Source organism: Xenopus tropicalis, chromosome 3 (genome assembly GCF_000004195.4).
Source record: "Xenopus tropicalis strain Nigerian chromosome 3, UCB_Xtro_10.0, whole genome shotgun sequence".
NCBI classification, from domain to species: domain Eukaryota; kingdom Metazoa; phylum Chordata; class Amphibia; order Anura; family Pipidae; genus Xenopus; species Xenopus tropicalis.
Genome location: NC_030679.2, coordinates 120,796,550 through 120,868,638, shown reverse-complemented (window position 1 = coordinate 120,868,638; position 72,089 = coordinate 120,796,550). Strand labels below are relative to the sequence as shown.

General features: G+C 39.5%; 1 pseudogene; it reads right to left on the bottom strand.

The window, feature by feature from the left end:
* Nucleotides 1–44,611: 44,611 nt before the first annotated feature.
* LOC116409869 lies at nucleotides 44,612–44,825 on the bottom strand (annotated as a pseudogene).
* Nucleotides 44,826–72,089: the final 27,264 nt, after the last annotated feature.

Below are 72,089 nucleotides of genomic sequence, written 5' to 3'. Positions count from 1 at the left end.
CTTGACCAACTGGCAATCTGGGTGGCTAAGTGGCGGATGAAATTTAATGTGGATAAATGTAAGGTGCAAAAATATGCAGCCACTTATACCCTTAATGGGACTGCACTAGGCAAATCCATAATGGAGTCCTTGTAGATAATAAACCTGGCTGTAACAAGCAATGCCAGGCAGCAGCTGCAAGGGCAAACACAGCTCTAAGCTGTATTAACAGGGGCATAGATTTGCAGGATAATCATCCTTCCACTTTACAAAGCACTGGTAAGAATGGCTAAATTGGGGTTTACGCTGGAGAAGTGACACTTAAGGGTGGATATGATAACAATGTATTAATATTAAGGGGAACATATATTTATTTTCCAGTAGGTCCTTTCAGCAGACGTGAAGGCATCCATTCTGATAAGAAGTAGGTTCCATTGTAATATCCGGAAAGGGTTTGTTACAGTGAGAGCTGTGAAGTTGTGGAATTTTTCTCCCCTCTGAGGCAAATTGTTGAAACTTCAGAAAGTGGTTTTTGCCTTCCTCTGGATCAGCTAGCAGTTGCGCTATTGCAGGTATAAATTTTGATGAACTATATGCAATTGCCTCCAAAGTTTATCCTTGCCATTATGATGTTTGGGTGTGATTCACTAGGCGAAATTTTGCTGCTCCTATTGATGCAGCTTGCAGAGGGAACCTTGGGATCACTACCCGTTAATGTGGTGGTAGCTCCTGGGTTCCTCTGTGTCAATAGGTGCACTTGCACATGGTTCAGAAGAGGAGGCAGGATGGATGCACTGGGGCCAAGCTCAACCACAGGCAAGTGCAAGTGCCTTTAATGAATAGCATCAATGCACATAACAATTTATTTCCATTACTAAGCAAATTTCAAAAACAGAAAATGGGGTCTAAAAGTATTTCTGCTTTGTGTTCACTTTGCTTTTTTTCCCAACCCTTCTGCAGAGTTTATGTGCATGACTCTTTAGCACATATAATTAATGGTTAAGAAAAGTTTACCATTCCTTTAAAAAACAAACCGACTCATTTTATAAACTTATAGATTTCACTTAACTCCTTAAACCATTTTGGTATCACTTTATCACAAAGCCTAAGGTAAATGGTTTGGTATGCTAATGGCCTTGCTGTGAATTCAGCTATAAAAATACTATCACCTCGCCCCCATAAGGCTTTCTGTGCAACGTCTATTCTTTTGCCATATGGAAATTACCGATGCAACTGATTAATCTTTTTTAAGATTTTCGGAGTGTAAATGCATTCCTAATGAGAGCCCGTTTTGTTAAATAAATGTGCAATATTAGCAACACAGAGGAGGCGGGAGGTGGCAAGGGGGACACGAGGGGGAGGAAAATTTAATTAAAAGAGTTTGATTTAAATGTACAAGATTTCATTGATTTAGATGCTAATGGGCAGCTACTTTTGCAGAATTTAACAGGGCTTATGTAGTGAGTACGAGTAAAAATAAGCTCTTCACATTTCTCTTTAAAGACAGATTAATACCTGTGATAGGCAGACTGTCGGTCCTCGTGGGAAATATTAATCATTGAAACTCTCGCCTGATATTAAATGTTGGCTTGCAAATCTGCCTTGCTTCTTTTCTGAGTAGAGGCGCAGATCCAGTTAATTCACATTAATCTCTTACACTTTTGTTGTTGTTTTTTTTATACATATTCTAATCTAATTATGAGCACACTAGGAAACTGTTCCCTGACAACTCTTGCATCAAAATACTGAGATGAACTTGTACAAAGACAGCAAAAGATATATCTTCATGATCATGGTGCAACAAATTCATACCTTTTATATTGTGATGTTACCATCCTTGTTCTTTCTTTCTTTGTTTTCAAATCTTAAACACACATACAACTAACACATTTTCCCAGCTTCACCCTAGCCATATTAGTGATGTCAAGTCTCCTTTCTATATTAAAAAGTATGTGGACACTTGTCTAAACTCTTATTCCAGGTTCCAAATTCTTTTCTGTTATGTTACACAATCACAGATAGGTGCAATTTTGTGGGCACTATTATGAAGGCAAGCTTTGTATTACCCCAAATCGTATTTATGTACCAAAATGGGGGACCAGATACCCATGCCCATGCTCCAGATACACAATTAGATGGTGAGAAGGGCGGGGCATGTGAGGAGAGCAGTGACATCTAGGAAGTGCTGAATAGAAAGTGAAGTAACTGTCTGGCCCACCTCTATGCCTCTATGCCTAAGGCATGGATGTGTTAATAAAAAAAGGAGTTTGAGCTTAATGTTTAATTTGAAAAGGACTATCCTTATACAGCTTTTTATATGTGGGTAACAGGTCCCCTTAAATGAGACGTTTTTTCTCTATTTTATTTACTATCAACAACACCTCCATATAAACCCCAGTGCACATATATACACATTATACTGACCAATCTATACACTCACAAATCCCCAGATTCTATTCGGTTAAGGATACCCTCAGCGCACTGCCATTTAGTGTATAACTTATATTTATGTTATTTCTGCCAAAGTGCCTTGTGCATTGTTGCTCAGCAGCAGAATGTTCCACAGTGAATGAATTGGCTTGTTGTGACAGAAGCAGCATCTGTTGACAGGTCCCTATCTCTGCAAACCAACCCTGCCCTTCCCCTTTATTAAATTATACAGGGGTCTTCTTAAATTTTGGAAAAGGCCACAGTTTGTATTGCCACACATATTGCCATATCCCACCCACGCGACTTTTTCGTAGCCATTACGATTTGCTCGTATCTTGTCGCAAATGTTTTGTATTGAGCGCTCGTAAACTGCGGGCAAAACTTTCAGACTTAGCATGATTTTGGAAGCCTCCCATAGGACTCAATGGCACTCTGTAGCTCCAACCTGGCCCAAGGAAAGTCTCCCATAGGGCTCAATGGCACTCTGTAGCTCCAACCTGGCCCAAGGAAAGTCTCCCATAGGGCTCAATGGCACTCTGCAGCTCCAACCCGGCCCAAGGAAAGTCTCCCATAGGGCTCAATGGCACTCTGCAGCTCCAACCTGGCCCAAGAAAAGTCTCCCATAGGGCTCAATGGCACTCTGCAGCTCCAACCCGGCCCAAGGAAAGTCTCCCATAGGGCTCAATGGCACTCTGCAGCTCCAACCCGGCCCAAGGAAAGTCTCCCATAGGGCTCAATGGCACTCTGCAGCTCCAACCCGGCCCAAGGAAAGTCTCCCATAGGGCTCAATGGCACTCTGCAGCTCCAACCTGGCCCAAGGAAAGTCTCCCATAGGGCTCAATGGCACTCTGTAGCTCCAACCTGGCCCAAGGAAAGTCTCCCATAGGGCTCAATGGCACTCTGTAGCTCCAACCCGGCCCAAGGAAAGTCTCCCATAGGGCTCAATGGCACTCTGCAGCTCCAACCCGGCCCAAGGAAAGTCTCCCATAAGGCTCAATGGCACTCTGCAGCTCCAACCTGGCCCAAGGAAAGTCTCCCATAGGGCTCAATGGCACTCTGCAGCTCCAACCCGGCCCAAGGAAAGTCTCCCATAGGGCTCAATGGCACTCTGTAGCTCCAACCTGGCCCAAGAAAAGTCACGATACTGAAGCTTGAATGAATCTGAAACTTTCCTACTCGGCGCGAAGGCTACGAAAAAGTTGCGACAATTCGCGCAAGTCGTAGCGCTACGAAAAAGTTGCGATATTTTGCAAAACAGTTGTAATGGCTACGAAAAAGTTGCAACAATTTCTGAAAAAATCGCAAAATACCGATCATTACGAAAAAAACGCATTTGGACGCCTTCGGACCGTTCGTGGATTAGTAAATCAGCCCCCTTGTGTCTCAACCCTTTCTTCACACCTTGTGTCTCAACCCTTTCTCCTTGTAGATTGTAAGCTCTTTTGGGAAGGGCTCTCTTCACCTCTTGTATTGATTGCTTTATATGTTACTCTGTATGTCCAATGTATGAAACCCACTTATTGTACAGTGCTGCGGAATATGTTGGCACTTTATAAATAAATGTTAATAATAATAACAATAATAATAATAATAATAATAATAATAATAATTGCCAAAACTACATACATAAACATCAAACATTTGAACGTCTACAAAGTGTATTACAAAAGTGAGCCATAAATCAAACATTATAAACCAATATTGATTGAGGAAACACATTACACGAAACTGATCTTTTAAGAACTAATAGTTGACAATTTATTTGCTGGAGGATGCACGGTCTTGCAGTTACAGTATGTGTTTCACAAGTATAGGATAGGCAACACCCCAAGGCAAGGCTCACTTATAGGAAAACTAGTCCTCAGCGCTGAAAGCATGCTTCCCACAGTGGTGTCTTACTCCTATACTTTCGCCTAGCTGCTTGAGTCCCTATTCTGACAGGTGATATTGGTGGGGTGCTATCCCTCCTGGTCTCCTCATTGGAGCTTCTGGCAGCTATACTAACTGAGATCTTATCTGTCACTGGCCAACTACTGAGCTGCCATCAAACAGCTCCCACTCCCATGTAAAAAACAAGCAGGAGAAGTACAGGTGAGCAAAACTTTTACTTTCCTAAACTCATTATACTGTAGGTCTTTTCAGTTGTTTGGCTTCTATTGCTTGTTGCTGTGAGTCATGTGTAGAAGTAATATGACTAGCAATACAATAATAAAGAAAATGAAGGTTCAGTCAGTGCACTGCTGCAGAAAAATGTATGTTACTTTATTCTGAAAGGTGCCCAGTATTGGTTAACTATTCTGGCTATGGAACACAATATTAAAGACTGGACCATCTGTATAAATTTTTTTTTCAAAATGTGGGTGACCATATGATCTGGTTAAAAAGTAAGATGATAAATGATCAATGTATCATTTTAAGGAACTCAGTGATCTCAAGAATGGAGGACATAAGGAGCACATAAGGAGTAAAGTGCTTTCTGGAGGAGGGTGATGAATGTTACTGTGTAATTTTTGTGGAGGTGGATGGAATTTAATGATCTTGCAGCTGCTAATAGACATGGAAATTATTCTTTTTGCCAGATGTTTTAATTGCCCATTTTGCCATTTTGCAGACGATCCATGGTCCTTTAGCCTCCTAAAGACATTTGCATGCTTGTCATACAGTCAGTAAAATGAACTTTTAGGAACCACAGATGGAAAAATCAAGGTTCTTCCAGTGTGCAAATAATACTTTTCAACAAACTAGTTTACAGACTTCTTAAGAAACTCATTACTTACATGTTAATAAGGAGAATTACTCTCTATTATGGGAATAGGGCACAAGTTACCTATGTTACTATATAAACCCTCTTTATAGTCAAATAATTCCCCTTGGTGGAGTGCTTGAATGCTATTTTTAATCTTCAAAAGGCTTCCCTGGTAGGGATGTAGCGAACCTAAAAAAAAAAGTTCGCGAACATACGCCAAAACCCGCGAATATTCGCGAACTTTGCGAACCCCATAAACTTCAATGGGAAGGCGAACATTAAAACCTAGAAAAGCCATTTCTGGCCAGAAAACTGATTTTAAAGTTGTTTAAAGGGTGCCACGACCTGGACAGTGGCATGCAGGAGGGGGATCAAGGGCAAAAACTTCTCTGAAAAATACTTTGTTGGCACAGAGTTGCGCAAAAAACGCAAGCTATTCTAGCGAAAATACGCGGCTTTTTTGCTATGTCGCGCTTAAACACCATGAAAACGGGATTTGCGGAAAAACGCCATGTGTGACTTGTGCGGCGTATTGTACAATACTTTTGCGACGATAAAAAACGCGGCGGAAAACGCGGCGCAAACCCAAACTGCGAACATACGATGAAAGTTCGCGAACATATGCGTTCGCGAACACCCGATGTTCGCGCGAATTTGTTCGCCGGCGAACAGTTCGCTACATCTCTATTCCCTGGTAGTGGAAGTGAAGATAAGGCAAGAAGAGGAAACAAATATATCATAAACTAGACAACAAATAAGCCTAGATTTAAAGGAGAATATCTTAAATGCCTGTCATGTGCTGCTTTCACATTCCATGACAAATAAAACCTAAGAAAAATAAATATTTCTATTTGTGTGCCAGTCAATAAAATATAAATTATATATTAGCATCGCCTATTTTCCCTTCTCATTCTGCTTGCACTGAAAGAAGCCAACATGCTGAATTATTGTGTAGCTTCCCATGTTAAGCTAGTGATTTCTTGCCCAGTTTAAATTGGATTTCCTTCCTCTGTCATGTTTCCTGACAATATCAGGCATCCAAACTAGACAGAATTGTACCAGGCGAGTGCCAAGTACTCTGTAAGAAGTTTATGGTTTTTGTACGTTCAACTTACAGTACATACATAAGCAATGCATTAGCAATAGCTTACATACAGTATGCTGACAATGTTGTGTGAATTGAAATATTCTGATTCTTTTTTTTAATATGTCCCTCTATTGCAGGAGGCACCATTGCTGTAATGCTACTAGCTTTGTGAATCCGTGTATTTTAGTTTTATGGCTATTTTTAAAGAGCCTGTTAAATACATTTGATTATAATAAGCTTGCTTATCGTCTGCATACCTTTGAAGATTGGATTTACTTTCTTAAAAGAAGATTTAAACCTATTTGTTCCACTTGGCTCCTCTGCAGAGCCCTTCTTTCTGGACCATGCCACCCAGTTACCCCAATAGTAGTGCAGAGAGGTTGGTAGCAGTAGTTCTCTTCACTTGACTGCCTTTTCTTTGCTTGACAAGGGGACTCCTCAATTGACCCTTCGCCTTGTGGCACCCCACTGAACCCCCTTGTTACTCCCCTTGTTACCCCCTCACTACTATGCTCTGCCGTTCCTCGCTGAAGACTTTAATGAATATTAGACTGCCTCCACCTACAGAGAGGATGGCCCCAAACTCTGCTATCAGCAGGAGCTGCATTACCAACCATGAGAGAAGTTCAGCAGTCCTGCTGCTGGTCCTGGATCTGCAGGGTCTCAATGATAGGAAATCCAAGCAGGCTGTCACCTAGCACAAGCAGTAGTAGCGTCTGTATCTATCAATCCATTGTGCAGTCACAGGAAAGAACCTCCTTTCTCCCTCTGATAAAATTACCTGTGCAGTACTCAACGTCTTACCGCTGCTGTGTCAAATAAAAGTTAAAATATATTATGATATATCCACTGTTTTGATACAAAGGAAGGCAAAGAACCCAACTTGAAGCTAGTGTCAGTTATGCCTCAAGAGGGAAAAAATTCCTTCCTGACCCCCATGGGGATCGGAAACATTCCCTTGATCAAGCAATCATAGTTAACATGAATCAAATACAATGCTGACTCTCAAGTTTATACCGTATAAAGATACAGAAAGCATAAAATAACAATGCATTCAGGAAAACATTCACATTCAGTTATTAATAGATACCATGAAAACAAAAAGAAGAGAAACTCCTGACATTTTCAAGATATACAAAAAGGGGGACATCACATCCCTCTCTTTCTCCACCCCAGGCCGGCTTTCTCCTGCCTTAACTCTTTCCTTCTCACCGAATTAAAGTTGCACCTGGTTCTGCCAATCTCTAAACATAAACCAGTGTAATCTGGCTGCTGGTTATTCGGATCCCTTGTCATACAGCCCCTGCACTTATGGCTCCAGGGCTTTCCTTTCTGTTGACCAGGGTAATGGGCAGTTAAAGTTGGTGATTGCTGCCACAGAGCCATAGATGGAGGCTGCTATCCCCACTGTGCTACTATAATTTTAATCATGAGTAGTGATAAGTAAAACTGGCACATTTGACTTTGCTCAGAAAATTTGCAAAACTGAGAAAAATTTGCAAAACAGCAAAATGCAATCAAAATGCTTTGAAGTTAATGGGGAGGTAGAATTACTTTGCGGTTAAATTGTTTTTAGCTCTGCAATAATATATACATTGCTCTACTGCTCCTTTTCACTATGCTACAACTGTTCTCCCAATGTTGTCAATTTCTTCCAAAACATGGCACCTGAACAGCTCCTTAGATAGATAAGGAGAGGGCTGGGGAGGTGTGGTGGAACCACAGATGGAAAAATCAAGGTTCTTCCACTAAGGTGTGATCCCATTGGCTGATGTGTGGAAGGCAAGGGACAGCTTTTTTCCAGCTAAACAAACCAGGCAAAACATGTCAAAATTATTTTGCAGATTGGTTAAAGATTTTGATGCAAAACCGTAATGGACAAAAATTTTCGCTCATTCCTAATCACAAGGAATAAAGGAATGGGCCACATTATTTCAATTTGATGTCACAGACTTGAGTTTCTAATGGCTATAAAGCCCTTGTGTCCTCTGGAATTATAACCCTAGATTTTATTCAATCCAAAATGACCAGCTTATCTTTTAAACATATCTGGACTCTACATTGTCATTTTTGTGAATCAGACACAACAACGTCATTTTACAGACAACTCTGTAAGAGGTAAATGACAACTTCCATATAGACCATTTATATATTCCGACCGGTTAGACAGTGAGCCAAGGATTACCAGTAAGTATACCTACGGTTCTTTCAATTTTCTATCCATTAAATGAAGTATTCTTTAGCATACATTTGTTTCATGATTAATTAATCTGCCGTTCATTAAAATGTGGTCTCTGTCCATCTAGTATCCCACTGCAGATGTCAAACTTTTCCAGGCTGCACTCTTCTGAATACTCAGATTGCATCAGCTTTTATTTAGTCCATTGGAACGATACTGGGTAAGAGATTCTGAAAAGTCTCTAAGGGCTTCCCAGTTTATTTAATGTGGATTAGAAGCTCTGTATTCATTTCTAGTTTATTTAATATGGATCAGGAGCTCAGTTCTCATTAAATTGTGAAAAGAAAATATTATTCTGATACATTTTGATGGTTATGAAAGCTATTTGTAAATGTAATTGCAACTGAAAGCAGCATTTGTCAATCCCTTTCTGTTCTCTGGTTTTGACTATTCCAACAATGTAGCAGAATTCGCGTTATTCTCTGGGTCTGTTAACCAGCTGCTTTTTCGCTATTTTATTTTGAAATTATTGCACATTGAAAAGTTGCTTAGAATTAAATGTTCCTTCATTATGCAAAAAACATCATCTTTGGTTGGAGAATCCCTTAAAGTATAAAAGCTTTTGTCAACTGTCAGCCATGGAATACTGAGTTGTAGTGATTTTTCTGTACTACTACTTTGTGCGTATTTGGATACCGTTGTATTCATACTGAGAAATCGCAATCCCCTGGCATCATTATATATTGATTTTTAATTCACCCTTTCTTTCAGGCTTCATCTTTTTGATATTGATTTACATAATTCATTTTTTGAAATTGTACTTGCTTTGTTTGCCAATTAGGTTTTCACTTTCCATTTTAGCTAACCTGGTTATTTGTTTCAATTTCCACAGTTTCTAAATTACTTTTGTCTCCCCTCTGGTTTCTGACTGATGTGTGATTTTTTTTTCTTACTTGGAACACAAGCCACAAAAGTTCAACATTTTTTTTCTTTTTTTTCCCCAAAACAGATTTTTAAATATTTATAATTTAGCCTCAGTGTTTTATCAAATAAGAATTCACTCCAGTCTTCACATCACTGTAATGTTTTCATTTTAATAGTTGTATTAGGTATCTAGGTATATTACTCTAAATGGTTTTGTTGGGTTATCCTTAATTGAGAAGATTTGGGGATTTTTGAGGACAACAAGCTATGTAACTCTAGGCAGTGTCACACAGTGTCTAATAAAGCAAAAAATGTGCTGCCTTACATAAAAAGGGCATTAACTTTATAGATCCCTGGTAAGGCCTTGCCTTGAGTATACAGTTCAGTTTGGGGCCCCAGTCTTTAAAGAGGAGATAAATGAGCTGGAGAGAGTACAAAGACGTGTAAATAAACTACTAATGAAATGAAGAATTAAACTATGATGAAAAGCTATGTTTAATGTGATTACTCTTTTCAAGTACATTAGAGGACATTTTAGACAGATAGCAGAGTATCTTTATCAACCTTAGTATAAAAACACCCCTTTAGTTCAGAGGAACAGAGCTTCCATTTGAAGCAGCGTAGGTGGTTTTTCACGGTGAGGGCAGTGAGGTTGGGGAATGCCCTTCCTAGTGATGTTGTGATGGCAGATTCTATCAATGCCTATAAGAGGGCTTGGATGATCTATTAAGCAAACATGTGTTAAGATCTAAAGGTATAGGTAAATATAGTTTATATATATATATGTGAGTGTATCGGTAGGTCAGCACAATATAGAAAGCACTAAAGATCGTACTACAGATAGAAAGCATTGCACTCAGCAAGACTTGTGCAAAAAATCAATACCTATAGGGCTAACAATTACTATAGCTTTAAACCCTATCTTCTTTATTTCCATTGTTACTGGGTAGAAGCCCATGTATCTATTTTGCTATTAGCATATTATGTGTAATTGGCCCATAAGGCATATGACTCTACACTGTAATATTGTATTTCCAGCATGTAGTTAGGAACAGCTGTTGGTCTAACCCTAGAACAATAGGCGCAAAAAGCCTCAGTAACATTTTATAAACCTCACATTTGCATTGTTATGCTAGTTTTAGCTTAATGAATGAGGCAATAACATGTTGTGTGAATATATTGTATACATTTTTATTTAAAGGTAAAGTGAATCCTCCTAGGCAAATTTTCCCTGGCTCCCTCCTTTAGCTGTGCCCCTTCTGTTCACAGCCACCATATTGGGGATCAGCAAGCAGCACAGGCACACTGGCACCCAAACTGGGATATTGGGGTACAGGGTTGGATTGGCTCAACAGGGCACTGGATAAAAACCAGGTGGGCCCTAGTCCTGTTGGACCTCTTTTCAGTAATGAGTAGGGGCTAGAGAAGAAGGTATTTAGACCCTTAAATCTTGTTACAGAAGTGGAATTACACAGAAATATAGAAAACATTTGAAGCCCAGCTTGTCCTGAAAAAAATGTTGTATAGTTTCCCAGGCAAACTAAAATAACCCTTCAGGAAATGCCCCCCAAAGTGAAATGACAAATGGCAAATGAAATGCAAAATCCTGCTGGTAAAATCCATATCCCAAGGCTCATGTATCTGTGGGACTGGCTTTGATGGCACCGACAGATTTACTAAAGCAAATTCATAAAAAAAGTTGGGAAAATGACAAAATCTGAAAACTGTCTGCCACCACCGCTTAATATTTGTAGAGGGCGCATAACTTTGCGTGCGCATAAGAGTGGGCAGGGAGCGAGCAGGGAGCGGGCGATGTGTGCTTCAGACCCTTCTAAATATTTTCTTGCAGGGGAGCCCAGCTCGTTTCGGTACTCCGCTGCATATGAATATGTCTAATTCCAAAGATACTTCTCCTGCATCCTTGGCATTGTTCTCTGTTTACACATGCTGGTTAAAGGGTTAATGTGCCTGAGAGTCTTTTTCTCCCGAATTCTAATAGTTCATCATCTGTCATATTGATGCCGGTGGCAATCCAATTTGACTGCCTATAACAAAGAGGGGCTTTTCATTTTGCCTTGATATAAAGTATATTGCTTTTTTTGCCGTGGGGAGCATTTATGCAATTACACTGAGCTGTAATAAAGGAAATGAAGATTTAGCCCTAACCCAAAGCTAAATTGCAATTAAGGAGCCAGCTTCCTTGACAGGGAACTGATAAAGGGAAGAGAGTCCCATTGTAATCAGAGTTGTCTGTGATGGGCGGCTGCGTTCTGTCTTGAGAGAAGATGCACAAAATATGTTGTTATTGCTTTGTAATGTAGAAAGTAGTTGCTTTTTTCATTCTTTCATTGTGTCCAATTTCCTGTTGTCTGTTTGATAGACTCAGGGATATGGAAAAATAGGGAAGGGAATTGTTTTTGTAACACTATGGTTCAAAGCAGTTTGCAAAATTTAAAGCAATCAAGGAAGTCATCATTGATGTACTAAGTACTTTGGATCACCAAAAGATTACGTGATTTGGATTTTGCCATGGGGATTTGGTACAAGGGTCTCTGGTATCAGAGGCCCAGTGTCAGAGACACATAATATTAATATTACTGCCAGTTATAACTGTGCCATGTGATGGTGGACAGGAAACAATACTAAAGCTAACAGTCTGAGCCTATAAGCTAAACCAGTCCTGGCCAAGATTTTATCCTATCCAGAATGCTTGGGACCAAGGGAATTCCGGATAAGGGGTCTTTTGGATCTCCATACCTTAAGTCTACTAAGAAATCAATAAAACATTAATTAAACCCAACAGGATTATTTTACATCCAGTAAGGATTAGTTATATGTTAGTTGGGATCAAGTACAAAGCACTGTTTTAGTATTACAGAGAAAAAGGACCGTCCTGTCTCACTTCTACCGCTTACCTCCAAAATCTTAGAACGTATTGTCTTCTCCCATATAACTAACTTCCTTAATGCCCATAATTTATTGGACCCGCTGCAATCTGGCTTTCGGCCTGCACACTCTACTGAGACAGCGTTGTGCAGAGTTACAAACGATCTTCAGGTTGCCAAAGCCAAAGGTCACTTTTCTATACTAATCCTCCTAGATCTATTAGCTGCGTTTGATACGGTTGACCACTCCCTCCTGATGTAAATTCTGCATTCGATTGGTCTCCGTAGTCAGGCTGCATCCTGGATCTTTTCCTACCTCTCTAGCCATTCATTCACTGTCTCCTATGCTAATAAAACCTCATCTCCAGTTCCTCTTAATGTGGGGGTACCCCAAGGCTCTGTACTTGGGCCGTTGTTGTTCTCCCTCTATACGCTGTCTTTGGGAGATCTTATCCGCTCATTCAGCTTTAAATATCATCTGTATGCTGATGATACCCAAATTTATTTGTCGACCCCTTCGTTAACAGCTGAAACTGAGAGTCAAATCTCTAACTGCCTCCTGGCTATCTCTAATTGGATGAACCAACGCCACCTCAAATTGAACCTAACAAAAACTGAACTAATGATCTTTCCGCCTAAGCCTGGTCCTACCCCCCCCTTTTCTATCTCTATTGATGGCACCCTCATAAACCCTGTCGATTCGGCACGTTGTTTGGGGGTGATCTTTGACTCCTGTCTCTCCTTCTCTGACCATATTAACACCACTGTCAAAACCTTGGCACTTTTTCTTACGCAATATTGCCAAAATAGCTAGGCTGCTCATGCACGCGCTCATCCTATCCCGACTTGACTACTGTAACCTGCTACTAACCGGCCTCCCTAATTCCAATCTCTCCCCCCTACAGTCTATATTAAATACTGCTGCCAGAATTCTCCTCCTCTCATCCAGGAGAGTTCAGGCCCTTCCCCTGCTAAAGTCCTTATCGTGGCTTCCTATTAAACAAAGAATATCTTACAAACTCCTTCTCTTAACCTTCAAAGCCCTCCATTCCTCTGCTCCTCACTACATCTCTTCTCTTGTGTCTCCGTATGTTCCTCGCCGACTCCTTCGTTCCTCACAGAGCAACCATTTGGTTGCGCCCCCCACTACTACTGCGGTTTCCCGCCTTAAACCTTTCTGCCTGGCTGCCCCTTACATTTGGAATGCCCTCCCTGATTTCCTCCAGAGAGAATCCTCCCCCAGTCTTTTTAAAACTAAACTTAAAGACTACCTTTTGGAGCACTCGCCCAGCACCTGATCTGGGAACTGGCACTTATATTGTACTGTCACCCACTGTGACCTACAGCACTTATACTGCATTTGCCTATTTGTGTCTGTAAGTTATCCTCCCATATAGATTGTAAGCTCTACGGGGCAGGGACCTCCATCCTCTTGTGTCTTTGACTTTTAACTTATTGCAAATGTATTTATCTTGTATCTATCTGTATTTATTGTTACACTTTATTATTATCTTAATAATCCCCTGTTTGTATTAATGTATTCTACTGTACAGCGCTGCGTACATGAGTAGTGCATTATAAATAAAGATATACATACATACATACATATGATTACAATGTAGTCTATGGGAGACAGGCTTTACATAATTCGGAGCTTTCTGAATATCGGGTTTCCGGATAAGGGATCCCATACCTGTACTACTAAGCAGAAGATTTTTTGAAAGCTCGCAAATAAACCTAACCACTTCCTTTCTTAGCTATCACCTTAATCCAATACAGCTTCGCCACCTTTATGGGTAGAATCATGCAATGCAATCTTTCCTTCTCTTTTCAGCCAAATATGCACCCATGATACAGCCATGAACCCAGAACCATAGACCCAAAATGCAGATAAGCTTTGAACACTAACCCCATTATATGCACACTACAAACACACGGTCTGCCTGTGATATAACATATGACTGGAGGTGTTGCATGTAGGTGTCATGCCACAATGAGCCGCCAGATGGTAGTGTTGGGAATTTGTGAGAAATACAACGTGTGTGCAGCCTTATGCAGTCAGATGCTGTTCATATGGAAAGTGCTTTAGTGCCGTATTGTTTAGTTACTTGTTGCTTCTTGTACAGGATTGTATTCTTGCATTGAACATTCAGGGACAAAAGCCTGATGCACCATGAATAGTAAAGATTACACTAAAATACTCCGTGCTTTAAACCAATGGAGAAATGAAGTAAGTACATTCTAAGCCATAAATAGTCTAAGTAAAAATAAGAAATAGAAGGACATTCAAGCTTAGAATATCATTAAAACAAAACAGCAATTCAAGGGGAATAAAGGAACTCATGATACAGCAACTAACTTTAAGCATTGCATTATTTATTATAGTGTAGTTCTGCCCTTCCTTCCATTCACTGAAGGGAACAGCCGATGTGAGCAGCCATTGCCTATACATCCTTCATTGACACATGGACAATAATGGCTTCTCGGCTGATTGAGAAGATTAAAAGAAAAGGTCCTGCTTTAACTGCAGCTGCTCATGCTGGTCACACATGTACAATGTTAAGTCTGCGTATGACTGCCATTATCAAATGTTATTAAACACTGGGGTGTATAGGGCCCCCTGGACATCAGTGTGAGCGATTGCACCAGAGTTGATTAGCCAAAAAGGAAAACGGGTTGCCCCAACTTGCTGAGCGAATTCTCTAAAATTTGGCCCATGTGTGGCCAGACGTAGGGGGGAATTAGGGGGCTAATTGTACAATGGTATCTGACAGTATAAAACTTTCTTTTCATAACCAGCCACCAGCCAGTATCGGACAATAATAATAATAATAATACATTTGGGTATAACCTCTAGAGAGCAATACCCTGTACTAATTAGAAGGGGGGGGGGGGGGGGCATTTAAGTATAAAGTGTCCTTTAAAATGGAAATAGTCATTTTAATCATATAATTTTAAAATACATAATAGAGATAGGAGTAGTGTCACCAAGGCTACAGCTTTTGCCATATTATGCATTCCCTTATTGCCTCCAAAGAGTTAAGAGCTAAACTATACCCCGGTTGCTATGGCTTTATAGTTGCACCCTTTATGTAAAGGATAATATACCCTATTGTAAAGTATAAGCATATTAGAAATTACCTAGGCCTTCTGGGACCATACTAAGCCTCGAGGAAGCATATAACTATACATTACATCTTAGGAGGCAGAAATAATTTAAAGGGGTGGTTCACGGTTAGGTTAACTTTAAGGTGTTATAGAATGCCCTGTTCCTAGCAAATTTGCAATTGCCTTTCTCTTCTACATTCTTCCGTCTTTCAAATGGGGGTCTCTGACCCAGGGAGCTAAAAATCTATTGTTCTGTGCTCTTGCGATTATATTATTATTTTTACCTTCTTCAAACCAGTGCCTGGTTGCTAAGGTAAACAAGACCCTAGCAACCTGATAAACAAAAAGCTATATAACTGAAAATGGAACCCAATTGCAAATTGTCTTAGAATATCATTGTCTACATAATACTGACATTTGATTAAAAGGTGAACAACCCCTTTAAAGATACTATGTATTTTTAGCTATATGTTTTGGCTCCACCCATGTCTTAAAAATGTTTACATTTCTATGTGTTGTAAAGTAATGCAGTCATTGTGTTAGGGATCTTATAATTTTCTATCATCAACTTGATTCAAAGAAATTAATAATGTATTATGTATTCTTAAAAACAGAACAAAATCAATAAAGATGAACTTAAATAGATATGAGCAGGGCCGGAACTAGCGCAGGGAACGAAACTCTTCTGCCTAGTTACCCCTAGTTCTGGCCCTTCTTTACCTCCGGAGGCTCCAGAGAAAACTTCAGAGATAGGCGGAGGCAGGACAAGACCGCTTTCTTGAACTCTCCTGTCTCCTGTGGGAGTGAATCAATTGCCTTGCCTAGGGCGCGATAGTGATTAGGCCCACCCCTGGATTTGAGATCTGGAATCTATTCTCAGTTTTACTGGATATCTCTGCCAATTATTCAGTAGTTTGGGTTCCCACACTTCATATAAACATAAGACACTGGCCCAATGCACACCTCATAAATACAGTGCTGTATGCACACTTAATCCACAAAGAGACTCGACATCTTCATAAATAAGGATTTGTGATAGGAACTCACGACCAAATTTACATTAAAAAAGAGCTAGAGTACGACTTACTCCATGGGCACCAAAAAAACAGAAATAGGCAAAATGGCAAGTACATATCTTTATATTTGTGTTTATTATGTGTTAAATGCACAGTCCCTGCTGGTAGCATTCAATAGGTGATGGATTATCACAGAATGCCCAAATGGTAGATTGAGTAGGTGGGTAGGGAGAAACCATGAATAGCAAAGGGAAGAGAGGAAGAAATTTGAACATTAAGGAGAAATAAAGCTTAATAAAAAGTAGGTTAGAATGTTGCATATTATGCTTTGGGCTTCTGTACCAGCCTAAGGTGATAACAGCCCTTTAGCAGGGAAGATCTGTGCCTCCAAAGATGCCCCAATAGCCCCCATCTTCTTTCTTTCTTTTATGGTGCTGTCAGTTACCTGAGCTTAGGGACTAAAGCTGGCCATACACGCACTGATAGTATCGTACGAAACCTCGTTTCGTACGATATTCGGTGCATGTATGGTATGTCGGCCCTTCAGCGCTGAATCGGCAGAAGGAGGTAGAAATCCTATTGTTTCTACCTCCTTACCTGCCGATTCAGCCCTGAATGGTGTGTGGCGGATATGACATCGTCAGATAGCCACGTGTATGGCCAGCTTAAGTCACCTTATATAGTCTATATCAAAAAATAAATGTCATAATATAAGGCTGATTAGTAATTAATTCAGATTTACAATTTTGCAGGTCTGATTATTACATTTTTATGTAAATTTGTGATTTAATTCAAATTGAAATAACCTGTCCTGTACCATTAGAGTACAGAGATTATATGACAGATAAACCTAATTTTCTGATTGATGATTTGTGATAACCCCTAAGCTTAGCTTCGTAGTAGCTGCCTAGAGCCCACTGAGCATGTGCAGGGTCACTGACGCTTCTAACAAAATCTAAGATGATGAACTCACGTTACAACTTTGAAGGTCTGGTTCATTACTAATATAGAGTTGCTAAACCAATGACCTGACTGTAGTCACTTCACAATATAAAATATGTCATTTCTAGCCACATTTGTTTTTAGGGTTTAGTTATCTTAAAGGAGAAGGAAAGGCTTTTGAAGATGTTCTCACCATTAGATAAAGCCCCCTCCTGCCTCCTAAATCGATACATCCATTTCCCTATCTGAGACCTTCTGCTGCTGTAATCCTCCTTCAAAGATCTGCGCCTTTCATAATGCTGTTGCCATTTTAAAAGCGCTTCGTCATCTCCCCTGCGCATGCGCACAAGATTTTTTGTGTCCCACAAGGGACTGGCTGAGAGGGAGTGATTAGATGTGGATGCGAGTGGAGCTTGAATGGCTGCCCTCATGGCTGCACAGCAGGGTATTTATATAAATTATAATATAGTTTCTGAAGCAAGCACACAACTTTGGCCAGTGCTGTATAATATTTAATATTATATTTGAATTACTTTAAACATTATATTCAACATTACATTTGAATTACCATTTTGCCAACTGCTACAAAAATTCGCTAATGGTTGTATCAAATATGTCATAGTTGCATAAAAAAAAAGTTGCAGTCGCGGCAAAAAAGTCTCGGTCAGGAGTCAAAAAAGTCAAGGTTTGCTATTTTGTGAATTTTTTGGCTAAGCAAAATAGGACAGATTTGCTCATCACTACACCCATATATTGGAAATGAGGGGGGGGGAGAGTGGGCCAGCAAATAGCGCCAGCAAATTATGCAGTGCTGTAATTTAGAATGAACAGGGATCCTACAATAATCTGATGAACAAGGGTTTACAGAGTAAGAATAGAGTCAGAGGCCCCTACTCGCAAGAACTTACAATCTAAGTTTTGTCGCCCTGCAAACAAAATAATTTTTATTTAGTAAAATATTGCTTGACTCAACCGCGTTGGATCTAATAGCTTGGCATTACCTTAATAATAAGGTATCTACAGCTATTAAAGCAGATAGGAAACCATATCATGGTACAAACCAGAACAGTTAAAGACCAGTTTAATATTAACCTGTCCCTAAAATGTCCAAACTTAAGCAATATTCGCTTGCTCTATTTTGTATTTCTGTAATTACCACATAATGGAAAGCCGGTTCAGCTATATGACTTTGTTTCAGCAGCTGCAAGTATTTGTCGACTGATTCAGAAAACCATAATCCATCTGATGGCAGCTGAGCAGTGAGGACACCAGGAAAAGTTGCGTGTCACTCGACCTTGGAGTATAACAAAGTGTTCATTTCTTTTATGAGTCCTGTTAAATCGAAATGCTGAAGTTGTAGCCACAAAAAATATGAAGTAAAGAGAAAAGGAGAATCTAAACTCCTTGTGTTGGAAGAAATATATTACCCCTCCCAATAATACTTGCCCATTAGCTTGGAAAGACATTGCAGTTTGTTATAGGGTTTTTCACTTGGCAGAAGGACAACATTTTGCACAATCTCTAATGGTTCTGTTCCATACCTTGTCCTGTCAGTGTATTGTTTTGGGGTTATATAGGTCCAGTGTAGGTTTCTTAACTGCCTCTAAAAAGCAATAAAATAATGTGAACAGAAGGTAACATACAGAACCACTTTTTTATTTAACAATTTAGCTTGTTTTTTTTAACTATTTAAAAAGAAATATACTTGTAGGGATTTACTGTTCACCGTAATACTGTTCATCAGTATTAGTTCACCCTTAAGAGTACAACCTTTTGTTAAAGCTTCCCTAATAAAACATACAGATCTAAGAAAATATTAGTGTTACCAGTCATTCAGTCACAGTTTCAAGAAAATCTAGGAAAGCAAATACATATTCATTCAAAATGTCACCATAACTGATCTTTAAGCTGGCCTCTCAGTTGTATCTGATACAGGAAATGGCCATTATCCCCTCCAAGACTTCCTCCCCAGTTCCATAGTTTTGGAACCATTGCAACAGAGAACTTGGTATATGGAACCTTCCTTTCTGTCTATCTCTTCCTGGGGTAGAAGAGTGAAAGAGCTAGGAAAGCCCTGTTATTGATGAATGCATCAGTTGACCCTGGCTTAGAAAACTAAAGAGATGAGTTACATGTCTCTGCCCTCATAAAGGCACAACATTTTCCATTAGCGTTTCCTTCAGGAAAGATGTGTGTCCATAGACTGTGCCAGTGCTAGATCCTAAGGTGATTTACCCCAGTGCAAGACAGAGAGAACTATTCCGTGTTCAGCCTAAAGCTCCACTGAGTAATGTGTAAGTGTGTGTGTGGTGGGGAAGAAGCCAGTCCATCAGCCTAGTAACCCAAGTGTTTGAACTGAAGCAAAAAAAAATCTCAGCAATTCTATACCTTGAAACCCCCCTATCTCTTATACCAAACCGGGTGGATGTAAAATTAATATTAAAGGGTTAATTCACATTATAGTATCTTCATTTTTTGTTATTGATGGTCTTAGAACTATTTATTTGTTTCCATTCTTGAACTCTAAGGGGCAGATTTATCAAAATGTGAGTACATAAAAACTCACCCATGTTCTATTCATTCCTATGGGATTTTCAGAAGCGTATTTTTCAATGGGTGAAAGTTAGAACTCACCATTTGATAAACACAGTTCTAAAAATCCCACAGGAATGACTAGAACATGGGTGAGTTTTTATGTATTAAGCGCTAAACTCACATTTTGATAAATCTGCCCCTATATCTTGGAAGTTTTACTTGATTACTCTAACAACCAAGCAGCAGTTCGAAAAACAGATCAGAAGATGACAACCAGAAAGCACGTTCAGTGGCACGCCAGAAAGAGGCAGAAGAGGAAAACTAATATGTATTTTTGCTTGTTTATGTCAACAAAAATGATTGGTAAATCAGACCTTCCCTTTGTATATATAACATAGATAAATACAGTAGCAGAGATACCCCTTCTACTAATTAATATACTATCAAATACATTTTTTGAAAAGATTTGGACTATATGGTTAATTGATAAAGCATTGAAGAGTGCATATGGAATAGACACAGGTACGGTAGGACAGAGAGTAAAGATAACAGGAGGAAGGGTGTGGGATGTGTGTCCTTACTGGATCCACCCAACTCTCATGATTATAGAGAAACCTCCCTACCATAGGGAATTTGGTGCTGACCAGCGGCTTACTATTTTTTTTTGGCATTTGATAAACTGATGTGAATCCAGAAATGCTACATTGATATTTTCCACTTTTCCATTGCTTCTAATGTAATACAAGATTTTTTTTTTACTAGCAATTCATGAGTGCCAGTGTATCTGTTGACGTATATATACTGTGACCACAAAAGCCATCTTTAATTCCCATTTACCATTGAATCTGCTGGACTGGACCACTCTACCTGATTTGCATGGAAAGGAAATAATGAAGGTGAAGCTTATGTAAATTGCCAATAAGTTATTTAAACTTAAATTAAAGAATACAGAACAATTTTCTAAAACATTTCCTTGGTTTTCTAGAGCACATCGACCTATGTCACTTTAGTTGCTAGTGGCTATATGATGCCGTAAATTCTTCTTATTGTATATAACATTCTTTTATTCTATATTTTCCTGTATTAGGCAGCCCTGGGCTTTATTTTTAATGAAGTGAATGGCTGAAATTGCAAAAAATGTAATTAACCTCCACCTACACATTAGCTTGAGAAGAGTCAAGAGCAGATACATCACTGTATAGGGTTTTCAAAATGATAAAATGATATGAGCTCTAGCCTCTAGCCTGGTGGTCAATTATCTTTCAGAAACCTTGACACTGATATAAAAAAGTTATCCTATATTTGAAACCCTGATACTTTGGGGCAGATCTATTAACATTTTGATTTTCTTGGTTTTAGAGATTTTTGAAACCACGACTAAACTCATTTCCACTAAACTGTAAATGTCTAGTCATTTATAAAAATATCCAAATTGAAAAAGTACCAATGGATTAAAATGCAGAACGAAAACAAAATGAACACAAAAACCACACATTTTTGGGGGTTTTTAAGTTTTTTTCACAAATCTTTGTGGACCTACAAATGAAACAAAAACCTGAAAAGCTCTAAAACCACAAACAAAGATTGTTACAACTTGCCTAGGACAACTGTCATTGACTTCTACATGACCTTGACAGCTTCAAGATGGTGAAGTTATTGATGTGTTTTTTTGTACTTTTTACGCTTAGTAAATCATGAAAAATTTGTTTTTTTTCCACAAAAAATTGAGTTTTAGAGCAAAAAAATATGAATTGTGAATATAAAAGAAATTAGTAGTTAAAGTTAGTAAAAGCCCCCCTTAGTCTCAGCATACATTAGGGGTCATTTTTGACCACAAGTGCAGTTGTGTTCAAGCAAATGTTCCCCCCGAAACGTAAAACCCTATTCATTAAAAGTAAAATATATGATCTTTGCACTTCTGTATAGTTGTGCTTGGTGCCGCAAAGTCCTTCTTGCCTCCCTTTCAAGCACAGTTGCACAATTTGGTGCAGAGGAACCCTGGAGTTACTATGATCTTCAGACCAGTCGGTAGCCCAAGGGTTCCCTGAGTACCCTGTACCAATAGGCACAATGCACTTGTGTGGTTGGGTGCACTCATCTAAACACCTGAAATGATACCAACCGTAAAACTTTCAGCACTATTGTGTGAATTTTGACGCATCACCCACGGTTGCTTTACCACGGTGCACCCTTATGACCACAACAATGCTGGAAATCTGAGAAAAATGCAGCATTATGGGAAAAAACATGATGATTGTGTTAGAAATTGCCATTTGCTCACTGCATTTGTACTCGTTAATTGCTGTTAATTTCTACAAAACAGCAATCAGTAGCTGCAGCCTTGTGTCACATCTATATTAACCAGTCAGTGTCACTCATGTATAAGAACCCCAGGGGTACAGTATTTGCATACCTCACAAGGGACTTGCTCACCTTCCTTCCTTTCATAAAAAAATAAACCAGTCAGGCTACAAGGGATCTCTGAATATACTTCTGTAGAAATATAACTGCACTATGCTTATTTGGTCTGTGCATTTATGGTATAAACATATGATTTTTTGTGTCTTAATGTATTGTATCTAATATGTGAGTATGTATATTGTTTTTAGTGTTGTGTCATGTTTCTCTGTTTCTCATAAGAAAATATAATTAGGTAATATTTATAGGTGTATAGTGTATGTTTAACTTCTGTATGAAGGTATACAGGTATATTTGTATGTTTGTCCATATTTATTTATATAACTCTCCAAGGCAACGCTACACAGCTGTAATGTGCAACTGACTCCATCCTAGATAAAACAATTTGTATCTAGGTGCTGTGTGTAAATAGATTGTCTTCCAAGTTCCAGTTGCCATGGGTAAAAGCCACATACAGTACCTTAATGTCATAATAACGCTAGAAACTGGGCTCATTATAACACAGCTCCATGTTAACTTGATGTTTGCAATATCTGTGCTCAACATTTCTCTTTCTTGATCAGCAAGTAAGGCGATAACTGGTGAACACAACAACCCCTTGGGAGAAGAAAAGACCAATAACTACTAAATTCTAAATTATTCTTTCAGTTTTATGTCAATTTTAGCATTTTAGATTTGTAATAGTTTTGAGTATTCATACCTGTGCCTTAGCTTGCTATAAATATCTTGGGAGCACATCCTCTTCAAGACACATAGAAGTGTCAATCTAGAGCAGTGATCCCCAACTTTTTTTTACCTGTGAGCAAAATTCATATGTAAAAAGACTTGGGGAGCAAAACAACCATAAAAAATGTTCCTGGGGGTACCAAATAAGGACTGTTATTGGCTATTTGGTAGCCCCTATATGGATGGGCAGCCTACAAGAGGCTCTGTTTGGCAGTACACCTGTTTTTTATGCAACCAAAACTTGCCCAAAAGCCAGGAACTCAAAAGTAACATATTGCTCACGAGCCACTGGTTGGGAATCACTGATCTAGAGTATATTTCTCCACACCAACCAAGTAAGATATAACTATTTATACTCTTCTTGTGCACACAGGTCAACACAGAAGATCATTTTTGCACACATGGCCATAAAGAAATTAAATTGAATATTGTCTGTATCTTTGCTGTTGATGTATTGATAATGTTTGCACAAAGTTGGTTATATTGAGCAAGCATTTAGTAAGGGTTTTAGATGCATGAAAGGTTGGGAATGGAACACCCCACATACTTGGCCTTTACATGATATGTGCAAGTTGAGCACCCCAGCTCACAATTTGCAGAATATAGGAGTTGCAAAGAGTTTTATCTGACAAAAGAAGATGGCAAAAGATATCTGCTAAGATGTCCTGGTTGCAAATTGTGCACATATTTGTTTGTTTTGGTCCTTGGTGTGCTCATTGGCCTTCAGGATTTTCTACTTTGCTCAACTGATATGTGAATGATTCCTATTAGATAAGAGAGGGGTAAATCTTGGGCCCATAAAGGCTGTCGATTTAATCAAGAGTTTGGTGTATGAACACCTTCACCCTTCTCTAAAATAATATTTTGGGATGGGATCAATTCCGGCCCATTTGACATCTAAAACGTTTCTTTGATCTACAATAACAAGTATCTTGTAACATACCATTCGCCCAGTTCACCTTTAGCCGGGCAACTAACTTTCCCTTAAGCCCATTTGCACACATCAACATGTTGCTTGTTAAACAATATTTCCACTGCTGTTACTGAAAACTCTGTTCCTATGTAGTGCTGGGTTAATTACCTAAATGATCAATGGGATTGAGATTTGAATTTGAATGGCGTTGCTATAGCTACATCAAGCTGGCAATTTAGTTATAAATTAAACCACTAATTTACTTATACAAAACAACTAAATTAGAAACAAAATAAATGAATGTTTTTGTCTTAAATGCCACGTTGCAGTTAAGCTGATGATTGCAATTGTGTTAAATAACAATGAAGATGATATTTACTAAAGGCATTTTCCGGCATCTTTCATAAAACCCTTCACCCCCTATTGAAATAGAATAGTAATGAACACTGGGAAGAAATTAAGAAATGCACATTAATTAATTTACCGTACAGAATATTTCTGTTATCCAAAAACCAAATTCAGCAGTATACTGTTCTGTTTGTTATAATGGAATTGTGTTTTGTTATCCTGGTCTATGGATATCCGAGTGCTGATCAGTATCCAAGAGTCCAACTATAACTTGTGGTATATTGAGGCACCATGAGTGCGTACGGGAAGCTTGAAGGGACAGTATTCAACATGAGTGCAAGGAATGGCGCTGGTGATGAACATACATTTTGCACGTTGTTTTAATAATGAAAAATCTATGTTTTTTTGTTATTTCTTGAGCTAAACTAAAACAAGGAAATTAAAGCTACTCCATGTTTGGTCCTTATGAGGCAGATAATAAGATTACCAATATACAAACACCTCTCTTCCCTCTTTGTTGTGACTGTTTTGTCCATTATGAAGGGGGTTATCTGTGCAAGGACCAAACATGAAGTAGCTTGAATATACCTGTTTGCCCCATTTAGCTCAATAAATAACAAAATCCATAGTTTTCATAATTAGAACAATAGGCAAAAAGTATTTTCAGCACAAGCCCTATTCATTGCACTCATATTGAACTACCCCTTTAATGCTTTTAATGCTAGGCTGATATCAATGGAGACATGGAATATATCTTGGGTTTCTAATTAGGATAAAGTTTATTTAGGAGCAAATTGGTGACTTCTTCTCAGAGGAGCAGAAGCATAAAAGTACCAATACTATTGCAAATTATGATAAGATAGACCATAACTATTTGAATCACATTATGCTATATGGATATAGTATTGCTATGAGGGAGAGAGCTGTTTCGGGGTGTTATATATTCACATATATATTTTATTTGATTTTTTTCGTTTCACTTGTATTCCAGTGCCCTTCACTCACTTCTGCCTAATGTCTAAAGTGTCTTCCACTACTCAAATATCATAGAAATATAATACAACATGCTCCTCCAGCTTTTTGTGAGCCTAAATACCCATGCCAACATATTTTAAACACCATTAAAATTCATTTCTTATGCTTTTCCCATACTCTCTAGTCCTGCCTGTAGGTAACTGTATGCACTACAGCTCCAGGCATGGCCATGCTTTTCATAGAGATGTTAAGAGGATGTTTAAGTATGTCTTATAATGCCCTTAAGTAGAAGAACATGTCAGGCCCAGTATGTGTAATAAAACCCTTCCATTTGGTGCAAGAGAGGGACAATTAATACATTCTAGCACTGGTATTATGCAGGGCGATAAGTCTACAGTCGTGAAATTGCTGTTATTACAGATATGTGCACGGTAAGAACCAATTCCAATATAATATCTGTGACAGCAAAGCAATTCACAGAATTATGGAGTAAATATTTGTAGCCTTGGGACCGGTGTTGCTATCATATGTGTAAATTCCATTAGGAAAACTTGTGATCATTTTTTTTTCTTATACTGACATCCAGTCATACAACCAAATACTAGAAACGCAACAGTTGTTGACTTCATTTTGACATATGACAGATTTTTTGAAAGACTGGAACCTCCAGAAGATTGCCTGGAGACTGTGTGAAGGGGGGGCATGCAATGAGATGTATGATATGCAATGAGAAGTATGAGATCTCAAAGTCATAACAAATAATTATATAAGATGATCTCGATAAAAATGCATACGGGGAAATCGCTAAACACATCATGAGGGAAAGAATCATGCCATGTGGAACCTCCAAGGGTTGGAATGTTATATATCTTTCATAAACTGAACGAATTGCAGGAGGAAGGATAATATTTCAGCTTAATAAAAAAAAAGCCAATTACAAACTTCGATAAAACACATTATGCAAATGACGTTCCAATGGTTAAACGCTATAATTACGGATACATTTCAGGAATGGTGGCAAAGAGATAAAAGTATGCACTGAACGCAATTATTTATCATTTGGGAGATCGTTTTTACAGGAGCCGAGGGAGGAGGTTTTGGCAATATATCCCCGGGGGATTATAATTCTTTGTTGTTTTAGAGGGTGGGAGTGAAATGTTGTTTAACCCTCTTTCTACTACTGTGAGAGACTTTCAGGTTTCTGGTAGCATTGACCTAAACTGTAGATTTTTCATCCAAATATAAGAATAAACTTGGTGGAAATATATATCTTTCAACCTCAATAAAATTCACAAAATTATTTTTTCTATTGCACTGATAAATTCATTTGCAGGTCTTTTGTTCTGCCTGTTATGTTTTTATGGACTTTTTATTATCTATACTATATCTATTAAACGGCAATGTATCCCACAATGAAATACAGGGAGGCGTAGTGCTCTATAACAATAGGTTTGTGTACACTGAAATACCCAGGAAATCCTCACTAAACATAATAGTTTACAATATAGAACCCAAAAGGAAGAAGTTGTAGTATTTCCTTACCATGTTTATCCTATATGGTTATAGATTATTATATATCATATATATCATATATAACATATGCCATGCACTTCATATAGAGAGATGTATTGTACATACCCAGACTATGATTCAAAATAGACCCTGGTGTTCTATTTATTCTGAAACCTAAACAACACCCCCCAGACCCTTATATAGTTGTTGTCTATCTAAAAGCAGTCCTGTGTGTAACAACATTGGTACCATAAGGTGTTGAGACAATGAAGATCATAGAATATGACTGTAGAATAAACAACAACATATTACTATCCCTAATAGTATGGGCACAGTAGGTCATAATAAGAATAATAATGGTCAGATCCAACAGTTTCATGAAGTTATATGAAATAACCCACATAGCAATTCTTTTGTAACATAATTATTTTGCCTTCAGAGAGAACACAAGAGAATACCATGTCCAGTGTTTATAAATGACCCCCAAGATGTTTTATTTATTGGTTTTGGGCAGTTATAAATACAGTAGCTTACCATCTCATCTACATTATAGGGGGGAGCTATAAATGAAGTTAAATCATGGATGACATTAGACAAGAAGGTGTTAAATGAAAAGGGAAACCATTTCATGCAGAAGCAAAGGACTGATTAAGAATGAGGCTACAATTAAAATAGGGTAGGTAGGGATACTATTTAAGAAAACCTGATTTGATTTCCTGAAAGCACATAGTTTTAATAAATGAGTTATGGAAAAGATGGAAATCTGTTTAAACATGGTAAGAACGTTCTATATAGGTTCCATAGTGGGAAGTGGTACAGAGTAGGATGGTTGTATATCTTTGGTGGAGGCTACGTTTGAAGAGATACTGGTATGATATCATGAATATAAAGATGAATTCTGTGAACATGGTTCAGATTAGGGGTCGTTTCTACAAATCCCTGAAAAATAGAACCAAAGAAATACAGTTCATAAGCATTGGGAAGAGCTGTAAAGCAGCCCTGTGGCACTAAAGATCCCCATTGTTTTATTTCTATACCTTCAGGGAGTTATGAAGGTACTGAGTTATGGGTCAGCTGACCCAACAAAGACATGGGGGGCACTCAATCTTGAAATAAAGCCGCTGTTTCATGGCTACGACCTTATGACTGTGTGCCAGTGGTATATTGCAAATAAGTTATTCTTTACCTGTAGGCTTGTTTGTACTTCAAGGGCAAGGGAGACTGATGTTGGATTTTGAGTCCTGTCATTCTTTTATTTAAGACAAAGGGCATTTATAAAAGCAATAATTGGGAAAGACCTTGCTGAATATTAGAGCTTATTGATCTTAGAAATAACATTTAGGGGCTGATTTACTAAGACACGAATTCGAATCCGAATTGGAAAAATTCCGATTGGAAAACGAACATTTTGCGTCTTTTTCGTATTTTTTGCGATTTTTTCGGCGCCTTTACAACTTTTCGGAAATTGTCGCGACTTTTACGTTACCAATACGATTTTCGCGAAAAAACGCGAGTTTTTCGTAGCCATTACGATTCGCAACTTTTTCGTATTCAGCGCTCGTAAGCGGCGGCCGAAACTTTCAGACTTAGCATGATTTTGGAAGCCTCCCATAGGACTCAATGGCACCCTGCAGCTCCAACCTGGCCCAAGGAAAGTCTCCCATAGGGCTCAATGGCACTCTGCAGCTCCAACCCGGCCCAAGGAAAGTCTCCCATAGGGCTCAATGGCACTCTGCAGCTCCAACCTGGCCCAAGGAAAGTCTCCCATAGGACTCAATGGCACCCTGCAGCTCCAACCCGGCCCAAGGAAAGTCTCCCATAGGGCTCAATGGCACTCTGCAGCTCCAACCTGGCCCAAGGAAAGTCTCCCATAGGACTCAATGGCACCCTGCAGCTCCAACCCGGCCCAAGGAAAGTCTCCCATAGGACTCAATGGCACCCTGCAGCTCCAACCTGGCCCAAGGAAAGTCTCCCATAGGGCTCAATGGCACTCTGCAGCTCCAACCCGGCCCAAGGAAAGCCTCCCATAGGGCTCAATGGCACTCTGCAGCTCCAACCCGGCCCAAGGAAAGTCTCCCATAGGGCTCAATGGCACTCTGCAGCTCCAACCTGGCCCAAGGAAAGTCTCCCATAGGACTCAATGGCACCCTGCAGCTCCAACCTGGCCCAAGGAAAGCCTCCCATAGGACTCAATGGCACCCTGCAGCTCCAACCTGGCCCAAGAAAAGTCACCATACTGAAGCTTGACTGAATCCGAACGCTACGAAAAAATCGCAACATTTTGCGCAACTTTCGGAATGGCTACGAAAAAGGCGCGACTTTTCGCGCAAGTTTTAACGCTACGAAAAAATCGCCAGATTTTACGCAACATTCGGATGGCAACGAAAAATTCGCGATAATTTTCCGAAAAAATCGCCAAATACCGATCATTACGAAAAAAACGCAATCGGACGCATTCAGCCGGTTCGTGAGTAAGTAAATGGGCCCCATAGGCTTTGTTAACATGGGTATATTTACCACAGAGGCAAAAGGAGCCCAGGCTCGTGGCAGTAGCTATAAGGGGGCTTCAATGACTACTGTACATATTTTTTTAATCATTTTATAGCTCTTGTATACTCTATTACAGGTATGGGATCCCTTATCCGGAAACCCGTTATCCAGAAAGCTCCGAATTACGGAAAGCCCATCTCCCATATACTCCATTTTATTCAAATAATTCAGAGTTTTAAAACTGATTTCCTTTTTCTCTGTAATAATAAAACAGTACCTTGTAATTGATCCCAACTAAGATATTAATAATCCTTATTGGAGGCAAAACAATCCTATTGGGTTTAATTAATGTTTTATTGATTTTTTATAGACTTAATGTTTGGGGATCCAAATTAAGGAAAGACCCCTTATCTGGAATACCCTTGGTCCCGAGCATTCTGGATAACGGGTCCTATACCTGTATTAGGGATAATGCTAGAATGACAGACATTTTGTGCTTTTCTTTAGGAAACATTTGTTATCTGAATTCTGTTTATCATGGGACGGCTACACTGAGAGTGCAGATTTGGTTCACAAGTTATGCATGGCTTTTATTTTGCTATTCCTTCTCTAGGGCAGGTAGCCAAGTGTGACCATACAGAGGGAGCTTTATAATGGCAAGACCTACACTCTTTAACGGAAGAGGCAGAAATTACGATTTTTCCTGCCAACAAATATTTTGTCAAAACCTGCTGTTATTGCTAAATCAGTTCTGTACTTTCATGAGAGCTCTGTTTATTTTATATATTTATGCTACAGCTTTTCTTTGCTAGATACCTCAATTGCTGTGATTCCCGCAAATTATTACATAGACATACAGATGGTTGCGGTTAATTAAAAGAGTACAATCAAATAAGGTTATTCTTGGCTAAATCACCATTCTGTAGCATAATTGGACTGTTAAACTCTGCATGACCATTCTGTGTGACAACAGTTAGGTCAGAGCTGTTCACTGACTACAAGGTCTTATTTTAAAACTAATGATTTGTTAAATAAACCTTGCGGCTTGTGTTTTTTTTTTTCCCCCGAAATGCAACATAAGCTTATACTTCTGAAATATAAACTTATAATAATGAAATCTTTATTGGTTTAATTTTAAAGGAATTACAGATAATTACAGAGATAAATGCTGGTATACAGTAATCAGGAAAGAAGCAATAGTAGGATTTTTCAGGCGCTTGACACTATTGTAGATTATTCAACAACCTGGTTTTATTATTAAATTCTACACATTTGCCAGGATGTAAAAATGATTTGTATCGCCATCTTTAGGGCTGTAACACAGGATTTCACCAATCCAAAATGGGACCAAAGGTGACCATACTCTGTAAGATCTTCTCGTTTGGTGAGATCGTTCTCCCTATATGCCCATCTACGGGTGGGCAATATCGGGCTTATTTGGTCATTTGGCCCTAGGCCCCCAATCCGATGGAAAAATCAAACCTGCCTATTTGAGATCTGCCCAATTTCAGGCCAGATGTTGGTTAGGGAGGCACGTTGTTCGTGCCCATACACAGGCAGATAAGCTGCCGAATCAGTTTAAAAAAGAGCTCTGCCCAATCTACAAGATGCTGTTACTTCATAGTCACATATAAGGTGGTTTAATAACCCCCCTCAAAAAACCCCAGAGCCAACTCAGATTCATCAGTCCATCTATACAAACTGTAACTGGCTTATACCCAAGCTTGCTGGCATCTTGGTTTCTAGCACCCCACACATGCTTGGGACTTGCGTAAAGATTTAGCTTGATGGGTCTAGGACTACAATATTATTATTATATATCAAAGACAGACATTTTTTCAGAAATAAGAATGTGTCCCAGGGATGCATAGGAGTACAAATCTATTATTCCATGGATGTTGACCCTACACATATGATAGAAGGGGCTCTCAGCTGACAAGATTGGTGGGTCTGAGCAATTAGCCAAGCAGATAATACATTGGTCTGGCACCACTAGATACTCTTTGCCAACCAGTTGGTTCATATGTAGGTTTGACACAGTTTGAGACTCTGCTTTACACTGAATGGTGCTAGATGTCCAATTTGTATATAGATCTGAGAGAACCTAAAAAGAAAATACTATTATTTGGGCACAATAGTATAAGGAGGTCTCTCTAAACACATTCCTCTAAATTTTGTAATGATTTGTGCCCCTGCTATTTCTGTTGGATGAATTGCACCAAAGCTGTGGCTACTTCTTGGAAAAGATACTACACTAGAAACCATCTTGGGGATCAGCAGCAGTGTTATGTCATTGTCATATTTTTTTCACTTTTTAATGTTCATCCTCTTGTGTCCATTAATACATATGAAACAGCATTCCCATAATGATGGCACTTTCATTAAACAGAGTTTCACTTCAAGGGAAGAGATTTGTTTTAGATAGTTATGCTATTATCAACATAAAGCTAGAAATGGTATTTCTCTTAAGGTGGCCATACACTTAACAAGTACAATCTTTACTGCGACCATTGATAGCAGAAAAGATCGTTTGTACCCTCCACTGACATTCAGGGCTGAATTGTCAGATATGGAGGTAGAAACAATAGGAATTCTGCCCTATCTGACAATTCAGCCCTAAATGCAGCTTTTGTGCAGGCGCATTCAATGGCCCATCAAATCGAGGAGACAGACAATATCCAAGGCTTTTGTGATAACGGTCATCTTGTTGATCCACCATACATGCACTGAATATTGTATGCAACGTCATTTTGTACAATAATATTGGTGCGTGTATGGGTAGCTTTATGCACATGAATATTTATGTCCCTGGCTGGTACCGCAGTCCTATGTATAGGTCTATCACAATATGATGATTGGATAACCAAGAGCTTATAGTTAATGAATTGCACACTATGCACAATTAGCATGCAAATATGCTCTCATATAACCTATGAATAGAAAGGTATTTTAATTAATACAAATTCAACCTGAAATGCATTCTAAATAAAGATAATGTCATGCTGTCAGCTTAAACTGTGTACTTCCAGGTGAAAGGCATTGATATAAAGAGCAGGAGCAAGAGAAACACCAAATAAATGAGTTATAAAACTCAAAGGAAAGCAATAAGGTAAAGGGGAAGAGCAGAGGGTAGAGGGAACAGGGAAGGAAGGAAATGGGTTAATCTGCAGATTACTATGAGAGAGAAGATGTCTTTAAGACTGAGCCATGAAGGATTTGAAAACAGTCAAGAAAAAAACATTTAAACATTAACTTCCCATTGTGGATTTCTGATAGCTATATAAGCTATACAAAACAAAACACAGTTTCCACAAATTCTGTTTATAAACCATACAAGGTTCTCCAAGGGACAGATGAGACCTCTTTTTCTGGCACTAATGCAAAAAAGCCTACCGGATGGGCCAGAATTATTTGCTGGAAAGCAGGCTGTTAAATCTGTGGCGCGGGTCCAAAAGTTGTTTTTGTGAAGTGTTCAAAACCTACATTGTGGGAGGAAGGCTACTGAGTTCAAACCTCTCCAAAAGGACCACAGTCTGCGAAAAAATTTCAAAACAAGTCATCTTTGGCAGGCTGCAAAGCAGAGCTTTCCTAATTAAATTTTTAACAGCGATTGTATTATCTACAGATAAGTTGCCTAATTGTAAATGACATCACACATATGGGAGAGTGAAGGTGACATCACATGTGTCTGCCACTGGCTTAAAAAGGTTCAATGGTTTATGCCAAGTGCAAAATTAGTGATGACATGAACTAAAAATAGTGAATCATTACCTGTTTTTATGGAGCTAACTGCCATTTGAATAGAAGTCTGTTTCTGGGGAAATTGGCCTGAGTAGAGTGTATAGAGCTTAATGAATATGTTGGTGAAGAATTATTGTTTGAATGTAGGTCTGTAATTTTGCTTGGTCTGTGAGAGGCTGTCATTCAGCCATGGAGACATTTATAGAGGAGAAAGTCAGATTTGTATGGGATTTCCTTCACATGCCCTCTGCATGTTGTATATAGGGATGCTGTCTTATGAGCATGATTAGGCTATAGTTGTAAGGTGATGGAAGTCAATACTAGAAAATAGAATGAAGTTCTACAGTAGGTATTGAAAAGTGAATATTGAAAAGGAAGACATTGGAATTGAAAAATGGCTATGTCATGTGGTGCAACATTTAAGCATTTTGTTGCTTAGACATATGCCACATCATAGACTTACATTCTTATTGGGCAATGCACTTCAAGCAATTGCTTCTTGGAAAGATTTACTGACAAATTTCTTTAACCAAGGGTACAACAGGAAGGTCACACCTGTAAATATATAAAGAGGCAAATCTGCCTCATTGCTGCCTGCTGAGTTGGAAAAGGCAAAGGCTTGAAATTTAACCTTGTTCCTTAGAGCTTATCTAGAGCAGACAGTGAGAAGGCCAAAGCTAAGAGTGGGGCCATCTATATGGCAGTTAAAATCACCTAAGATAACAGTAGGGTTCTTGGTGCAGAGAAAACAATTAGAGACTAAAGGTGGCCATACACGCACCGATATTATCGTACGAAACCTCGTTTCGTACGATAATCGGTGCGTGTATGGCATGTCAGCGAGCCGACCGATATCGCAGGAAGCTGCTGAAATCGGTCGGCTCGCCGATCGGCCAAGTTAGAAAATTTTGATCGGGCGCCATAGAAGGCGCCTGACCAAAATTCTCCCTTCAGAGCTGAATCGGCAGAAGGAGGTAGAAATCCTATTGTTTCTACCTCCTTACCTGCCGATTCAGCCCTGAATGGTGTGTGGCGGATCTGACGATGTTTCGTGCGACCGACGGTCGTACGAAACATCGTGAGATCGCCACGTGTATGGCCAGCTTAAGCTGAAAGTTAGAAAGCAATGTAGCAATGGAGGTGTCAGAGAGTGGTCTGTAAATAATAATCACATGTGCACAAAGGTTGAAAGAGCTGTCTGAGCTTCAAAAGATAGACATCTCTAACAAGACCTTATGCCAAATTATGTTTGTACCACAGTTCTAATCTGACTGATTGTATTGCCAACAGAAATCTGAAGAGGTCAATGCTGACCATAAAATTGTTGTTGATTTTGTGTGTCCCATTCTTTTTCCCACACCTCTCCTAATTCTCTTTATACTTAATTTTCTCATTCCCACTCATCCCCTAAAATATATAGGAATAAATACATTTTGTATTTACATTTGTACTGTAATATAATCACTAGTTATATAAATCTTTGACAATATGATACTATTGCCTTTGCACAAATAGTGTGAATAGGGTAAAATTTTGTGAGATGCTTTTTTGTTTGTGTTCTTCAAGATCCCCTAAAAGGCCAGCTTGAGAGTCAGGTGGGGAAGATTTTTGGTTGAATGGTTGTTCTAGATATTTGTGGTACTATTGCTGATGCAGCAATGTAGAGGAGTCCTGGTCAAATGTTGGACTTCAAAATAAAGTTAAACCCAAGTCTACAAATTGCTAAGATAAAATATACTCTGTAGTGGAGCAGGTTGTGTTGGACCAGTATTTGTTGTCTGTTCCCTTCAATCTCCAGAGATAGGTGAGCCATGGGGACCTAAAAATGGCAGAGCAACTAGAAGAGATGGTAGAGAGATTTCAGTTTCACTGTCGAGACCAACCTAGGAACTAGGTGCAAAGTTTACTGGGTGCAAAGTTTAGTAACAGGTGGTGCCTACACTTCTTCTTGAGGCAGAAGGGGCAGATATGTAGAGGACTCCAGGGGTGGATCCTGGGCAACCAGTATATCTCCAGGTCTAATTACTGCTGCATTTCAGGAAATAAAAAAGCTCTGGGAGTTCAAGACAGGAGATTGTATGTGCATGTGATGATGGCACAGGTAAAACAGTGTCAAACATTCTCTCCTAGTTATGAATGTAGGGGATCAGAGAACTCTGTCCCCTGTTTCTCAGTCTGTGACATCATCCAGCCTAGCTACAGACTGGGGAGGGACCCGATTGGCTGGATGTCCCAGTGCACTTCTGGGAGGAGGTGTGCTTAAGTTTGGAGCCAAAAATCAAGGGGCGGGCCCAAGAGTCTCCTGGGTTGCCAAGGATTACAAAGTCCTTGGTGGAATCGTGTGTGTCCCCTGGTGAGGACAGGTATTGCTTGTTTGCCTGCTACGTGGGAGCAGCCACCCTTCCAAAAGGGAAGGTACTCTGGGGCAGGTAGCGCTACCTGGGGGGACTTAAGAGCTCTTGGGGAAGGGACTGAACTGATTTAAGGGTTGGGGTCTATCCGGATCCAAGTTGGGACTTGGCACCTACAGAGACTGTGCCAGGAGTTGATAGACTGAAGTTCCTCAGGGCAGGAAATTCAGTTATCCCTAAAGTTGTTTTACATTCTATTTCAACAGTTATATAAAGTTTGATATTTCTGCAACTGTGTGTGATTATTCCTAGTGGAAAGTCCCTTGAGGTGTGTTCCTCAGTATCGACTAGGTGGAGGCACTGCGCTAAATCCCAGTTCCCAGTATTCAAAGAGAACGAAAATCTCCTGTATACAGCCCAAAAATAAGTGATTGTGCCAAGAAAGGGTTACATGAACATGAAAGCCTGTACTGGGTGAGCTTGAGACCTTAGTGGAAAAGCCATTTACATATTTACATATACATATATTACATATTGGGCACCAAATATTTTGTAAATCTGCCTGGTTTCATTTTCTATGTTTGTCATGCCATTGACATGTCTGCCCTATACTTTCAGCGCTTATTGCTCAGAATGTGGTGGTAGCTTCAGGCTTCCCTTGCATGAGTAGGTGCAGTAGTGCCTGATTCGGAACAGAAGACAGGAAGGACTGAGAGCTGGTGCTACTGTACTGAAGTGCAGGTAACTTTCAGGTAACTTTAATGAAAGGGGTTTTAGGCACAACTCAAGTTGCCATAAATGAGCCCTAAAGTCTACTTCTACTGTCCACTTGATCATTTTTTAGTTTCTATGCTCTCATGTTGGCCCCAGTTTCCATTCGTGTTTCTGTGTCTTCTCCAGCCAGTTAATTGCTCAACCCACCACATTTCTAACTGCTTCTCTAAATTTTGATCTCGGACTTGTCAGTGACTCCTGACATTGTCTTTTTTTTACATAACATTTTGCCCCCTTCCAACCTTATCTCTGTAAACATACAGTGCCCTTGGCAGCCATTTTAAATTTAAAAAGCTGGCAGTAGGCAAATAAATAAGGACTCTTTTTGAAGCCAGAGATGACCTGCAGGCAGCAGACAATGCGTAAGGTTGAATCTTGATGCTCCCAATGGTAAGCTGTTGTCAGCAACTATTAAAAATGCCTCCACATTGCTTGCTATTTCTATTGCTGTTGACAAAATGCATAATTTGAAAAAAAAAGCTCTCTGAAACCAGTGTCTCTATTTCCATTAAATAAAAATAAATGAATGGTTTCTTCGGTAATTTGTTATTCTGAGCAATATTAATTCAGCCGCATGTTGACTAATGATTAAATATATTCTCTGTTAGTTTGTGCTTCTTTTTAAGAATCCAGACCATTAACTCTGCTAAGATATCATGCAACCGTGAAGCCTTGGATACATTTCTGGCCACATATAAAACAACTTTACAGTTTTTGTTTGTAATCAATCACAATAATAATAAAGAAAAACCTTCCAGCGCCATAGATGTTTTTTTTCAATGTTTTTTTTCATTATCTTCTTGCCTTGGGTTGAGTCTGGTTATTTATTGCATTCTTTGGATATTGTAAAAATAAAACATGTAGAATTCTGGTATCTTCTGATATCACTAGTGCAGAAAGACCCACACTATCTTAGCCTTTATACTAATGTAACAATAAGGATGGAAAACTCTGATCCTTGCCACCTCACTCCTAGGAAACTAGCTTTGAATGTCTACTCAGGGTTCATTTTTGGTAGACATAAAAAAATACCTCTCAAATGACTGCACATTTGTAAATCTACCTGTAGCAGCTATCAATCTCTCTAGTTGTAACAGATTATGGAGGTTTATAGGAACTGATAGGTATTGAATTCATAAAATATACAAGGCTTCATTTACTATGAGTGGGCTCAGAATCACTACCAACACAAACAGCACTTGGCCATGGTACAACTTCGCTTTCTGCACCTTTTACTCAATGTGCACTCTGTACACAAGGGCAAGCAAAGGTAAATGTTAAGTAAAGCATCTGGATGTGCTTGGTGAACGCATTGCAGAAAAGGGGCATCCAATTAATTCTACCCAGGAGGTAGCATCCTGGCAGCAAGATCTGCATAAACTGGGTGGTTTACTATGCCTGATGCATAATGGTGGTCTTGTGCCTTTAAAAATGGGTGTTGGTTTGGGCCATTACTCTCCTTTACAAGCCGCAAGGCATGGAGGGGTTGAAAGCCCAGTGAAACCAGTGCCTTGGTTAGGAGACACTTAGGGGCACATTTACTAACCCACGAACGGGCCGAATGCGTCCGATTGCGTTTTTTTCGTAATGATCGGTATTTTGCGATTTTTTTCGTATTTTTTGGGATTTTTTCGGCGTCTTTACGATTTTTGCGAAAAAACGCAAGTTTTTCGTAGCCATTCCGAAAGTTGCACAAAGTCGTGATTTTTTCGTAGCGTTAAAACTTGTTGCGTCTTTTAAGTTTTAACGCTACGAAAAAGGCGCGACTTTTCGCACAAGTTTTAACGCTACGAAAAAATCGCGACTTTGCGCAACTTTCGGAATGGCTACGAAAAACTCGCGTTTTTTCGCAAAAATCATAAAGACGCCGAAAAAATCGCAAAAAATACGAAAAAGTCGCAAAATGTTCGTTTCCAATCGGAATTTTTCCAATTCGGATTCGAATTCGTGTCTTAGTAAATCAGCCCCTTAATGTGACTAGAGGTAAACAGTTATGACCACCATATGGGGTTTACCTTGACGTGGTATGATATCTAGTCAAATTTATGATCATTATTTTGTAAATAAAAACCCCTGTTTTTCAAAATGCATGCACTAGCATAGATACTAAATTACTTGGAAAACAGGGGACCAGGGAATGTGCATTTATCAATTCATTTGTCTCTTTTGTTTGTAGTTGATTTGGCCAGATCAGTAGCACTTCCATTGTACTTAGCCTTGTAGTGCTCCCACAATCCCTCATTTTTTTGTGTATGCCTGGCTTTCTACATATATTTGTATGTTTAATGGAAGAGAATATCAGGTAGGTAGATAAATAGATAGATAAATAGATAGATAGATATAGATAGATATATAAATAGATGGAGATAGATAGATAGATGATAAATAGATAGATAGATAGATAGATAGATAGATAGATAGATAGATAGATAGATGATAGACAGATAGATAGATAATGACACTTAATGAGGATCAATTCTTTATAAAGCTGATGTCCCTGAGTACAAATTCTATTATGCATCATTTGTATGTGTTACTAAAGTGATTTAGTTAAGTTTGAAGATAAATCTAACATATAGGATTCAATATTTTGTCCAAGATGTGGATAGTTATTGAAACAGTCTAATGCCCCAGCTCCAAATATTCAAACTAATATGAACCAGCTGGAGCAATCTGTGGTCCAGTTGGTTCAGAAGTGGTTCAGCAGTAGTGCAGTCCTCATTTTTCCTTTAAACTGTAAAATACTGCTACAAACTGTTTATCTTTACTTCTAATCTCACCCTTCACTCTTCATGGCAAATACCAACACGTGCGTCAGAGAAGGCGATGCGTGGCAAATTTTATCCGTGCAAATGATTTTGTCCATCCCGAGTGAGACGTGTTTTTGCTGATAAAAAGTCATTAGCCAACATAGTTTGTATCTTAGGGCAGAGGTACACAATCTCTCAAAAAACAAAATGTCCTCTCCCAAAAAATTGCACTTATATTATTATATAATTCTTGGCTCACTCCATCTATATGCAACCCTGAAGAAGCTCTATGCCAGAGCAAGTGCCCAGTAGATGTGCCCGAGTCCCTCAATAGCGCATTATGATCCTGCTCCATGACATCAATAGAGAGGGGCATCCAAAACACTGTAGAATACAAAGGTGAGGATGGCGGCTTTATTTATTGGGTCTCTATAGGTCTATCCTGTTTCGGTTTGGCAAAAAATTTGCAAACCATTGGATAAAATTCGCAAAACGATCAATTCTTTTTACACAACCTCAACTTTTTTTTTTTTATGCGACCGCAAATTTCCCACAGTTACATTTTGCACCACTGAGAAAAAAATCACTGATGTGAAATGTGGAATATCGCTGCAAATCCATGCCTGCCAAAAAAAAAAATCGCTCATTACTATCTATGACAAATAAAATCTCTGCAGCAGTTGTTCCTATGATTCAGTAGCTGTAGTTGAGCTCTAATCCTGGAGTACTGGAACTACTTTGCATACCCCCATTTGGAGATTTCAAGATGTCAATGAAGACAGTAGTACTGGTGTAAACAAAAGACTAAAAGGCAGTCACATATAGACATTTCTTTAGAAATAAAATGTGGATATAATATATAAGAAAAGCTCCCTTTCCCAGATGGAAAAGCCACTGCAATACTGCAGCATTACTTATTTATAACATAAATCCATCATAAACTGGTGTGCCTTATAGCTCTGTTACATACCTGAATAATTGGTTGTTCTTTAAAAGTCAGTGGACTAAAACTCCTAGTTTATGGCCGATATGATTCCGCAAGGCTAGAGCTATAAGGTAGTTACAGGAAAAGAAATGTTAGCCTTAAAAGACACACATATTTTGTATCAGCTAAAAATGGGCTTGTAAAGTTTAATAGAACCAAAAAGTGGAATCCTGCAGCAAGGAGCCTGGCTTGTAAAGATTATCATCAGGAGAAGCACCGCTGTACTGCTCAGCTTCAGATGGATTTCTTTCTTTAACCGACTCATTGCTAGGCAGAGTGCCATTTACCCAGCTATTTTGTCTGTAGAAGAGCGGTCTCCATACAACTGCTCTGTTATATGTAAGTCTTATTGCTATGCACTGGGACTGGGCTCTGCATTATTAGTCTGCTGTGCCAATTGGTGCAAACTGCAGCCTGAAGGTGGTGGTAGCTCCAGAGTTCCCCTGTGTCAATAGATACACAACACCCAATGCAGAAAAGAATAATATGGTGCCAAGCAAAGTGCAGGGAGCAACATGTTGCATCCATTTGTGTATGATCACTGACGTGACTTTGGTTGTAAATTAGCCCTCTATTATGTAGGTGTGGTATCTGTTAGCTGGAAAGCAGGAAAGCAAGACCCCTTAAAGTCTTATATAAATAAACAATTGTTATTTTTTTTACGTTTTCCATACAGAAACCTGATATCCAGAAAGCTCAGAGTTATAGAAAGGCTGTCTCCTATAGAGTCTAAACAAAAGGAATTCTGGGAGTGAATTCCAAACTCTTAAAAAAATCCCATTTACATGGGTTTATCCTATAGGCTACAGCTCACCCACTGGGTTTGAAGCTGAAGCCAGGACAATAGCTGATCAGATTCCCAACTACAGACCGGTTTTGCCCTTCTTGGGGGCTCATCAGTGTAGTTGGGAATCTGATCAGCTATTGTCCTGGCTTCAGCTTCAAACCCAGTGGGTGAGCTGTAGCCTATAGGATAAACCCATGTAAATGGGATTTTTTTAAGAGTTTGGAATTCACTCCCAGAATTCCTTTTGTTTGCTTTTGTCTGTATGAGGCAGTCTCCTCAACCTAATTTATTTGTCCTATAGAGTCTGTAACCCTTTTCTTACATAGTTACATACTTACATTGGCCTATCTATACACTCACATACATAAACCATATATACCAACATCAATACTAACTGTAGATATTAGTATCACAATAGCCTTGGATATTATGCTTGTTCAAGAACTCATCCAGGCCCCTCTTATAGTCATTAACAGACTCTGCCATTACCCCATCTCTAGGAAGGGCATTCCCCAATCTCACTGCCCTCACCATGAAAAACCACCTACGCTGTTCCGTTCCTTCAATCTAAAGGGGGGGCCTCTGGTGCGCTGATCGTTTTTATGGGAAAAAATAACATCCCCTATCTGCCTATAATCCCCTCTAATGTACTTCTTACCACACTCCTGTAGAATCGGATCACACTCTCCTTTTTTGGCTGTTACCTATGTTTGGAATCCAGTAGCCTGAACTTCTTTGCATGAAAGATACTGGGACTGGGTTTTACAGTGAAGTAAAAACACATTTTTTGAGCGGGGAATGCGCCATTTCTAAGGATTTGAGTTAAAATCACGCATACACATGATTCTTTAGCTGCAAATCTGTTGGGCCTTTTGATGCAGCTTGCAGTAAAAACCTTGGAATTACTGCCACCTTTGTGGTGGAGTAGTGATGAGCATTTTTTTTTTTTGCCAGGCATGAATTTGCAGCGAATTTCCGCATTTCGCCATTGGCAAATTGTTTTGTGAAACTTCTGCAAAAATTTGGTGCAAAAAAATTTGTCATGTGTCAAAAAAGTTGCGGTCACACCAAAATAGTGTAAAAAATAGTTATAAAAAAAATAGTGCGGTCGTATAAAAAATAGTTGCACGCCATACCTGCGTTTCTCAAACGTTTCGCCATTTCGTAAATTGTTTTTGTAGTTTTGCACAGTTTTCAATGAAGCGAAATGCAACAGAATAGCTCATCACTATGGTGGAGGTATCTCCAGGGTTCCTTATGCAACACTAGGCACACTTGTGAGTGATTCAGCGGAATAAACTTGATGTATGGAATGGCACTTGCAAATACTTGCAAGTTCGGGGAGGGTATGGTTTGTCCATTTTTGCATAATTGCTGTTGTGGCTGTGGTTGTAAATAAGCCCTTATATGTTTAGTGGCCTTTTAAAGGACAAGTAATAGCAATTTTTAAGCAGTCCCAGTAAATTCAATCGATAACTTCGTAGTGCAGCCATCTTTCTTACCTATGCTAAAGACACTTTGGAATGAAGTGCTACTTTTTCTTCCTGGGGATGTGGCTTTTTTTCCCTAAAAAGAACACTAATCCAGTAAAGAAACTTCAAGCTCTTGTGTTCTGTAACCCTTTTGCCTTTGGTTTCCATCCATGTTGTATTTTCCCATTTGTCAGATTTTCTTTTGCAGACTAGGGAATATTTGCTGTTGCTGTATTTCTCCTGGCATGATGAGTGTTAGTAGATATTCTAGCTTGGCTGGATGCCTAATATCAGAGTTATATGGGGAAAATCTGGCTTTCGCAGCAAATCTGACCTTTACGAAATAGTAATAAGTGATATCCAGTTCTATGATTTTGTGCTGGAAACATAAAACCTGTAAAGTGGGAAGCAACTGCCCAGTCGTGAGCACTTAAGGTCCATTGATTACTTCCCCTAACTAAACACTAAACAGCCATTTTGTCACTTTCCCCATGGACCTCCTGGTAGTCCTTCAATAGCTTCACATGTCAGCAGAGGATGGCTGGGAGGGGGTGAGAGGTTGCAGCAGATAGGATGGATGGCTTGCTGTTTTCTCACTAACTTTGGAGAGAACAGCAGTAACTGACTGGATTCTAATTGGCCATAAACGCAATGCACGCTTCCATGCAATGCATTTTTCTGTTTGACACCAAGGGCCGGAATCATAAATCTAACATAGTTTCTGTCACGGTCGCTGACATTAAGACAAATTAGTTTTGCTCAGGAGGACCTGGCTGGGGTTGCAGGGCAGCCCAACACTTCCAACATCCTACATTTACTTTCTGGACCTGCCAAGCTTTATCCATTGCAACAATTACACAAATAGCTACAAGACAGATCCATTGCTGGGCTGCCTTCTTTATTGTGCTTATTTCCTGGATTCTGATAGATGGTGATACTGTTGTACAAGTTCCGGCGTTATGCTTTTATAGAAGGTTTTTAGATCAAGGTAACATAGGAGGCTCTGTCAGGAGAGGGATGGAAGATTTTAAGATATCATTTAAAGTTCATGGTTAAAATTCACTTTTTTTCAAGGTTTTTTTTTCTTTTTTTGCTTTAATTAAATGTTTATAAGTGGGTGTTTTATTGGTAATGGCATTTCACTCAGCCTATTTTTTCTCCTTCTGCCACTTATTTTGCACTACTTGTTTCACCCCTATTCTGTTATTTGTATTACTATACAGTAAGTGCATTATATTATGTGTATAAACCTCATTATTCTTGATATGTTGAAATAATAAACAAGTTGGATATTAGTCCATGAATTTTGTGTTATAAGGAGATTATGAACCTTATTTACTATGAGGATTGTGCCTTGGCACCACCCACTATATTTTTTCCACAATGCAAAATAAAACTTTGCGCCTGTCACAGTGCTAAATTTTCAGACACAAATCGGCATGTTGTTTTACCCACAATGCAGTTTTTCCTCATAGTTCTATCATAATTGCTGGCACACATGAAATGTGGCCATGGTTTCTTTTCTTTACTAACGTTAAGAGCTGAATCGCCAGATATGCAGGAAGAAGCAAAAAAAATGTACCTCTATCTGACGATTCAGCATTAACGTTTTGCTGATGTTCAGTTGCCTCCAAAGGAGGCCGATAAAAGATTTCCATCTGGGCGGATTGTGGAGACAACCGCTGTCCAAGGCTTTTGCTATTGTCGGTTGCCTCGTCCCTTTACATACACACACCAAATATTGTATGAAACCTCATTTTGTATTGGTGAATGTATGGCCACCTTGAATTGCCTTCACTCTAACTGGCAAGCAATGTACCAAAATGAATTGAAAAGTAGTGTGCATTTAACAAATAGCAATGTACACAGTTTCCTCTGTATTTGTGCTACAATGGCATCATTTCCAGCATGTCATTAATTCCAAGTAAGCAGCCAATTTGCTTGCCACAAGTCAGTAGCTCTTGTAGGCGCAATTTTGCTAGCGGAACACTGGAACTAGTGCCATGTGCTTTGGCCCTCTCCACAATTACTCACAAGTGGCAGGGGCATGTGTGGCACAAATACAAGTAGTATTATGAATGGCTTCAATGCAGGCACTTGTGATTGTAAATAAATATTCTTACATCACTGTTTGTACTAGATGCAGATTATTTGATCCAATAAAGAAACTCAGACACTCTAAGGCTGTACTTAACATTTTATTAACCATAACATTTAAAATAATTTAACATGTATAACATTCTAGACTTGTAACAGAACCCTTTGTATAACAAATATTTACATAACCATCAATACTTACTCGCCTCCAAAGGGGAAATACCGAATTCCCATGTAACACTTGGGTCATGCCTGCTTTCTCCCTGCCCTAAAGCAAGGCTGACTACCTTCTCACCAGGACCCCAGGCCTACCAAGATACTCATCACCAGTAAGTCCTACCCAAAGGCATGGGCTCCGATGCTCATGTGTCCAAGGCATCCGCCAACGAACAGCATGGGCGAGTAGGTCCACCTTCGCCAAAGTTAGGGTGAACTCCAGCAGGTGGTTGGACTTCCCTTCACCTTGCAGCTAGGGGAAGTCCGTGTAAATATTGGCCTGGGTCAAGCCCAAAGGACTATGACACCCATCCAGTGTGCACAAATAAAACACAAAAAAAGTGCTCAAGTGTGCGGGTGCAGTGCCATTTATTGCCTTTGTAAGGCTCCAGCTGTAAGGCTCCTACACTTGATCTTAGCCAAAAGGCCAAGAAGCGATTTCCAAGCTACTCATGCTCCATGTCAATTACCCAATTTCACTTTCCCCTGGAGCTCAGAGTAATGGTACCCTCTGCCACCCTCACCCTGTGTGACTCCCCCCCCCCAAATCCTCCTAGCAAGTGGATACTCCTGGTACCTTCCCACCAGTATCATATGCCAAAAAAAAATAGAAAGAGAGACCACTTGCAATTAAAAACTGCACAAAGTTTCGGGGGTGTGTTACCCAATTCACCTGAGGAAGGGATAGGGTAACACACCCCAGAAACATTGTGCAGGGTGTTTGTGGTGTCTTGCTTAAACCCATGGAATAAATGCAATCAGTTTTTGCAAGTGGTCTCTCTTTCTATTTTTTTGGCAATCATAGAATAGACACAAGCAAAGGGTGGGGTGGGGGGGGGGCGGATTCCTTCATTTGTTAGCTTTGCCTATTGAAGATTGCTGATAGCTAGATTAGATAATTAACTGACAAGTTATTAGTAGAAGCTGAATGTGGTGCATTCAGCGCATTTATATACAGTAGATGTAACTGCTGCTGAATGTATCAGTGAATACAAGCCTGCCATGATTATTCCCATAACAAGGTTCTTCTGAACTGTGCCTCATTCCCTATGCTGGCAGGTTTTCTGGTGAGACTCTTCAGACTAGCTTAGAGCCACGCTTCCCCTTAGCATATGCTTCCTTGGACAAAGCTTAATCTCTACAGGTTACAGAACAGCTGCTGTACCCAAACTCATCATGGCTTTTCCAACCTTTGCCCACCTGTTACCCTGCCCTCCTGCTGTTCCTTTTCCTCCAGCTGGTGGATATCACTCTGCCTGCCCCTGAAGCCAGAGGCACATCATACGCTCAGCTGGCACAGAGTACAAGGGGCGGCCGGAATGGGACAGAGTTAAAAGTAGAAGAGATCATTATCTGGCTGCACACTGACTATCCCCCGCATAAGGTTGTTAGGAAGGCATCTCAGCCTTAAGAAGAAAGGCTCTTTCTTATCAAATCCCAAACTGCATACAATCTATTGCCCTGCTCTGATTAATTTGGTTTCTAACCAAAATACATTGCATTCATTTTACTCAAAGTTCCCACTGCCTTTTAATGTGTTACTGGCTGATAAACTATTTAATAAGCAAACAGTATCGTTTTATTTCATAGGTCAATAAAACAGACATAACCCTGTATCTGAACTATGCTTAAAATGGGATTGCTTGGCAAAGTCAAAGTCTGCTGACCACTGTACCCATTATAATTGGGTCATTAATAAGTTGTAGCACTGTTTTTATGCAAGCATAGATATAGAGCTGCTTTTATGTATGAGCTGGAAGCAAGTGCTAGAGCACTAAGGGGCATAAAATAACACCCCTTAGTGGTAATTTAGTAAGCTCTTGTGTTTAGGGCTCACTTATGTGCTGCACCTCGTGTTGGATTGGTATAAGGGCATAGCCAGAGGCATAACTACACAGGAGCAGACCCTGCGATTGCAGGAGGGCCCAGGAGTGTAGAGGGCCCAATGAGGCCCTAATTAATGATCAATATCATGCTATAATACAGTAGGTCAACTTACAATTGTTTTGGGTCCCTAAATGTAATTTTCTGTGGGGCCCAGTAATATCTAGTTATGCCACTGGGCATAGCACAGGGCTTTTAGCATCCTGCAACCACTGGTGCTGCCTAATTTGCATGTCTGAATGACACCCGCATTGGGGGGCAGATAGTTGGTGGGATGGGGGATTCCTGGATACCTCCCCTAGCCTGTCCCCATGAATACAACACTTCTGAATACAGGTAATGCTCTATTCATGGGGGAGCACAGACGCTTCATTTATGCAACATGAAGCAAATAAATATTATGTTGACAAAGGGTTCTCCCCATACTTCAAATATTGTTTTCCAATTAAGTAGCGCTAATAGGGAATGGCATGTTTTTACACTTCTTACTTTAGACATAATGACCTATTTACAGGGATCTCTGGCTCTTCACATCTTTCAGACATAACACATCAGTACCAATTTGTTATATAGGAAAGAAATGGGAGGGGGAACTTTATCAAACCCTCTCACACTTACCTTGGAGTATGCAATGAAGTTTCAATTCACACTAGTGATGTGAGCAGTTATATCTAGTTAGGAGTTAAACTGGCCCCTTTAGCTTTGCCAAATATTTCACAAAACTGTGGAAAAATTCAAGGAATGGTGAAACATGTTGGAATCAATAGCCATGTTTTTCTTGTGCCAAATGCATTGGGGTCAATGGACATTTCTTCTCACGCCAAATGCATTGGAGTCAATGGACATTGTTTCTCACGCCAAATGCATTGGAGTCAATGGACATTGTTTCTCACGCCAAATGCATTGGAGTCAATGGACATTGTTTCTCACGCCAAATGCATTGGAGTCAATGGACATTGTTTCTCACGCCAAATGCATTGGAGTCAATGGACATTGTTTCTCACGCCAAATGCATTGGAGTCCAATGGACATTGTTTCTCACGCCAAATGCATTGGAGTCAATGGACATTGTTTCTTACGCCAAATGCATTGGAGTCAATGGACATTTCTTCTCATGCCAAATGCATTGGAGTCAATGGACATTTCTTCTCATGCCAAATGCATTGGAGACAATGGGCGTTTTTTTTCTCACGCCGAATGCATTGGAGTCAATGGGCATTTTTTTTTCTCATTCCAAATGCATTGGAGTCAATGGGTGTTTTCTTCTCATTCCAAATGCATTGGAGTCAATGGGCGTTTTCTTCTCATTCCAAATGCATTGGAGTCAATGGGCGTTTTCTTCTCATTCTAAATGCATTGGAGTCAATGGGCATTTTTTTCTCATGCCAAATGCATTGAAGTCAATGGACTTTTTTGTTTTTTTCCCACACACACTGAAAACCAGAGTTTTGCCGCAAGTCTGTATGAGGTGTAAAAATATGCCACTAATTGGCTGAACAGTTTGAGGTAGTCTAGGTGCCCTTCAAGCCACGTTCACCAATAAATGATAGGAAACATGGACCCAAACCTCAGAATTCTTTTTACATATAAAAATCTACAATCTCAGGGGCATCCTACTGCATTTTAGGGATAAGCAGCCATCAATTATTATCATTATTATTTATTTATAAAGTGCCAACATATTCCCCAGCGCTGTACAATAAGTGGGTTTCATACATTGGACATACTACGGAGTAACATATAAAGCAATCAATAACCGATACAAGAGGTGAAGAGAGCCCTGCCCAAAAGAGCTTACAATCTACAAACAGGACAGGGTTTGGGCTTTGAATAGGAAAATGGCAATTTCTATTGTTTTGCCCCTTGGCACAAAAAGACAAAATGCTCAGTCAGCCGACACCCTTACTGTCAAAGTTGGAAAAAAATCAGCAGGTTAATGTACAAGTGAGCAGAATAAACATTAACTTTTTCTTTCCGTCAGCAATGTAAAATGCACTTGCTGGATCAGAATTAGTATTAATAAAGCAGCGCGGATCATTAATCTGTCTTGGTTTTGACCCAAAGCCAATTACTGTACCTGCCTGCAGATTTGTTCCGAAGTTGGAGAGTTTGTACAGTGAGAATTTCACGCTCCTGACGAGGTTGCTAGGCAACCAAATGCAATGATCGCACAGGCCAGCAATTAGCATCTATCCTGAGATCCCTAATAAGGTTGTGTGTGTCTTACTTTTAGCCAACAACTGTTACTAACAACTCTATATGCTACAGCTTGTGGCCGGAAAGGTTTGTAGACGCTGTAAGCTGTTCCCGACTGCATGAAGACGTTAATTAGAGAAGAAGTGTGCATAGGCAGAACATGACATCTATAAAAAAGGCAACAAATGGCCCATCGACTTCCAAATACCATATAAAGCTGGCTGTAGGCATACAGATCAGCTCTCAAACTATATCACAGAATGGCAAATCTTTGCCATATTTGGCCATCCAAGCCCTGAAATAGTCATTAGGGGTCATTTTCTTAGTAGAAGGCAACATGTGAAAAGGAAAACTGAACAATGTAGGTACTGTATATAAAACTATATCCCATAAACCAGCTCATAAGTAAAACCCTGCTTTATCTAACCATTTTCATAAAAGTATATGACAGTTCCTTCACTTTCCATTTCGCACTTCCTAGATATCAGTGCAGTCCACACAAGCTCCCTCCCTTCTTACCATCTAACCAGTGTATCTATGCATGGGCATGGGTATCAGGTCCCTTATTTAAGTACATACACAAGATTTTGGTGTAATACAAAGCTTGCCTTAATAACAGCACCCACAAAATGGCACCTTCCTGTAATTGTGTCATTCCAAGACCGAAGGAAACAAGATTTAAATAATTTATATAGTGTAAGTGAAGTTTGCTACTTGACAAACACAAAAGAAATGAATTTAGAATTATTTTTTTTAGTGTGAGGGCCGCCTCCTGGTCTCATAAGATTAATGGCGCACAGAAACAAACCAAGGGCACACTTACATGTTCCGTGCCATCAGCCAATTAATGGGCAAAATTATGTCTTTTTACTCCCACACTACTTCCTGTTACAGTTAAAGCTGCATTATTTCCTGTCGGGCGAGGGAGCACAGAGACTAGCACAAAATGGTGGCACAAAGTAAAAGATGTAAAGAGGCAATATTTACTGTATTGTATTCATTCTTGGGGTATAGTTTTCCTTGAAGTTCAACAAAGGGCCGCCTCCCACTGACTGGCTGCAACCAATATTTACTTATTCTATATTCATTGCAAACTTCTCCTAATTTGAGACTGTAACAGTGCATCAACCAATCTCTAATATATCATTAGGCAAAACTCATTTTTAGCCGCAGATAATCCATCAAGAACAGCAACAGTGCAAAGCAGCCAACAAACCACTGTGCATGAGATTACATAGGTTTTATTTTCACTAAAAATAATTGAATCACATAAGGAGTGCAATGTATTGCCTTTTATTTTTCAGATATTAATTATTTGTTGATTTTGCTGAAAATATCACTGCATTTATCCTCTTGAACTTATAAACAATGATAGGGTGATTGGCTGCATCCCATGCATGGCTAAGCTGGCTAAGGCTGCTGGTGGCTACTGCTCTTGTGATTTTTAGGATTCGGTTCGGCCAGGAGTGGGGATTCGACCAAATCCGAATCCTGCTGAAAAAGGCTGAATCTTGGCTGAATCCCGAACTGAATCCTGGATTCAGTGCATTCCTAATCAGTTTGTGGAAATTAAAGGTTTGTGGGAATCAAAGAAGCTGGGATCTACAAGTAGTTGTAAGAGTCAAAACAGAAGACATAACATATAATATATATATATATATATTGTATATACTCGAGTATAAGCTTAGTTTTTCAGCACCCAAAATGTGCTGAAAAAAGTCACCCTCGGCTTATACTCGAGTCGGGTGCCATGGGTCCCTCCAGACTAGCACCCTCTGTCTTTTGTGTGCAAATTAGGCCCCCCGCAACCAGACCCTCCAGTGCCCTGGGCCGCTCCCAAATTCATCTTCATCTACCATCCTCACCTGTCCCATTCTGCACTAGACATTGCACTTCATATTCTATATAATCTATATATAGTTTTGAATGATTTTAACTTTGTGTTTTAGCTTGGTTGCTGATTGAGCTAAGGGGGTAGTACTCTTAAGGTATCATTATTGATACCATATTGTTTTTCTTGGCCCTCTTCTCCACTTACAGAGCTAATTTACTGTTTTTCTTTGAAATAAATATTTAAAAACATTTACCCCACTGATGCCTCATTTAATGTAATTGTATTGGTATTTATTTTGATTATTGAAACTTAGCAATAGCCACTGCATTTCCCATCCTATAGGCTTATACTCGAGTCAATACGTTTTTCCAGTTTTCTTAGGTAAAATTGGGTACCTCGGCTTATATTCGGATCGGTTTATACTCGAGTATATATGGGTATATCTAAAATAAAGAAATTATAGCAACTAGTCTTTAGTTAAACAAAAGGGGGTTGTGGGAACGCTCCAAAGATAAATAGAGTATACAAATACAATGGAAGTGCGACTGATCTGGCCAAATTAACTACAAGCATACAAAAACGAGAGGGGAATTGATCAATGCACATTCCCTGGTCTCCTGTTTCATAAGTAAATTATCTATGCTAGTGCATGTATTTACAAAAAACAGGGGTTTTTAGTTACAAAGTTATGATAAGATATCATAAGATTGGTAAGCCCCATACCATGTCAAGGTAAACCCCGTATGGTGGTCCTATCTATTTACCTCTGGTCATATTTTTCAAAGGCTGGCACTCCCGTGCACAGTAGCCATTCTTGACCTGGGGGCTGGTTTGAGTCAGAGGGCTTAGTCACTCCCATGCCTTCTGCTTTTATAGAGAGAGATTGCCATGACCAAACCAGCCCCAGGTCAAGAATGGCTACAGTGCATGGGAGTGCCAGCCTTTGAAAAATATGACCAGGTAAATAGATAGGACCACCATACGGGCTTTACCTTAACGTGGTATGGTGCCTTACCAATCTTATGATCATAACTTTGTAACTAAAAACCCCTGTTTTTTGTAAATACATGCACTAGCATAGACAATTTACTTATGAAACAGGGGACCAGGGAATGTGCATTGCTCAACCCGTCTCTTTTTTGTATGCCAGTCTTTAGTTAACACTGTTTAAAAACAGCAAACTTCCCCTTTAAGTCTTTTTACAGAAACAAAGGTTGCGACAAATAATATGTTAAATAAACAAATAGCACATATTCTCAACATTTTCCATCTCTGATCAATATCAAAGATGAGAACTCGAGCACATTTTATCATGATCTGTACTATTGTGAGAGATCTGCCAGGACATACTTTGTAATTGCCTATAACAATCATAGCGAGTTAGCAATAAAGCTCGCTGATGGAAAGTAATACTGTTTTTCATTATTTCCCCCCACCCTTTGTGATTACAAGTGTTCCTTCTCTCCTGCTGAGTTCTCAGTTGCCCCCACTAACTAAAGAGTCACAAAAGTAGGCACATCAGAGACAGGTACGGCTTTCATCACTGGCGCGCTCAAATGATTACTGGAGCATAAGAAATCTGCTTTTAATACATTTTAATGTGAATCGTATTCCGTGAAATACATTCGAAAGGCAAGATGTCAGTTACCCCAAACACCTTTCATTTGGGTATTCTGGATCTGTGTCTGAGCTTAGAAAACTTCATTATACCTTTGACATTAATTAGTCTTGTCCATGTCTGTCTGAAAGTTATTTATCTTCTTGCCTAAAAGGATGTGTGTACATATAGTGGGCTCTTGTACTTAAATCTTATAAAAGCAAAAAATACTACTGAATATAGTCAAAGTAGGCAAATGCTGCTCATGTCTAGCAAAAAGGTTTTATAAGCTGGTCTTCATTGTTTATTTTGTATAGTTTTTTTTTTTTCAAAGGTGTTTATTTATGCATTTATAACATAAAACAACATAAAACATTGACATTGGTTCTGCAGACGCGTTCTTTTCATGCCAGAGTACAAACGTTGCATTAGGTTAAACAATCAATAATGTCCTACTCGAAATAGTGCTCAAATTCCTATTTCAGGAGGGAAAGGTTTGGGATTACCAGTGGGGGTTCAAGTTCCCAAGGGTGACCATGTGACGTTATTCCATGGTTTCAGCCCATGTTCCCCATACCTTGTCATACTTTTGAGGGCATCCTCTTGCTATATAGGTGAGTTGTATCAGCGGCAGGAGGGTTTTAATTAAATTGAGCCAGCTGGCAATTGTTGGGGGAGAATGTGCCATCCATTGAGAAAGGATGGTTTTCCTGGCATAAAACAGTAGCGTTCTGTAGAGGATACGCAATGTTAATGTAGGAATAGTGTCATCCACAATGCCAAAGAGGCAAACCTTGGGATTGATTATTTTAGGTAGGGCTGTTGTGTTTTGGATGTGGTCTAGAACCTGGTTCCAAAAGTGATGTATTTGTGGGCATGACCACATTAAGTGAAAGTAATTGGCCTCGGGGCACCACATTTGGGGCACTGGGACGAGTCACGGATTCCCATTCGACATAGTCGTAACGGGGTCAGATGGAGTTTATGTATGATTTTGAACTGGATTAGCCTGTCTCTTGTGGATATCAGATAGTCATAGGCCCTGTCTGTCGCTTCCTCCCAATCTTCACTGTTCAGGTCCGGTATGTCTTGGTGCCAAGCTTTTTGGGCCGTAAGGAAGGGAGATTGGAGGGTAGAGAGGAGCAGGGAGTATAGTGTGGTGATCAGCTTTTTGGAAGAGGGGTTTTGGAGGGTGATTTAGAGCTTAGTGAGCACGAAGGGGACTATAGTTCTTTGGAATTGATGTCGGAATGCTTGTTGAAGTTGTAAATATGAGAACCAGGGTAGCAGCTCTCCTGTATCTGCATGTTTGATCTGGTTCCTGGGTAACAGGGCCCCAGCATTGGTCACATCTCCCAGTGTGCGTATGCCCCAGTGGGGCCACATTCGGTATGGGGCAATTTGTTGGAAATTGGGCATTTTGTATAGTTTTTAAATGATTTGCCTTCTACTTCTATATCTTTCTAGCTTTCAAATGGGGGTCACTGACCCCGGCAGCCAAAAACTATTGCTCTGTGAGCTTACAAATGTATTGTTATTGTTACTTTTTATTCCTTATCTTTCTATTAAGCCCCTCTCCTATTCATATTCCTGTCTCCCATTTACACCACTGCCTGGTTCCTAAGGTAAAAAAGAACATAGCAACCAGATTGCTGCTAAAATTTAAAACTAAAAAACATATCTATGAAGATTCTCATTCATCCAGGTCATGATATACAGTATCTAGTATCTAGTTTTTCTTGAAATTGTTTCACCACTCATCCGAGTGGCTTCATCAGTTCAAATGACTGGTAGGGAATAGTACAGTCACTGACTTCCAATCAAAATGGTTACATTGAACTTATTCATTTAGGTGTTAGCTGAAAGGTATGATCCAGTCACAATGGTACCATGATTCTCATTGATGCAGGTGTTAATCTTTCAAAGTACTTGTCTGGAAGTGTGAACTGTTGTGGAACCGCCGGGGTAAGGATGTCAAAGCGGCATTGTATGTTGATGACAAGCGGTGTCACAGGCCCCCTCCTCTGTTCAGGGATGGTTTTTCCAGGCTGGTATAAATGGCGTCTTTCACACCTATTTCAAACTAAAAAAACACAAAAAATAAAAAATGACAACCAATTGCAAATTGCCTCAGATCTACATCATACTAGAAGGTTAATTTCAAGGTGAACAACCCCTTTAATTACCCCAGATCTGGCCAAACTGTTCTCAACTCCCGGCAACACCTAATGGGGCATGTTTTACTCGTCTCTCCGGTGGACCTTCACTTTACTGTTGGAGTAAGGGATAACCTAAATGTATCCTACCACAAAACAGGTTTTTTAAATAAATGGTCCTCCGGTGGTTCTAAAAACAAAATAATAACTCTTTATTTGGCAGTTACAAGCTCCTGGTGGGTGCTGATTCAGATGTCATGGATACAAAATAAGCTGGACCTCCCAAAAGAAATTTTAGCTTTTGCCTCATGTCAGTAGCGGCCCTGGTAAACCTGTTCTTTTTCCCCTGAAGTTGTGGGCATATTTATGAAACATTTTGAATGGGTTATTCACAATCACTTTAAGTCACTGCAATTAAATGTGAGAGAGAGGGTCCAGCAAAGGGCAACTAAGCTGGTAAAGGGTATGGAAAGCCTCAATTTTGAAGAAAGACTGGCCAACTTAAGGTTGTTTACACTGGAGAAGAGGCGCTTAAGAGGAGATATGATAACTATGTATAAATATATAAGGGGATCATATAATAACCTCTCTAATGTTTTATTTACCAGTAGGTCCTTCCAACGGACACGAGGGCACCCCCTCCGTTTAGAAGAAGGGAGGTTCCATTTAAATATACGGAAAGGATTTTGTACAGTGAGAGCTGTGAAGTTGTGGAATTCCCTCCCTGAATCAATCGTACTGGCTGATACATTATATAACTTTAAGAAGGGGCTGGATGGATTCTTAGCAAGTGAGGGAATACAGGGTTATGGGAGATAGCTCTCAGTACAAGTGAGGGAATACAGGGGTAGGGGAGATAGCTCTCAGTACAAGTGAGGGAATACAGGGGTATGGGAGATAGCTCTCAGTACAAGTGAGGGAATACAGGGGTAGGGGAGATAGCTCTCAGTACAAGTGAGGGAATACAGGAGTAGGGGAGATAGCTCTCAGTACAAGTGAGGGAATACAGGGTTATGGGAGATAGCTCTCAGTACAAGTGAGGGAATACAGGGGTATGGGAGATAGCTCTCAGTAAAAGTGAGGGAATACAGGGTATGGGAGATAGCTCTCAGTACAAGTGAGGGAATACAGGGGTATGGGAGATAGCTCTCAGTACAAGTGAGGGAATACAGGGTATGGGAGATAGCTCTCAGTACAAGTGAGGGAATACAGGGGTAGGGGAGATAGCTCTCAGTACAAGTGAGGGAATACAGGGGTATGGGAGATAGCTCTCAGTACAAGTGAGGGAATACAGGGGTATGGGAGATAGCTCTCAGTACAAGTAAGGGAATACAGGGTATGGGAGATAGCTCTCAGTACAAGTGAGGGAATACAGGGGTATGGGAGATAGCTCTCAGTACAAGTGAGGGAATACAGGGGTATGGGAGATAGCTCTCAGTACAAGTGAGGGAATACAGGGGTATGGGAGATAGCTCTCAGTACAAGTGAGGGAATACAGGGTATGGGAGATAGCTCTCAGTACAAGTGAGGGAATACAGGGGTATGGGAGATAGCTCTCAGTACAAGTGAGGGAATACAGGGTATGGGAGATAGCTCTCAGTACAAGTGAGGGAATACAGGGGTATGGGAGATAGCTCTCAGTACAAGTGAAGGAATACAGGGTTATGGGAGATAGCTCTCAGTACAAGTGAGGGAATACAGGGGTAGGGGAGATAGCTCTCAGTACAAGTGAGGGAATACAGGGTTATGGGAGATAGCTCTCAGTACAAGTGAAGGAATACAGGGTTATGGGAGATAGCTCTCAGTACAAGTGAGGGAATACAGGGGTAGGGGAGATAGCTCTCAGTACAAGTGAGGGAATACAGGGGTAGGGGAGATAGCTCTCAGTACAAGTGAGGGAATACAGGGGTAGGGGGGATAGCTCTCAGTACAAGTGAGGGAATACAGGGGTATGGGAGATAGCTCTCAGTACAAGTGAGGGAATACAGGGTTATGGGAGATAGCTCTCAGTACAAGTGAGGGAATACAGGGTTATGGGAGATAGCTCTCAGTACAAGTGAGGGAATACAGGGTTATGGGAGATAGCTCTCAGTACAAGTGAGGGAATACAGGGGTATGGGAGATAGCTCTCAGTACAAGTGAGGGAATACAGGGTTATGGGAGATAGCTCTCAGTACAAGTGAGGGAATACAGGGGTATGGGAGATAGCTCTCAGTACAAGTGAGGGAATACAGGGGTAGGGGAGATAGCTCTCAGTACAAGTGAGGGAATACAGGGGTATGGGGGATAGCTCTCAGTACAAGTGAGGGAATACAGGGGTAGGGGAGATAGCTCTCAGTACAAGTGAGGGAATACAGGGGTATGGGAGATAGCTCTCAGTACAAGTGAGGGAATACAGGGTTATGGGAGATAGCTCTCAGTACAAGTGAGGGAATACAGGGGTAGGGGAGATAGCTCTCAGTACAAGTGAGGGAATACAGGGGTATGGGGGATAGCTCTCAGTACAAGTGAGGGAATACAGGGGTAGGGGAGATAGCTCTCAGTACAAGTGAGGGAATACAGGGGTATGGGAGATAGCTCTCAGTACAAGTGAGGGAATACAGGGGTAGGGGAGATAGCTCTCAGTACAAGTGAGGGAATACAGGGGTATGGGGGATAGCTCTCAGTACAAGTGAGGGAATACAGGGTTATGGGAGATAGCTCTCAGTACAAGTGAGGGAATACAGGGGTAGGGGAGATAGCTCTCAGTACAAGTGAGGGAATACAGGGTTATGGGAGATAGCTCTCAGTACAAGTGAGGGAATACAGGGGTAGGGGAGATAGCTCTCAGTACAAGTGAGGGAATACAGGGGTATGGGAGATAGCTCTCAGTACAAGTGAGGGAATACAGGGGTAGGGGAGATAGCTCTCAGTACAAGTGAGGGAATACAGGGGTATGGGAGATAGCTCTCAGTACAAGTGAGGGAATACAGGGTTATGGGAGATAGCTCTCAGTACAAGTGAGGGAATACAGGGTTATGGGGGATAGCTCTCAGTACAAGTGAGGGAATACAGGGGTATGGGAGATAGCTCTCAGTACAAGTGAGGGAATACAGGGGTAGGGGAGATAGCTCTCAGTACAAGTGAGGGAATACAGGGTTATGGGAGATAGCTCTCAGTACAAGTGAGGGAATACAGGGGTAGGGGAGATAGCTCTCAGTACAAGTGAGGGAATACAGGGTTATGGGGGATAGCTCTCAGTACAAGTGAGGGAATACAGGGGTATGGGAGATAGCTCTCAGTACAAGTGAGGGAATACAGGGGTATGGGAGATAGCTCTCAGTACAAGTGAGGGAATACAGGGTTATGGGAGATAGCTCTCAGTACAAGTGAGGGAATACAGGGGTATGGGAGATAGCTCTCAGTACAAGTGAGGGAATACAGGGTTATGGGAGATAGCTCTCAGTACAACTGAGGGAATACAGGGTTATGCTCTTAGTACAAGTTGATCCAGGGACTGGTCCGGTTGCCATCTTGGATTCAGGAAGGGATTTTTTCCCCTGTGCGGCAAATTCGAGAGGCTTCAGATGGGGTTTAGCAGTTAGGCAGGTTATATATAGGCATTATGGTTGAACTTGATGGATGTGAGTATTTTTTCAACCTAATTTACTATGTTACTATGAATCACATTTATCCATTCTTTTTCAAGCAAGCTGAGAAATCATGACTGGCATAAAATGGTAGGAAAAAAAAATCGATTGTCAGCATGCTTGAATGCTAAAGAGACACTTCGCATTGACCTTTATGGCATCTTGAGAGGATTTAGGTGGCTTCTATTTGATTTTTATATTTTTTAAATAAAACTCAACACATCATGGGAAAAATTGTGATTGCATAAAAAGTGTCTTTCTTTCAAATCATGATAGTCACAAAAAAGAGAACTGAGTAACACAGGAGCATATTTTCTGTAGGATCTGCCTTATGATCCCTATATCTTTGTATAATTCTGCAAACACATCAGAAGATTTCTTTTAATGTGCCTTTTTTTAAAAAAAGATTTTTGAAAAATGCAAAAACTGTTCTGTGCACCCAAAGCTATTATTTTGTCTCTAATCATCCACTTTTATTAAAGAAAAACAGTAGAGGAATAAAAATGACCTGGCAGGATAATGATACGCTGCGTAAATAATAAACATGGCACATTTGCCTCTGTGCTTATTTCTCATAATAAATAATCATTGCAGTCAACAATATGTGTCCGGCTCGCTCACCTTGTGGAACATTCATTATTTCCTGTAATCATTTTACTAGAACCAGATATGCGGCCGTATATTTTAAGTCACCACTTTCACCAGTGTTTCATTTAGATAAGTTTTCAAAGCAAAAGCTGTGATGTTAACTGGCTGCAGAGGAAATGCATGCCCAGCATATTCTGCTCTTTTATAATCCATAGTCAGTTCCCTTTCATGTAGCATCTATTTCTGCTTCTAATGCTATGCATATACACTCCCTTAACCCATAAACTATTGTCCCATAGGGCCAATGATGGTCTTGATTTTCCTTGGACCCCAGTTTGTGGGGTAAGAGAAATAGGAAAATGACTTTGGTATGTCTGTGACTTTCCTGTTAAAAACTGCAGATCATACAGCTTCTGTGTGCCATTGGGCCCCTGGCATTCCTGTCTTTATGGCAGCCCTCAATGTTGTAACTAAAGAGCCATTCCCAACCAGTTGTTATGCCCTATGGCACATAATAGTCAGGGTCTTCTATAAGCCCTGTACCCTTACACATCAGAACCCACTTTTCTCTGATGTATCACATATTTACATAACAGGGTAACAATGGTGCTTTGGCCTGTGCCTAAACTAGGGCCTATGCACATATATGAAATAAATAATGTGCAAAATTCAATAGCTCAAAGTGTTTATTAGTTCACACATTCACAGCAAATCATAAACACAGCTCATTAAACAATAAAATGTAACATACCACAAGGCAGCGTCTTCCCCTGTGAGCCTACCTCATGCCAGCCACTCCCTCCTGACACGTTTCGTGCCATTGGACACTTGATCATGCACATACTCAATTTTCAAAATACAGCACCAATTCTTTGTGCAGAGCAGAAAGGACATTTCTCCTCAGCTTTCAGCCTCTGAGGGACACCAGCTGTGGTGGAAGCACAAGCTCTATCTGCCAGTATCTCTCCAATATTATTATTATTATTGATACATATGTATAAAGAGCCAATATATTCCACTGTGCTGTACAACCAAACATGCAGATTCAATACAAATACTAATCCCTAACTAGCTGTATTGGGATTACCATGAGTGGACATAAGATTTGATATGTCTTAATTAGTAGGGTTATACACTCTCCTAAGAACCTTATACAACACACTAATTAAAAGTTCTTCAGCTTTATGCCCCTTAACAATGTAACCACTATGTGATAGTGTCCATTAAAACACTAATTAGCACATTAATTGATATATTATCTCATCGTTAGTATCATTTCTTATGCCATGGACGTAGATGAATCCATTTCTCTGGTGCACAACACAGAAGGACAGGATGGCACCATGGCAGCTTGATGATCACTGTAGCAGTGGCTATAGTTTACCAATTTTCATCTTTGTGGTTATGATTGTAGCTCATTGCACTTAAAATTATTACTTATTCATTTTTTTACCTTTTTTTGATGAAACATTTTAGGGACATGAAGATAAAATATTTTCATTCAGTCTGTGGGTGGATGGATACATAAAAATCAGTTATTTAGAAAGGAAATAAAATTCTACTAGAATAAAGAAACTGTTTATACAGACCACTGTATGAAGCTGCCATAATCTTGTTAGCAGTAGCTGTGCCTGCTTAAATTAGAATTTTTGATACTTTTTGATACTGCAGCTGTATGTATGTATATCTTTATTTATAAAGCGCTACTTATGTACGCAGCGCTGTACAGTAGAATACATTAATACAAACAGGGGGTTATTAAGATAATAATAGATAAATACACATAATAACAATAAATACAATAAATAAGCACAAATAAATACAAGATACAGTTGCAATAAGTTAAGAGTCAAAGACACAAGAGGATGGAGGTCCCTGCCCCGTAGAGCTTACAATCTAAATGGGAGCGTAACTTACAGACACAAATAGGCTGTTTAGTGGGACAGACAAAGTGTTGATTGAACACACACTCTCCATTAACGAGGACTTCATTTCCCTATTGTCATAGTGGTTTCATGTCCTTTTAGATAAGGAGATTGTCATAGGTATCTAAGCTAATGCTGTTAAGCAGTGATTGTCAAACTGTTTTGGTTCAAACTCCCCTTGAAGGTCAGCCTCCCCATCAGCTTATAGCTAGATAATAGATGATACAGAAAACACTGGTACATCAGTCATAGTTTCAAAAATATTCACATAATAATAAAACGCTTTTATTATTAATTTCTCCTCAACTGACCTTCATAATTTACCTTCAAGCTGACCTTAGAGATGCATCATTCTAGAAGATCAAATGGCCATTCTCTGCAATTCTCCTTCTTGAAGGACCAGGGCATTCCATTTGCTTACAAATCAAAGGTGACACAGAAACATTGGTTTATCTGTCATTTAACCGAACTACTAGGAGACACATCGAAGGCAGGTCTGTGACAGCTTGAAGGTGAATTAAGGGGCCTGGGGAACATGCCCATATTGTTCAGTAACCTGGAAAGTGGGCCATTTTGTTTCCATTATAGTTGGTACATGCGTGTGCTTTTAAAACGGAAATTTACAAAGTAAACATCAAACTTTAATGCTTATGTCGGAGGATAACCTATCAAATACTCAGTCAAAACGCTCTGTGACTAGGAACACTGAATTTCATTAACCAATCATTACCACTGTCCTAGCAGAGTGCGGATGGTGCCCTAAATAGACTGACTTTTCAGAAAGGGTTAAGGCTTTGTGCAAGAGTCATTTTATGAATACATCTTATTATAGCAGCAATATGTGAAACCTATTTCTGGCATGACAGAAATGGCAAAGGAGTGGAAATGGGTCAGGATAATAAACTATATATTCGACACACAAAATCATAAATCTGTTGTATAATAAATACATTTTGTAATTTAAAGTGGCCCAAAATCTAGAATAATATCACAAACCAACCAAGTCACTGGAAACATCAATATCACGGCTCAGTATTGCCTTTATAAATCAAGCCCTCAGCTCCTACTGGATTACTTAATGGCATGGGCAGTAAATACTTGGCCCTCACAAATCCAGTCACTTTCACTGCTGCCTTAAGCTGGAGGCCGACATCCCCCAAAATTCATTGGTCCGTGAAACTTGCATATATTGCTTGTTACAATTTGTTCAGCTTATCTGAGACTTTCTTAGTGTTGTCATAGAATGTGATTTCAGCCTTTATTGCTGCAATAGTACTTTACAAATATAATATTTAGTGCTACCGTTACTATGCACTGCTGACCACAGGCATTTTCAAGAAACACTGTATATACTGGCCCGAAGTGTGTACATACAAGTACCTACAAGCTATTGATTCATTTCTGAATATAATGCTGTTTGGCCCACAAATGTCCCTTTTGATTTACCCCAAAAAAACATGGGTTACACTTCTTATCCAATAAAATGAGGAAAATCTGGCACTAAGAGCCATGTTTTTGCCCACAATGTACCCTACCCACCTGTGCAGTCAGGGCTGTCAGGCAATTTGGATTGCAGTCCTTAGACTCAATAGCACCTTCAGTTCTTATAGGACTGGTTGATATTATTGAGGTATTGACTTTACTCACTGCTCTATAGGGCCTAAAATGCTTGGTTACACAAGTCTGAAAACTCCATGCTTACTAAAGCCACTGGACTTTATTCACACATGCTAGCTAATAATTATTCAAAAATGAATAACCAACCTTTTTTTATACACTACGGGTGATAGCTGGTAGACACATTACTGGTGGGGATGCTTTGGCTCGCTCTTGCACTCTGTCTAATAAGTTTTTCCATATGGGGAACTCACATGGGGGATGGAATGCAAAGGGATACCTGTTCTAAACTATATATATATATATCTATACAAGGAAATCAAATATAAAAGTTCAAGGAGCATATTATTTTGTGTATTAGTAGTTAGTTTCATTTTATGTCCAGTTGATGTCCTACACTGTCCAGTTGTTGTGCTGCAATTCCTAGTGGTTCCCCAACAGTACAATTCGGCAGTTACTTGATACCTGCAGGCAATACATTCTTATTTTCTGTTGATTCTCTCCCCATGTGGGGGTCCTTTACTTCAGGCATTTCCAGGGTTTCTCCTTTCTCTAATTCTGATTTTGGAACAAGGGACAGAACATCAAAGTACCCTAGGGAATATACCCTTAAGCTACAACACCCTGCAAGCATCACAAATGGTTTCTGTCCCCTATGATAACAGGGGCTCTGACATTTCAGACATTATTACAAACATAGTATTGGTAACTTTCCCACCTGCAATCACTTGCAGTTATCTGCACTTACGCCAAAGTTCTAAAACTACAGGCGTGGGATTGACTCAGTCAGTGCATAGAACCTGCTAGTTGTGAGACTTGTACTGAATTCACAGCCAGCACAAATGGCTCCATTTGCTTCTATAATTCACATCTAGAGCATGTTTTATCCCTTAGAAAGCCCCAGAGTTGCTCCCCCCATACTAATGTAAAAGTACAATTCAGAATTAGTCTGGAGTATATATTATTTATAGCGCTGGTTTTAGGTTTATTATTTAACAGAATAGTTGGAATCCTTTTCTGTCCCTGAACATATTTATTTTATCCACCCAGGAACAATAAGACACAGAATGTAATGTCAGCTATTTATTTTTGTAGCCAGAAAATGACATTTTGTTTTTTTGGTAAGCCCCTGCAGACAAAGAACATTACACAAATTATATACTTGTAGGACTGTTTTTTTTATTTTATTCTCCACTTGGCTAAATGAGAAAAATAAACATAAATTTATGTTCAAAATTCATTTTTAACCAGCATTTCTTTCTTTCACAAAGATCAGATACATGTGGGTTCCAAAACCTGATTTGGTTCTTCTGAAGTTTTATTTGCAGTAATGGAATATACAAATGTTGCCCATAGGCTGATGTTGCACTTCTGTGCCCAACATTACCAACCTAGGAGGATAGGAAAGCTGGATGTGCCTTCAACAACAGATGGAGGATCATAGGATGGGCATCCTTAGTTAAGAATACCTGACCAAACCATACATTGGCCAATCACTGCTGGGGTGATTTGCCATACCTTAGGCATGATGCCTATGATTAAGTGCGGGTACGCACGAAACGCGTCAGGCGTTCTGGGATTTTTAAGGATAAAGTTTGAGTTTTATCTATTCTCTGGCTGACCATGGTGCTTCGTGAGTTGTTTTCTTCAGAGATTTGAATTTGCTCCCTTGGGCTATGGGTTCGGGGCTCCAGGCACCCGAACCACATTTCGGCATTGGTGAGTGTTCATATATCATGTGATCTCCATTGTATGTGTGCCAGCTTTTGAAATATTCAGCGAGGGACCTGGTCAACACCTACTTTAGGTAAAAGATTTTGGGGCTCAATGTCCGAGCCCTTTCATTAATTGTTTGATTAAATTTTGTCAGTGCACTATATATATAAATTTTACTTAATTGGATGCATTTCTTGGGGACTTAGGCATATTCACATAAGATCTTGGTAGCTGGGTCAAGATCAATTCTTTAGATAATAACATTTAAAAAAAAAACTTTTGCCAAATATATATCTACAGGGTGTTTCTTGCTGGGTTGTCCTACATCCAGATATCCTACCAATGGAAGGGCATAATACAACTAAGCAGGTGTCTATTCTATTTCTATGTTTGGGGTTCGATATCTGTACTAGTGATAAGCAAATCTGTCCTATGAAATCCATGAAACGCGCCTGTCGAGTGACTTTTTTGACGCCTGCGACTTTCTTTGTCACTCGTGTCTTTTTTTTCCGCTTGTGTCTTCTTTTGCTGTAATCGCAACCAATTGTACGCGACTGCGCCCAATTTGATGCCACCATGCCTATTTTTATGTGACCAAGCCCAATTTTACGCACCTTTTTTGATACACAACTAATTTCTCTGGGCAAATTTTCGCAAATGGTTTTGCAAAACAATTCGCCAATGGCAAAATGTGGAAATTCGCTGCTGATCCATACCTGCCAAAAAAAATCGCTCACCACTAATCTGTACCTCAATGCTTCTCCTGGCTGTTGGGGCTTCCAGCATACATCCCACAGGCTATTATACAGCCCCTTGCCTTTCTTTTATATGTAAGCCCCCCCCCTCTAGAAACACTTCCTACTGACACCTCTGGTGGTTTGGTGACATAGTCGGTTCATGCTGGTTTATTTAATTGTTTGTATGTTTAAAAAATTGGGATTTCCATTATTATTTCTACAATGCAACATGACACACATTAATGTGTAAATGCCAGCTGCTCTACTTTCCAACATTCTGTTTCCCCTTTAACAGACTAGTAATATCATAAGTACATTTATCGAATGTGATATGGACTTCGGACTCAAGGAATCTCACATAAGTGGAAATTAATTTATTAAATATATAAAGCCACAATGTTTTGTGTTACAAATGAATATTATTTCATATATGTGAAATCCTGTTGTTATCAAAACAGCAAAAATTATAAAAAAAAAAGCAATCAAGCATCTTACTTTTTATGAGGTAAAAATACATGTATACTGACCTATCTATACACCGACTTATATAAACTATATACATAACAATGCCTATAACCGATAGTAGTTCTTAAGATCTCAATAGCCTTGGATACTATGCTTATTCAATGAAACCTCCAAGCCACATTCTTAGAATCTGCCACCACAACATCATCCAGCAGGGCATTCTACTACCTCTCTACTCCCACCATGAAGAACGGGCAATATTCCATTGTATTATCCTGTAAGTGACAAAGAATTGTCAGACAAGTACAAGGTCACTAAATAGCAGTGGATATGCTATGCAGAAACACATGGTATAGCACTCCATAATCCAACTCGTCTTGTCTGAAAATAACAAATGATAGCAATCTGCTCATTAGTAGGTTTAGTGTGGCAGTGCATTAAAGCATCTCATCCTTTGGTCTCTAGAAATTACTGTTAAGTATTTAAAGGAAAATTAAATCAACACATGGTTATCAAAAATATGTTTCTGCATACCTGCCAGATTCTGAATATTTCATCTTCTTAAGTATGCAAAAAGTGTCAGAAAATAATTGGAAACAGCACGTATACAGCATCAACATAGTATGGGTTGCAATGCAACCTTTCTAGACAAAGACTGAATTACAGGAGAGTGGAGTTTGTTGTGGGTATTGGCAGAACTTGCAAAGCATTGTGTGTGTGTGTGAGTAAGATATGGGGCGGTGTGGAGGGATATTATGAGTGACAATAGTCTCTACTCCGTGGCCCTACACTGAGGCAACATTGCTGGATAGGAGAAATAAATAAACTGCCGTTTCTTACTAGGTGCTAACTATGTCACTTTCCTAGAAAGTGCTATAACAAATCTGCTGTGCTTACTAAGACCTCGTTCACGGGGCCCTGTCCCCGACTTCGGTAGAGAGTATGGTGGTTTCTGGGGTAAAATGGCTTCTGGGGCCAAGTTCTGCCCCCAGGCTCAGTGGTGCTGTTACCTGAGATTCAGAGGCAGCCAAAGAGGAAGTCACACCCTCCTGCTAGACAGTATATCAATCTGCAAGGGGTGTGGACAACCTGAACTAACCAATAAGGTATAAGACATAGTGAAAACTAGATACATGGGACTCTGCCCAGTAACAGTAATATGAAGAAGTTGTAGGGCATTAAAACCATAGGAGTGCTTAACCCTATGGGTCCCTACACAAGAAAAAGCACCAAGGCAAAATCAGTTATTAATCACAGACAACTTTTTCAGTTATATATATATATATATATAGAAGCCCAGAGAAGGAGCATAACGCTACGCTAGCATATGCACTTCCGTGTACTAGTCACAATTAAGAAACATGCCTTAGATATAAAGCTTCATAAATATTGACATTCCAATGTTTTAAGTAAAATGGAGTGACATAGGTGTATGCATGTGTGTAGTAAATAATTAATAAAACCAAAACATAAAGGGATAGTGAGACATCCATGCTAGTTTATCTCACAGCATGTTTTTCTCCTCAGAATCTTATACAAATAGCTAACACTAGTTTTATTAACAGTTGTAGTTCATTTCTCCAGGAATCTACCATACCCAGTCATTGCAGTCACCAGAGGCAATCTTATTGCATACGGTTTTTTTATGGCTGAAAATCTGCAAGCATTCCTACACCTACAGTAACGTTATGACTAATCATAGCAAACAAGGCTTCTAATGTTCTGTGTTTGCCCCAAACTTCCCTTAAATTCCTCCTAATAATCTCTTGTTTGACCTTGTTTTATGTGAAAAGTTCCCTCCAATGGAATGGCTTTGAGTGTGGATCCAATGGGCAGTCTGACATCATAGGAGGCATAACAAAGACTAGAGGGATTGGTAATGAAAATAAAAATGTGCATAAAGTACAAAACACGCGTGTACAGGTATAGGACCCGTTATCCAGAAAGCTCGGGATAAGGGATCTCCATACCTTAAGTCTACTAAAAAATCAATAAAACATTAATTAAACCCAATAGGATTGTTTTGCATCCAATAAGGATTATTTATATCTTAGTTGGGATCAATTACAAGGTACTTTTTTATTATTAGAGAGAAAAAAAAAGTCAGTTTTATAATTCTGAATTGTTTGAATAAAATTGAGTCTATGGAGACGGGCTTTCCGTAATTCAGAGCTTTCTGGATAACGGGTTTCCAGATAAGGGATCCCATACCTGTAGCACATAGAAGCCCAAAGAAGGAGCATTTGCACTTTCCTGTACCAGTCACAATTAAGAAACATGCCTTAGATATAAAGCATCATAAATATTGACATTCCAAACGGAGAGTATTTGTTTTATCTTTGGGTCTGTAATTAGGGATGAGTGAATCGGTCCTGTTTTGCTTTGACGAAAAATTTGCGAAAGTGACAATTTTTTTCACGCATGTCATTTTGCGTTTCGCAAATTTTTTTGCGGATTCGCTAAACAATCCGCCAATGGCAAAATGTAATACATAAACCATCACTTTCAGATATAAAGCATTGCAAGGGTAACCTGTCTATAGTACAGGCATGATATTACACGCTCACTGCTAGCCTAATCTTATGGATTATAAAAAAGGTTACTAGTGAAGTTATACAGAAATATATACAGAAAATATCTTCTTTTCTTAGAATATGAACAGCCATTGTGAAGCCTTTGTACAGTTTAATTAAGGAAAGAAAGATGTAATATCTGGCAGGCAGAACAGCTATGAGAAGAGATGGACTGAAATGCTTTAGGAGTTTCCTTTATAATAAGTGAGGGACAATACAGTGCAGCATTCATGAAGACATAAATTGGACATTTCCAGAAGGCATCTAAGGCTGAATTAAATTGGGTGGGGCATGCTTGTTCTTGATGAGATGGATGAGATGAGATGGTAGGTAGGTAGGCAGTAAGGTATCTTGACATTCCCAGAAGTTTAAAAAAAACCCTCTGACTTAACATATACAACTGAGCTAGAGTGCATCCTTCACTTATAGCCAGACTTATAAGATGGTCTCTGTCCATTCCTTCTGTCCAAAACAGATGTTTATCCTTAGGACACCTAGCAAATGGAACCATTGATACTCATACCTGTTTAGTGTGTGAATGGAGATGTGTGTACCTCAGTTCAGGAGAATATTGCTTTCTATATAGCAACATTTGGTATTTGACTCATCCCAGCAGTGACAAATCAGACTCATGTGTGATTAATATCTTATATCATTATCTGCTATATCTGGTATGTTAACAAATAGAACCATTAGCAGGCTTTGAAATATCCTGTCGACCATGGATATGAATATACATCTTCATTACTGCTTGTTCCAATGAGAAACCCACTACATCAAGACATTTTGATGTAATGACTTTACATTCTTAATATAAATCATATCATCTGTTGTCCGATACAAGACTCTCTTGGAACATTCTAGATTATCTGGTTTATGCAATGCAGATCTGTCCAGCTAGATGCAAGCTTGTGGCCCCTGTTTTTTTACCTTCTATGGTGACCCAGTCTGTGTTTATAGGTTGTTCCACATTTTTGTATGACTATGCCTTTTAATATTTTAGTGTATGCACTGCTTTGAAAAGGTTGGTGAACTGTGATTTATAATGTTCAGTGAGCCTCTTTACTGTCCCGGCTTTTTTGTTAGCAGTTAGAAGAACCAGATGAATGTTATATATGTACAAACATTTTTTGAATTGTGTAGACGGCACTCAGCATACTGTATGTATCCAGTATACAATCCAATGCAAGAACGAAAGAGCAGAGAAATCAATACAGATCCTGTAGTTAGAAAATTAGAAGACCGTCGTGACTCTAAAAGTATAAAAACAAACCAGTTGCTTAGACTGACAAAGGACAAGAGTCAAAGGACATCAGCAGGGCTGGTGATTCACACAACAGTTCCAAGGTTGTTTTGTATAACTGCGATTTTTAACAGCTTTTGAGGGTGCCAGAGCATAGTGATTGATGTATACAGAGAGGTCAGCCTTTCTTGAGTTAAGGTTCAGCATAGAAAAACAGTTTGGAGCTGGATGAATCAGTTTCGACATGAGCTGTACGGAGCAGTCAGGCCTCAGCAGCGGAGAGAGATAGTTCTTGAGTGTAGTGAAATATAAGGCCTGAGATGGAACTCGTCTTAATGATAGGAAAACAATTGACTAATGTCTTGTATATATAATTATTTAAAGGTTCATTTAACTTTTTTCAGATTTTGATGATTTAATAGAAAATAATAATTACAATACAATTATTATAGTTCATTCTTCTTCTCTTGCCCTGCATCCTGTTTCAATGCCCCAGAAGAAATATTACTATAGCAGTGACCATTAATTGCAAATTGAATTCAAGTGCAAGCCTTCCACAATTTTCTGTAAGTTTCTGTAGAGCAGTTTATCATGACCTTTTTTCTTAGGGGACCCAAAATAATTCTGAGAGTCAATTTGGTGACCTAAAGCTTGGTTTAGAAATATGTTTTCACTTCATTTGTATTACCATTTTTAGATTGTAATAAGAGATAGCACTCTATTTAATATGATCATGGATGCCCACCATAAACAAAAGAAGCACCCATTGTTTTGTGCCTTGACCCCTATGTTTAGAATGATTGATTTAGAGTATGTGAGTGGCAAGCATTAGCTTCATTGGGAAAAAAAATCTTTATGACCCAGTGCCAAGTGCAAAAACAGATATTATAATTTTTGAACTTTTAATTTTAACCTACAATACAGAATTTCCTTAGTATTTAAGCACAACTAGAATGCTCTGTAAAAAAATTAGGCTGCAAATCAATGTCTGCTCTGGCAAATTATGACCAAGTTGCAGCTCAAGCTTTTCTGAAGGCCTCATTTGCGAACTGAAATGCAGTTCAGTGTGCACAAATAGCTGCAGGCTTCTGTACTCTGTTTTAAAGTTCATTGACCTGCTGACGGCCCTTTGAATTGAGTGCTGCCTGCGTTAGGCAGCACTCAAATAAAATAAGGCGGCCACGGGGTGACACGTATGTATCCACCTTTTCATCCCCTACATTGGGCATAACTCAGTTGTGCAAGGTACGAAGTGGCAGGAGGCACAGGCCAAGTCAGGACCCTGTCCTTACTGCCTGCTCTGTGTTACTAGCTTTAATCTCTTTACTTTAGTATTTTAGTATGCAGTATCCTTACTGCCTGCTCTGTGTTACTAGCTTTAATCTCTTTACTTTAGTATTTTAGTATGCAGTATCCTTACTGCCTGCTCTGTGTTACTAGCTTTAATCTCTTTACTTTAGTATTTCAGTATGCAGTATCCTTACTGCCTGCTCTGTGTTACTAGCTTTAATCTCTTTACTTTAGTATTTATGTATGCAGTATCCTTACTGCCTGCTCTGTGTTACTAGCTTTAATCTCTTTACATTAGTATTTCAGTATGCAGTATCCTTACTGCCTGCTCTGTGTTACTAGCTTTAATCTCTTTACTTTAGTATTTCAGTATGCAGTATCCTTACTGCCTGCTCTGTGTTACTAGCTTTAATCTCTTTACTTTAGTATTTTAGTATGCAGTATCCTTACTGCCTGCTCTGTGTTACTAGCTTTAATCTCTTTACTTTAGTATTTTAGTATGCAGTGTCCTTACTGCCGGCTCTGTGTTAGTAGCTTTAATCTCTTTACTTTAGTATTTCAGTATGCAGTGTCCTTACTGCCGGCTCTGTGTTACTAGCTTTAATCTCTTTACTTTAGTATTTCAGTATGCAGTGTCCTTACTGCCTGCTCTGTGTTACTAGCTTTAATCTCTTTACTTTAGTATTTCAGTATGCAGTGTCCTTACTGCCTGCTCTGTGTTATTAGCTTTAATCTCTTTACTTTAGTATTTTAGTATGCAGTATCCTTACTGCCTGCTCTGTGTTACTAGCTTTAATCTCTTTACTTTAGTATTTCAGTATGCAGCTCCAAAGCTTGAGAACTTCATGGCCCGTGCCCCTCAGCCTCTTCTCCATCTGATACATTAAACCAATTCCTCTATTAAGCATATGTCTGTGTAAATGAAAAAGCCTTTATTTGCTTGTGGGCCACAGTATATGGTATAAAAGGACCAGGAAGGGGTTAGAGAAAGCAAAAGAGAAGAACACAGGTCTCTGATGAGAAATGTATCATTGCTTGTGCACAGAGTATAACTGTAAGATGAATAGCAGCAACAGCAGATAATCTCCCTGTTATAAAGAGTCATCCAAGAGGTCACCATTGGGCTGTATAATTATATATGTCACAGTAAAGGCTCAAAGTGAGGTTTCTACAAGTATTCCAGCCCATTAAACACTTACTTTAGCTGAATTCTAAAATCTAATTACATGCAGAGTGATCAAGTATAGAATGGGGAAACTACAGAAGCTTCACACACTAATCAAATTGTAGGTTTGGGGAAAAAAACATGGGCCCAAAATACAGTTAGTATCTGCAAAGGATCAGAATGTATTAAGCCCCACAAACAAGAACAATCCAAATAATCTACTGTTACACTTAAGAAAACACGTATAGCAGACATTGGGTATTTTCCTTCACACAATAATGTTAAGTGGAAACCACAATAGTTCAAAAAAGTTCTACTTATCTCTAAAGACTATCAAAGAATACACAATGAAATGTATTGTATCATCTCTGCTTATTTCAGTCGTAACACATAGATATATTTTAGGGGCATTAAAGATGTACATAAAAACAGAGGTTCATAAGGGGTCATGAGTAAAGACATCTGCTGTGGGCTCTGCAAAAAAGTAGTCATAAGTATAAGGATAAGGAATGTAGAAATTATGACTGTTCTCTGGAAAGGGTAGATGTTCTCAGCATTACTGTATATCTGGGTTATCCAATCCAACTCCTACTTATGTTAATTGTCTACAGTTCCAGCATCCACCCACAGCTAAAGGCTCCGCTTTATAAAAGTAATTAGGTCCCCACAAAGGCTGCATTGCCCTAGACCTTAATAAAACTAAGGACAACCATTGCTGAAAGACACAAATTTGAACCAAGAAATATCCATTCTTATAGGTCAGTACTTAACAGAAGGAAACAATGAAGAGATGCAGTCATGCTTTTATTTCATGTTAATGTGTCTCAAAGAGGACATCTCCCTTTCTTTACTGGAGCTGTCAATCAGCTATCAATTAACGGCTTTCCAAGGGCACCAAGACCCTCTTGACACTTTCTGTGGCTCTTGTCAGCAGAAGCAGCTGAAACGCATTTTTCAAACTGATTAATTTCTCCTTGTTCACAAGATGCTAATTTGAAAATAATTTCATGTTAACACTTTCAATTGAGGAAATTACAGGCATGGCACAGGTAATGTGTGCTGAATTCTGGTGGCCTTCATTTTTATAT